Here is a 71,258-nt window from a genome sequence, read left to right as displayed (position 1 = left end):
GTTTTTTTTTAAAGCTGTTCTGCGTGAGTATGGATGTGTGCGAATATATTTCTGGATAAAATTTTGAGTCAAATCTTTGAATACCCATTCAGTCATTAGCTGTCTAAAGCTCCCCATATTTTCTTTATTTATGCCTGGATATTCTGCAAGCTCCGAACACTGGTAGTACTTAACCATTGCACRTAACAGCCATCTCCAGCAGAGCAGGCATCGTATGGGCACATCTATGCTCTGTGCTGGTGCAAGCTTGTTTTGCACCACAAAGTCATGTGGACATGTTAGGTAGGTAGAGCTCTGACGGTAACGGGCTGCATAAAGTAGAGTAAAGCGTAAGTGATTRTTATTTTTCTTTGAGAAACTTCTCAATACTCAAATTGTGATAAGGATTCTGGCATCTAAATACAGTGATCGTTGTTTGGCAATGTACTTAAGGATGTTTTTCTGCAAACCCTYAGGCCAGCCAGCTGCCTGATTTTTCAGGTCAAGTTTTAATTGCAAAGGAAATCATTTTTTGTTGTTATAAATGTTAATTTCTGAAAATTGTGAGTGATCGACTCCCTCTGTGAAGCCCTTCGTCCTTCCAGCGTGAAACAGGGCAGGAATTCTATTAAATGTGATCTCTTTGGTGACGGCGGGGGAAGATTTACAGGYGAATCATTCCCTCTACTTGTTTTGTGCCTTAACTTTTCATGAGGTTCCCACAAGGACCGACACTAGCGGCGAGCGAGCGCTCTAATCGCATTTAACATCTTCTGGGCGTTTAGGCGCGAAAGCCGTCGGAAACGGGTGGCGCTTTCCCGCAGGAGAGCCCGGACGGCGCCGAGCACGCGGCCGGCTACTGCGCCTGCTGTCGTGGCGAAAGGGCTGTGGTTAAGTCAGAGGAGCGCTGACCCGGCTGCGTGATTCGGCATCACATCGTGTACAGTACATCACCATGCAATTTTCTTCATAGAGTAAAATTAAGAGGTGGGCCGCTATTTCTGAAGATGTTTTAGCAGCGGGAATAGGCAAAAAAGATTGTCTATTAAAAAAAAAAAAAAAGTAATTACTCTATATGTCTATTCTACAGCTGTGCTCAGAGGAAAAAAACTGTGGCATAACATTCTTTTTAAAAAAAAATATTCATTTTTTGTTTGTTTGTTTATTTCCAGTCTCTCTGTGGTTCTGCATGTGCATCTCTGTGTTATGGGTATGGATGCAGTGACTACATCCTTAAGGCCGCTTGAAGATTTGCAGCTAAAATGGGACTAAAATCTGGTATTTTCATGCTGAAACTGAATTACTTCCCAATGCGATACAGTAATTTTTCAAAAGCATCTCCGACTGCAGTTGGGTGTGCACGCACACAACGGTGTCGGTGCATGTGGCCTGGAGAAATGGGAAAGGAAGCTGCGTTTTGCTTTCCTGCTCAGTGCCTCGGTTACGTGTGCCTTGGTTAATTAGGTATGGCTAATGATTATCTGTGCTGGTCTATGCCTTGAATTTCAATTGAGCAACAAGACCAGTCATTTTCTAATGATTGCATTAACGCCATTTTAAATCTAAGAGGCTATTTTATTCAGGTACGAAAATRCTTGAAGTATTATAACTCAAATCTATTCCTTTCCTACGGAGTGGGGGAAGGAAGAAGAAGAAGAAGAAAAAAAAAAGGCTGAAAAAGTAAGTGCACGTATTAAAGGTGACAGAGATAGATGAGATTAGCTTAGCTTTTTTGCTTGACAGCATTTTCCCACAACATATGTTTGGTGCTATCAGGGCTATTACCGAGAGCACTGCCTAATCAGGGAGACAGATTCACAAACAGTGACTGCAACACATGGTGGCCTCGCGGTGTTAAAAAGGACCATCACAGTCATTTGTAAACACGGTCAGATAATGCGAGCATTTATCATTTTGATTGTTTCAGCCACAGTCTTAAAACCCAGCGATCTTTTGCTCACTACTTCAGTGGGTTGGAAAAAAAAGGGGGGGGGGAAACCCACAAAAAAAAAATACCACTTTTAAGTTGGTTTTGTTTGCTGCTGCATAAAGGAAATGAAGGAAGAAATCTGACAGCTTTTTAATGGGCTTACTATTGATTAAGTGTATTAAAAGCATTACCTTTAAGACTAATTGGTGACTGTGGTTTTAATGACAGGCCGACATTAATTATGGTCGGTTGCCGTAATTGCTTCTTTCTGCTATTATAAACAATGGTAATACCCAGCTTTTTATTTATCAGATGCTGCATCTCTGGGACGAGGTTAAGTAAATCTGATTGCAGGGAGAAGCAGCTGAAATTCTAGCAGACTGATGTAAGCTAGTGGTAAGTGGTTTGCTGACCTAATTTTACAGCTGCTCAGCGAAGATGTTTGTAAATGAATTTGCGATTGGATCCGCAGCAGTCTGATGCAGTGAATACAATGTTTTTTATTATTCTATGAGATTTCTGTGGTATTTGCACAAGCTGTTAGAACCGRCCATAACACTATTAGAGGAGCCGAACACTTTCCGTTGCCAGGGCCGAGTCAGTGTTTTTATTAATCTTGCAGTCCGCTCTTTCCAGAGAGGCAAGCTAAGGGTAACGAGCTCTTAGCAGATTTGCAGGGCTAAACTCTATAGAGTTTCCTTGCATTGGTGATAAGGATGGATTCTATGAAAAATGCCCACTGATCCTTTCTCCGTCTTAGTTTTCCATTAACTTTGTTGAAAATCTTCCATTGACAAGCCAGTTTGTTGCTTGCCCAAACAGATCAGCCCGAGTTGCCACAGGGGTTATTTTTTTCCAGCTTCAGATTCCAAGGCTTGCGGAGTACAGACCGAAACCCCAAAAGAACGTCATAAGCCATTTTGGCAAATTGCTTTGCCCATGAAGGATTAGTATTATTTTTTTTTCTAGTGTCAATTTGCTGGTGGACTCTACATTTCAGGTTTTAAATGAATAATTAAGTAATGGAATGCCAGCTGTCTCTTGTGCGGAGACGTGAGTCTGCTCTTGGCTCTGCGGGAGAAATTTCCTAATGAACTCAGTGGAGATATAATTGTATCGCAGTTCAGCCCAAGGGATCTTTCTTTCATAGAATTTTCTTGATATTCATCTCAAATTTCATCCTTAACTTGGCCCTAAAAAAAAAAAAAAAATACTCCTTTTATTGTGCTTAATTATTCTTCTGATACTTTCTGTTGTCTATCAAGTAGTGTTTGTGTCATCACATCTACCCGAGGCTGCAACACAATTACAAAAACACTACAAAACACACMCACAAACATTGCTTTATTTTTGTGATAAAATTTGCATGTTTACATTTGTAACTTATAAGAGTCATTGATTTTTCACAAACTTGGAGCTAGAGGATTTTCTGAAAGCTAGCCCTGCAGTTCGTGAAAAAGAATTCACAAAACTCTTTTTGAAGAAAAATTAATATTAACCTATGTTTCAGATAGTTTTTATTAATCTGGTCTAAACCTAATTTTATAAAGTTTTTGTTCACTTTTCAAGTCTGAACATAATCATTCTGATGCCAACAAACTCTAGAATTTTTAGTTAGTAAAAATTTAAGTGAAATGGGAAAAAAATCAAATTTGTTTTGATTTTCTTCTTCCAAGTATCAATGGCAACAATTTACTAGATGTATTTCTTCATATTTCTAATGGAAGGTGGAATTGAATGTTGAAAGGAAGATGTCTTATGCCCCAGACAGATCTGCCCACTGGACTGGTGAAATATGAACTGTACTGTAATATTATGTTCTGACCTTAATCTTGTTTTTGTAATCCTTTGCCCTGCAAAAGAYAGCCTTGTACTCAAGATACCAGGTGTGTTTAGCAAATGACCTCAGATGACAGCACTGGGGCACTGCCAAAGTTATATTTATAACGGGTGAGATTCACAACTCTTGAAGACCAACTCAGAAGTCTTTCTGTTCACTTTAAAGGAATTTCTGTGTATGGAATGACTAAAAGTATGGCAAAAGTTCCCAGATATCCTRCGTTTGGCTAGCTGTAGCTGATCCTTTAATGTTTTAATGTAATGTTTTCTGTAAGTGAGTATACAATACRTAAAGCTCGAAAGTACGTCTAAAATAATTACTTGTCCTCCTGCTGGAAAACTATTTGGCTGATGAACAGAAACGCTTTCTTCTGAACAAGAAGGGTTACAGAAAAATTTCATTAAGGTGTGAGATGTGATTATTATTATTATTTTGGTTAATTCTGATTTTTGAGCCTGTTATATTTTGGTCTCTCCACTGCAGTATGGTCGCTTTGTTTTAAAATGATGCCTCCTTTTCCTGAATAGGAAGAGATTCATGCAGTTAAAATGTTGTCTTTCCCATATGTTTGTTTTCCTAGCCACTACTCAAAATTATAGTACTTTAGATGTCTGCTCCTTGATATTATTTTCCTACTGATGGCTATATGCCAAAGAAAAGCACGATGATGAAAACTGCAAAGATTTTTGAAAGTATTTTTTATTCTATGGAAGAGCATATGCACCCATGTGAGAGTCTGTGCATGTCTAAAATTTGGATAGTAAAAATTGTAGTGACTGTATCGCCACCAGCCGTATTGTGCTTTTAAAGTAATAAAGGTAACTGAGATTTTCTACATAGATAGGTGTGTTAAATTTGTTTTCTTCTTAAAAATAGAGATGCTTCCTATCTGAGCTACAAGAGAGTCTCCTTAAAGCTTGCACATTGTTTAGGATCTCAGTATCCCTCTAATGGATTTGACACATTATATCCATAAGGTAGCAYCAAATACCTTTAGGTTGCAAATTTGTTTATAATATTACTTAGTGAACTTTTCTAAGTAAAAGCTTTCCCGTATGCAAACGACTGGAAGAGACACCAACAGCATCGAACAATTTAGGTTTACCTAGAGCGCAACTGGAACGCCCTGGCGAGCTCTTTGGTGACGTTCAGCTCGGGGTCTTTTCCAGGCTCAGCGTCTGCACGCTCGCGCTTGGTGCCGGGTAGCTACAAACAGGACAGTGGGTGCTTCTGGAAAGACAATGCGTTTTTTTTACGATAAAGAATTAGGTAGAATTTGAATTTCCTCTCGTGTTGTTCTCGAGAAACACGTGGAAGAGTCTTCGTGTAAGGCTTCTGCAGACCAAATGTTAAGTTTCATTTTCTTCTCCTGTGCTACGGCAGTAACGGATACGACTTGCGGATTTAGTCCTGGATTTGGTCCGACATCTGGTTCATTCCTGCAGCTACTATGAAGACAAACCTTTCATGGCTTCATTGGGAGTTGTGCTTACATGTGGGAGAGCTGTGTCCTCTCATTAGAAATATTAGCACATTGCTAGAGCAGTAGCCCCGTGGTTATGTTAATTTTAAAAAACAGTCGAAACCATTTGAAAATCCTTTTAATATTTAATGGTCCCACAAAAAATGAGTGGAAGCTGGTCCTTTGCTTCCTTAATGGAGGAAATCTGTCACTGTGGGAAAAGACTTTGATCTTTATTTACAGACTGCTAAATTATAGTAAATAGTTTGTGATATGGTGCAAAATTTCTTAATAACAGAAATATAGTATGTGCATACTATTAGGAAATAGTAAAGCCCAGTTCATGTTATTGGAAACTTCTTAGTCTCTTTCTTTGTCTAAAGACATCTCTGAAATAATTTCACTTTTTCTAGGTTCTTGGAGCGTCTGTTGTGAAGGCATCACAGTGAGGGAGGATGTTGCAAATATTACAGATATTGCAAATATTATGCTGGTCATGAGAGAGGTGAAGTAACCTCATTGATTTTTACCAGTCCCTTCAAAAACCTTTCCATTTCCTGCCAGTTTAGAAGCTTCATCTTCATTTCAGACCACAGAATAGTCTTTTGCCTGGCGACGGCTGAGCTCTGACCAAGCGCTCTGCGACGGCCAGCCTGAGAAATATCATCAAACATCACGTTCCTGTGTGAGGAGATTGCCACCGCCAGCCTGTGACCCTGCACTCGTGGTGGCTCCACAAAAAAACTCCACAGAGCTGTCCTAACTGGTTCATTCTTTCTTAATTACGTCATAACATACTAAATGCAATGGCTTTTAGCCCAATTTACTTTTAACATATATGATTTGCTGGAAACGTTAGAACATCGCACTTTCCTCCTTGATTTGGGCAAAACTTACCCTATTTCTATATCTTCTTTCCAATTGTTGTTTAGGATTTTAAGTGTAGTGAATTTTTTGTAGAGTTTTGCTTTCTTCTACTGCTTTTGGAATTGCAAATGAAAAAAAAAATTGGAAAAATTGACAAGTAGCCCATTTCTGGGAGATTTTTGTTTGGTTTTTAGACTGTTTTGTCATTAGACAATAAGAAAATGGAAGTCGCAATAAGATACTCCATCAAATTAAGTGGGCTGTTACAGTTTAGGATTGTGTTAATTTTAACCTCATTTATATTAATGCAAAGCGAACTGTCGAGGCAAAAGTGAAAATGAGAGCAATGTTTGWGAGTAATATCAACCTGATATTCAAGCAACATTATATAGCTCATTAATTATACTGCACTAGTCACAGCACTGAATCACTAAGTGTAAATATGCCTGTTAATGTTSACTTTGATTTGGGTTGCTATCAAAAGAAAGCTTCATCTTAAAAGCTGTATCAAATTTTGGATTTGAAACTCCAAGTTTAATTGGGTGTTACATGGTTATATTATCCAAAAAAGACTTCACCTATGACATGTATCATGCATGTGAAGGTAAAGGAATGGTGCAGTGTTTAACTGTTCCATTGGATAGGCTGAAAGTTATGGTTTTCTAGCTACCGTAGACTGTGTTTTTTTGCTTCATTTATCTCTCTGGGTGTGAGAAGGATGTGTTTGCTTCTCTGCTTGTGACAAGAAAGGGGAAGTCACGCAGGAAAAGCTCATGACAGACAAAGAGGTTATATGTTTACATGTGCAGTCATATATACCTGCGAGTGTCTGTCTCAAATTGTAAATGTAGTACACAGATAATAAATAATTTAAACAAAGTCAGTGAATCAGCAGGCAATATCAGCTAGCAGTCAGCACTTTGGGTGGACACTCGAGATTTTATTTCTTGTTCTGACCCTGACTCGCTGATTGATTTGAGAAGGGAGTTTCCCAGTCCTTCCTTTTCCTTCCTACAATTTTTCCTGTCTCATATGTAAGCTCCTCAGGGCAAATACCGTATGTCAGTATACTTTTGTGTAAGATAAAGCCATAATTTCACTTGAGATTTAGTATAATTAAGTACTGATGTATTTAGYACAAAACACGTAGTAATGTTTCACAGTGATGCCTGATAMAACTCATTATATTTAATTCCAACCAGTTAACCCCGTTTTTTTTCTTTCTTTCTTTTCTTTTTTTTTTTTTTCTTGCTTAGGTTTTAAAAGTTGTAGTCCAGGATCGTTGTTGCGAAATTTATTTATCTGTGTAGCTATGCTGATCGTTTCAATGAGAATGATGAGCAAGATTTTGCTTTTAAGACGAAATACCTTGAGCCTTGGTATTATCACGGCATAGAGGCAGTATTTCATAGCTGCGTGAAGGTTAAGATCAGTGGTTTGCCTGTTCTGACTTCTTGTCAAAGGGCAGACAAGCCACCAGATTTCTTCCAGTTACCTCAGAACATGGGTATGCTTAATGCATATATTATAAATAAAAAGGCTACTAGTGGCTTTAGGCTTTCACTTTTTCTGGTTAAGTCATATATTAATCCCCTAGCAGGAACTATAAACCGAGACGGTTCAAGGTACAAGTTTCAGAAAAAAGGAAGCATTCCAGAGAAATGATTTTAAAACAGCTTTACTGAACTATTAGCCGTGGTATACTGAAAATGAATGAAAAATAGTTTAATATAAATATTGCATGAGAGCAATGCATAATTAATATATTTTTGAAATTCAACAGGAATGAAAAAAAAATCTTAATATTGAAATTATTCTAACTTTTAAGCTTCTGAGGAAYGCTAATGAGGGACAGGCAACTAGTGCCGAGTCTTGCCCTAAAATGTCAGGTCTTGGCTGTGAAGAAATCACTGTCTCWTTGCACATTTAAAAGAGAGGAATTCAGCACAAACATGAGGTGGGAGAAAGTTCAATATTATAAACATAATAAATGGAAATACTTAATTTGCTTTCCCATTTGTGGGCAGCCTGACTAACCTTTTTTTTTTGTTTTTATATCCTGTTGTTATTACAGCCAGTCTGATTTTGTCCTACGGATAGGTCCATGGGTGCAAGTCAAAACTCTACGTCTTTGTCAGACTTTCAGGTATGGCTATTCCCTTTGATTCTTGTTCCCTTGTCATTTCTGACCGGCTGGCTCGGGTTAAATGTCTTAGTTTTATAAAAAGGCTTTGTATTTTATAAATATATGGGATGTCATAGTAGATGTAACTTTCTTCTAAAAGTTCTGTAAAAGTGTGTTAGCGTCTTTGTTAACACATTTCATTTTACCCACCTTTTAGTGACTGTGTACATGTCTATCCTATTTTATTCCTGGTAAGCTCTGTGCCTCTCATCCGGTATGAACARAAATCTTGGCAGTTACCTCACCCGATAGATATTTATCTCTAGCTAAGCATCTTCCTTTCCCACCCTCTATTTTAGCTTTGCTATCTCTTCTTGCTCATTCTGCTATTCTTTCCAAAGCTGTCTGGGGCAACTGATCATGATCTTCTGTTGTTTTGGAGGGTTGTTTCTTTTCCTCCAAAAGACAAAACACAACCACCATCTCTGCAAGTCTTAGTACCGCTTTAATGTCAGCGACCGTCTACGAATTCTGTATATTCCTTTGAAAAACTTTGAGTGCTAAGCTCAATCTGGCAACCTGAGAAGGCTGTAGAAGAGGCCGAACGGGCACGGATGCACTCACTGATTGTGGTGCCGTTGGGCTTGATGCATCTGGGGTGCAGAAGTAGTTGACATCAGCTGTATTCCTCCAGCAAGTCTTCCTGTAGAGAGCAGGAAGCTGTTGCCATTTTACATATTTCAAAAATTGTTTGGGATGAACATCTAAGCATGTGGCTGGCTCACGGATTCCCAGAGCAATGGGTCTACTCGGAAGCTGTCTTCTCTCTTGCCTCAAGGCAAGTGGTGTGCTCGCCAGGGCAGGCACTGCCGGGTAACTGGGTTCTTCARGCTTTTTTCAGTCTGCATTTTGAGAGCTTTCTTATTCCCTGGAAGCTGTCCTCAGACTCTTCCTCAGTTGTTTTGGTCCCCTGCCCCTGAATAAATTGCTGCTGAGTTCTGACATTGATTTCTACATTCTTGGTCACAGAGAGCAGACATGATTTAGTGCTGTTATTTAGCCAGAAGGCTTTTCCCGTGCCTCCACGGCCTCTCTGCTCTCATTTATCTGCTCTCTGAGTTCTCTTGTATTTCTGTGCTTAATTCTCTGATGCTGGCAAATAGTTTAAAATTGTTAAGTGCAAATGTGGCTTTGAGGCCGTGGTGCTTAGTTAGTTACACTTTGCTTCTGGCGCTAGCAGTATGTTTCCTTTCTTGCACTCGACAGCTACATCAAATTATTGTTCCATATTGGAATGGGGAAGCTTACGTATGTAAATTTTCGTATTAGTTTATGGCTCCAGCAAATCACTTATTAATGCAAAAACATTTTGTTGACTCTAACCTCCTCATTAGATTCCATTATTTTTGATGTGCTCATGCAGAAGCACTAATACGTAAATCATGATGGAGAGTTTAACGTATTAATGGATCTATTGACTACAGTGTTTTCTTTGTGCAAAATGTGCCTTCCTCACTCACTTAAATGGTTAATCTGATTTAGATGGTTTCAACCATTTATATATTTATTAAATAACTGAAGTGCAATCTAGATAATGCAGTTATGAATTTAAATTAATTTTATTATATATATGAAATACATAATTATGATAGTAAATAATTATTTGCTGAATTAATTAAATGAATGCTACAGGCTCAGGGACTTTAGAGGATAGGAAATAACAGGCAGAAAGTGGAGGAAGCTAAGATAAGGCTTTTCTTTTTTTTTTTACAAACCAGCACAGGAAAACAGGTCTGTATTTGTCAACAAAGGTTTTGGCCAAAAAAAAATATTGGCTAAAAAAGACATGGTCAGACAATGGTGGTTACTGCAGGAATTTTGTTTTTGAAAATTGAAGTCATCTTTCCCTTGTCTTGGAGATAAATTAAAAAAAAATAGTTGAAGGATTCCTTTACAGGCAGAAAAAAAAATCAGCCCAGGGGCTGATTGGTATGGAAAATTTCGGTGCATCCTTGCAAAGTGATAAACAACTAGTAGACTGGGGTGACATAAGAGGCATCGTCTCATATGCACTACCCCCATGGCAGGATGGTGCAGCCAACTAGTCCCTGCCTTACCTCTCAGAGACCTTGCTGATGCTGTGGGATGCCCCAAAGGCTTATTTTGCACCGTGCTTCCTCGTACGGGCCGACGCGTGCTAGAAAAGAAGTCGCAGAAGGGAGATAGGAAGCTGTGAAGAGTCGAGGTCAGTTAATTGTGCTGGGGTTCAGTGAAGCTCTGCCTCTGTTAGCAGGTTAAATACTCTTCCTGACTAGACACTGAAGACTAACGGGGATGAAAGGAAGGAGTGATGTGGGAAGGCTTTGTGTGAACGGTGCCAGTTGGGGCAGAAGAAGTGAATAGTGGTTCTGTCAGAAAACAAGCGTGAGAAGAGGTTCTTCCAAAGCCCTCTAAGGTGGGATCTTTGTTCTTTGCCTATTCTGCTGCTACGCTGGAATGACAAAACATTGAAATACAGGCGATCTAATCCCAGAACGTAATGCGCTGATGTTGGACAAGCCTGGGACGCTTGGAGACGCAYGTGGCTTTAGTTCCTGTGTGAGAAGCATCAATATAAGCCGAACCCCTCACAGTGATCTCGGCCAGTAACAGGTAAAAAAGGGTTGTCTATGGCTAAGACAAGTGGTTACTTTGGAAAAATGATCTTATTTCTCTCCACACATTTCTATTGGTAATATGAATACTATTATTGAGAAATAAGTATGTTTGGAAGCTTTCTGCAAATCAGCATCATTTTCCTGGTATTTACCAAGCAGCCAGGAAATTTGACAGCTGTTGTGCTTAAAATCAATGTGTGTTTATTATTCAGCATGCTGGAATTCACCGTAAAAATTGGGAGGAAAAAAAACATGGTTTCACTTTTTTTTTTTTTTTTTTTTTTTTTCAGATGTGATTTAGACTGGTTTTTAGTTGGTAGCTTCACCTATCAAGTTCAACACTTGCATCTAGTAGCACTTGCCCTGGTAAAACCCACCCCCTCAAGGAAAAATAAAACAAAACAAACAAAAAAAAAACAAAAAACACCCCCAAACCGCAGACTTTTTCACATGCTTGCCTCAAATGAAAAACTGTTTACCAATCTTAACATTTACCTGAATTTAAGAACAAAAAGCTGAAGACAAGTCTCCTGTTTATTATTTTCTGTTTTCTTAGGGTAGTTAGAAAGGTGTTTGGTGCACAAGTATTTTCTGCACTAGTTTGCTGGTGACCTTGGTCCCTGCTGCCTTAAGATGAGTGTGTTCGGTAAAGGACAGGATAAGAGAGAGTTCAGTTATCGCACTCRCTCTGCTCGAGCTGTTTCTTAGGTTAAAAATTGACAGTTGAACTGAGTTATGATAGCAATCCTGTGAATTTGGCCAGTATGTAGCACCAAAGGTGGATTCCGTTGAAACCTTCAAATTGATTTTTAGAAAGGAAAATAGGTTCTCTAGGATTAGGAACTAAGGTTCACAAGTCTRGCTTGTTACGAGAATACAAAACCACAAGGATGCTAATGGACACTTTCTACCTGCGTTGTGCTTGACTGACTTTAGTGACCGCGACGTGCGGATCCGCCGCTGAAATTCATAAAGAACGTGACTAACACATCAACTGGCTTTACTGAGAGTTAGAAGCAAGTTTTAATTTTTAAGGCGGGAGGCTTAAGATTTGCAGGCTAGGTTTGGAGTGAGAAATCCTGAGAAAGATAGCTGATAATACAATTTGATTAGATATTTAGATTGTTCCCCATCATAGATGCCTTCACTGGCTAAAGATCCATGTGTCTGTTTACTACTATTTTCTATTTTCTTYCCATAGCATGGATTTAGGATGTTTCTATCCATGTGAATGATATGCATGGTATGAATTGCATACTAATTGCATGCTAATTGTTACTTTTTAAAAATATGTACTCTGTGTTAGTAAGATTTGTATTTACAGGTGAGGAAAAACTCATTACTATTTTTAATAGTCAGAACTGAGCTATGATGCTGTTTGCCAGTTTCAGAATAAAACTTCGAATACCTTTCTATTACTTTCTTATTTTAAATTAGCTTTGTTTTAAGATGGTACCAGGCACTCCTGGCTCTTTCCGATGGCTTCTTTTTCTGAAGCATATAGTTGTAGGGGCTGCTTAGACTTTGTTGTAGTTACCTTTTAACAGTTAAATACTGTTGGTGTAGTTGCTGTGGGTTTTAAAGATGTGTGAAAGACTGATTAATTAGTTCATCAACGCATTCATGATGCTAATTGAGAATTTTCCACAATGAGTGACAAATTCATATGAATCATATCCATCAGTGGCAGATGAATAAAACCCAGCAGTTCTCARCTTAACTATTCAGCTGATTTATTATTCACTTGGTAATTTTAGTTCCTCAAGTAAGCCTAAAGAGCAAACAGAAAACAAAACCTGTTCGTTAGAGTTTTAAGAGCAAAACTTATTTTTTAGAAACTGGCAGAAGTTATAAGAAATATTTACTGTTAGCTACCTCTCAAATGCTACATTGAACGAATATGCTGAAGAGATTTTTGGTGCCTCATCCCAGCCTCCTAGTTCAAAGATCCTTTTTCCGTTGTAGGCTGAAGAGAAGGACAAAGAGTTTTTTAGGCTTAAATAAAACCTTAGTGGGATGCAGATGGTGTCACTGGGATTTCAGGTCCTTGTCSTTCTGCTATAAACTCAATGATGCACCATAGCTCTGTAGCGCCTGACTGTCTTCAGAGATTGCTTCTCTGTGCGACTGTCTCAGAGGCCTGAGGACACTTGATTCCACTCAGTGTTTATTAGTCTGAAGTACTGGATGAGTTTGCTTTTCCCTTATGAGTTGTACAGCTGCATCCTTGATATCAGAAATTAGCCCAGTCCCACAAGTTTGCAAGAGGTTGCATCTGTCTAGCAACGTTATGATAAATATAGTATTTTTCAAAGTATGAGCCCATGAGCATGACTAAGATGCTCGTGAAYTGCTTCTAGCTGGTGGACTGCATATTGGGTGAAGCTGCAGCTTCTGGGAAMCAGTGATTGCCATTTGTTTTAAAAAATACATGTAGAGTGATCCAGACTCCTGAAAAGAACCTGCTTCCAGCCAGGCTAAACGAGAAGAAAGAGTTGATACTAGAAGCATAGAAGTTACCAGAGCATGTTGTGAGGCCTCTCTATAAGTGCAGACTTGGTCCCAAGATAACAAAAATTTTTTTTTTCCCCAGACACATAGTCTAGTCCATGACAACATTCGGTATAGCTTAATGTGCCATGGCAAAGGCTACTTGGTATGGGGTTTTTTTTTGTGTGTGTTTTTTTTTTTTTTGGGGGGGGGGTCTGATATGACAGGAAAAGTGTGCTTGGCCCAAAAGTGTTTGCTTTCTTGATTGCATTTAAAGTTGCAGCCGTTTCTACAGTAGCTTAATTGTGCCAAGTAAAGTAGAGCTTTCTAACATGCCTTGGTGTCTTCAGGTTCTCTTTTAGGACTTCCCGTTCCCYAAAGAGCCCGAGAAGAACAAATTAGAGAAGTCAAAGATAACGTGCTTAATTAAATGAGGAGAAAGCTATGCAGGGTGACAGATGCAATAGAAATGTTTACAGATATAGAGATGGGTACTCTAGCAGTAGCACAAGTATCAGTAGAGTTGCTGAAGTTTTAAAATAAACCACCTTTATTATTGTCTTTACTATGAAATTTTTCCAACTACAAACACAATATATTTTCCTGTCTGCTAGCTATTTTTGATCGTGTTAGTGACAATTTTCCTAAAGGAACCTTATTTTATGTGAAGGCATGAGTGTTTCTGTTAAAAAAAAAAAAAAAAAAATCCTAGAAATTTTAGGACTACATAGATCTTCAAATTCTGGAGGGGGACAGACAGAGAAGAGGAAACTTCTCCATAAATGGAAAAAAGATTGAACTCTTCTGTTCCCTCTCTTCAATAACACTCAGGCGGGAAAGCCACTGTGTCTTTTTTAGGGTAAATTAGCATTAACGTTCCTTGGCCTTTGAGCTCACTGCTCTCTGATGCTCTTTTTTTTTTTTTCTTTTTTTTTAATGGCAATACAATTCAAATCATATGCAGTGTTAGGATATGCCTTGAAAGTACTCTTTGACTAGAATAGCTATTCAAAATTTCAGGTAAAGCGGGGCRTTTTTGTTAGGCAGAAAAAACAACGAGGGAACCAGCAATTCTGCAGTTGCAGCCAATTTTATTGAAAAAAAAAGTATAAATCCCAATTTTTTGAACACAGAAGGAATCTGAAAGAGAATATGATTTCATTGCTCAGCATTTCAGCTCAGACTTTTTTTTTTTTTTTTATCAAAAACATCCTCAAAACATGTTCCACACTTTGCCTTTTTTTTTTTTTTTGGCCCAATAGTATATTTGCATCATGTACATGAATTTCCTCATCATGGTAAAATTGCTTCCATACGTTGAACAGGTAACTCCTCCTCCTGTCATCACACCAGTGTTTGATGCTGAAATTTTTCACATCTCATCTATTTCTATTGTATTGCTATATGAAAACTTAAAAAGAAATTGCGGTCTCACCTTTCATCTTCGACAACATTTAGTCCAACCTATGACAGTAATGAAAAATATGCTGGCAAAGCTACTGTATTTCTATGGCGATATTATTAATTCTTGCTTTCAGTGTTTCGTTCAACTGAAATGAAGTGTCTCTTCCATTTCAAAATGAGACAAGGAAAATATTTAAATGAATTTTGCTTTCAGACTGAAACAAAGCATTTTTATTTTAAAAATTAAGTGGAATGTTTAGTTTTAAGCCATTCTTTCATCTTTTTTTGTTTGTTTGTTGAAGGAGTTTGGGAATGAAAATTGGTCACCAATTGCGGTACAAACTTGCAACTGGCCTATACTGCATTTTCAGGAAATTATTCATCCCCAAGTTATTCATCTATCCCTAATCATAATCATGCAGCAAACTGAAGACTCTCAGGCAACGTTGCTTCCTACTTGTCTCGTAAGGGCTTCGTTTTCTACATATTTCTTGTCCATCTAGACTCATTCTTGAAAAAAGATGATATGTTTTTGGATGCAGCTTTTATCATGGATTCTCATGGAAACTTGTCAATGCCTATTGCCATCTGGCCAGTTATTGCTGTGGCTTCTGTCTCTGGGAGGATCCACGTGGTTAGTGTCAGCCTTTGMAAAGACAGCAATGGCTTTCTGTGAACTGGCAGCTGAGTTGCATGAGAGCAGTAGGCAGGGGACAGATGTTTTTCAAARCATCCTTCACGTGCATTTGATACCTCTTTGTTGCATGCACAGAAGAATGATGTTTGCCCACTTTATGAATATGCTTCATTTGCTTCCTTGATGCGTGTTATCTCATGTAAGTAAAAAGCCAAAAAGCATATGGCAAGTCTGAGCCATCCAACCCTTGGATGTAAAACACACACACACACACAGAAAAAAAGTAGTACATGAAGAAATGAGTTTTGAAATACAGGAGTTCACAGCAATTGTAAATTGACTTGAAAATAGTGCTGATAAAAAAAAAAAAAATGAGTGTCATTGTCAGGCCACCATGAAATGCAAAATGTGGTAACCCAAATCACATTACCAGAAAACATTTTGAGTGTAAATTTCATTTTTTTAGAGAAAGAAACTGAAGGAAWCTGTTAAAATTGAGTTTATTGTGATTTTACTACATGACCTTGCATTGTAAATTTGAACTATATGATGTAGTATACTCAAAGATATTTATAAGAAGGCTGAAAGAAGACATACAATACTGTATAAAAGCRAATGAGAGCTTTACAGTATGCTTCCAACCTAATAACCTACTATAGACTTCCAAGGATTGAGTCAAGGGTTTTAGGTCAAAAGAACAAAGATTTACCAGAGTGCTTTTGGCAGAAGGAATGATATACATGGTTCTACTTGAACTTCCTAAATTATAATTACTAGTCAGGGGAATACACTGCATGCATGAAAAATAGATTTTCAATATATGGAGTTAAAAGTTCCCCTTGCCTCTGAATTTAATCATGACATRTGCTTTTAATGCATTTACCAGAATGGGCAAGAAGCAGAAATAGTGTTATCCTTGCCTGGAAAGTTCTTACCTATCTTATGAATATTTTACTTAAGTAAAATGAGCTATTGTTGTTATATTTAAAAAATATGTATAATAAACAATATGACTCCACTGCAGACAAATAAAGCAATTCACTGCCCTAAGGAAGCTGCATTCAAAAGAGAAACAAGGTACAGCCATTAGAGTAAAGCAAATAGAAAGGAGACAGGTAGTAGCTTCCATAGACWGTCCGGAATTATGTAGTAATGAAGGAAGTACTTGTATAATCCCCCTCCCCTTTTTTAAATTAATATTGAGAATTTCATGTAGACTTGTTTTTCAAGATTATTTTGAAGTGAAACAGTCTGGCAGTCTTGAACTTATCCTTTGGGCAAACAAGAGAGACTCAGAAAATATGTGGTTTGATTGGAGAAAGCCTTATAACATCACGAGAACATTGACAGAATCTTTAAACTGGTTATCCCCAGTAAGGTTGTTACTTTTCATGATATTTCTTACTGATGTAGGACTATTGCTTATTCTTTTTGATGTTTCACAATATTGTAAAAGAATAAATCCCAAAGATATCATTTAACTTCCAGATTTTGTATAATTAGTGGAGCTGAATGAATCTCAGAATTTCGATGTTTTTCATATTCTTGTATCTTTTTTATACTTCCTTTAACACACTATTTTTTTTTYCCCAATAGAATATTCCGGTGATTCAAGGCTTCATTATCCACTGAAAGATCACTAGGARAATTCTGAGTACGTATATTGATTATATTAAAACAGAACCTAATGGCATAGAGTATTACAACAGAAGTATCTTTCAAAACTTTAACTAAAAGATGAAGGCTGTGTTTGTTTTGAATAATCCTGCAGTTAATCTTACTAACTCTAATCCTTCGATTTTTTCTCTGTTTGAAGCCCATAAGTAAGGTAGGACTGTTCCACAGAAGAAAACTTGAAGGAAAGTAGACTATTGAATTTCTGTCCGTTTATTGGTTACTTGTGTTTTTTGGGGTATGAATATGTATTTGGCTCAGATAGATATTGCTTCTGTTATTTTATGGCTAAATCTGAAGGGTAAACAGGGAATTTGAAGTACACTGAAAATGAATTAGCTTTCAAATTGTTACTACAGAATATTTTGTTGATTTTTTTTTTTTCCCTCACATGCATATTGTATCCRTTGGAAAGATTTAAAATGTCATATTCATTTTTTGGGGTGCCTTAGTTTTCATAGAATTTATCTGTTAAAAAGAAAAAAAGAAGAAGCAAAGGATAAAAGAGAAGTGCATCTTCTAGCGTAGGAGGTTTTTCATTTAGGCTGCTGTGTCACAGACATTATGAACAATATTGATTTTCTTGACCTCAGCTGAGTAACATGAAGACTTAGCCTAGATTCATCCCTACCTTAAATTTTTCATAAATCTCTTATGTGCCAATATTCTATATTTGAATTCTTTGTGCACATTAGCCATATTGTAAAATCATATTGTATTAAGTGACAAACCACTAAACTTATTGCACACCAGGTTCATCTTAGCACTTCATGCATTATGAATAATAAAACAGTTATTGATTCTAATGACAGATTATTATAACATTAAATTTTTTTGTTGAGGCAGGGCATTTGCCCCTTTGATATTGTACAGATATTTGCTAAAGCAGCACAGCCACAGGAAGCTTTCCTGATTTTATAATGATGTTGTTCATCATAATTATGTCGTGTCAGCGTACACATATGGGTCAACTTGAGTTCATAAAGATAGGATTATATTTTCTTCTCAGTGTGTGCATGTGTTTAAGTGCTTCCCTCCCTTTAAAACTAACAGTAGTTACGTGTGTACTGTATATAATTCTTATTCTGTAAGAGGTTTCACCCTTATAATTTAGAAAAACAAGTTATTGTGCAAAGCATTTACTATAGTGTTAAGCTAACTATATAGATCCAAGATCAGCATTGGAATTGTTAAAATGAATGGGAAATCTGCTCTTGCTGTAATATCTTGGTAATTAAATGCATTTGCAGCTTTTCATTGCCCTGAGTCATTAATATTATTGGTAAATTCCTGCTGAAGTCCTACAAAGTGGTTTAGAAGAGGTGCAGCATTTTTGAAAGTCTTAAGCAGGAGAAATGTGTCTTTTTTCCTCATAGTTTCTTTAATCTTTCTCATAGTTCTAATTTGAATACCTCSAAATTCTTTCAAAGTATGCCAGGAATATTCTATGGTTGACTGAAAGGTAAGAGGGACTATTTTTGGTTCAGAGGATATCGTATTTGTGCATATAATTGTCATTAATACTGAATATAAATTGCATTTCTCCCATGCTGTGGAAGATGCATTTGCAGGATGYGTTTTGTCTGAAAGTTCTTGAAATATCCAGCGTTCATGTATGTTGATTATATATCAAGGCGAACGATCGCTTATTTAGTGTATGTGGTTTCTTCTCATTCCTTCCCCTTTTCCAAAAGGAAGTAAATGTCATGGCAGAGAGAGATGCTGGAAAATGAGCCTAAAAATGACTGTCACTTAAGGCACGCGTTGTAGTACAAGCCACCTTCTGTACAGTGATTCATGCTAAGAGGATGTGGAAACAATGTAAGGAGATTTGAAACTTGCTGCAGCACTAATAATTGAAATGAATGCTTTTTAAACCGTGAAACTCTTTGCACTGCCTTGAAACAGTCAATTAACTTACRTTCCGTGTTGGCATAAACGAGCTGATCAAACACGGAATCACTCCATCCATCTGTGGCTTGAACTCTGGCTCTCGAAAGGTTAATGCATCATCCTCCTYCATTGATTTGAATGGTTTCGGTTGCTGAGATGTTAAAATATATATTGGCAGTAGATTTTAATCTCGTTCTAATTCCTTTAAGATGCAAAAGGCGTAGTACTGTTCTGCGAAAGGAAAAAAAAAACAGGAGGAATAATTATAGGATGATTACTCCTCCTTCCCTCCCTCCTTCTCTTCCTCCCTCCAATAAATAAAATAAATAGGAAGGCTGTGTTCTGGGAGAAATATTGCAGACAAAGCCCACATTGTTCCACTTCTCTTTTAGCTCATCACGAATTAATATGTAAATTTATTAGCACTCACTTCATTGGAAAAGATCAGTGTTATTTCAAACTACAGAAATATGCGGAATGGAGATTTCATTTTAATTAGTCTGTATTTCCCACTAGTGTAGCTCGTAATTCTGCTCGCAAGCTCCGGACGTAACCGTGGCGAAAACTCACGTTTCCCTCGATAGCAGGCAGCCCTTGGGAAGCCCGTGCGTATAGATCTCGTATAGCTGTCTATACCGATGGGCGTCATTTGGGGTGACAAGCTGCAGCTCACCAGCTGACTGGACGGGAGCCCAAGGGCACAGGTACCAAGCAAAGATGGTTTTGCTAGGACAGTTTGCATAACAAGCAACTGTCATCTCATTAGCAAGCACAGGCATTTTTGCCACACGCTGTTTAACACATCGTCACACCTGTTCACACTTCATTGTCCCAGGAATTCAGCGAGGCAGCTTGCTGTTGGCTTTATTTTTGCATTCCTCCCTGAGGTTGGTTATCCGGTGCCAAATCCGGAGGTGTGAGATAAGCGCAGCTTTGGCTTTAAAATATGATGTGCTGCGAGTCATGTGCTGAGGGGCGTAAAGAGCAGGATTATGGTTTGAATAATAACTAGCACCAGTGACTCTGCTCTGTAGCTCTGGCTGCTGGTTGCTGCTCTTTTGGAAATTGCATCAGCTGCGCCCCATAGCCTGCACGCTGGCTGCTCTGCCGGCGCTCGGCGGGGATGTAATCTGCCTTCTCTTGCCCTGCTTGCTATGAAAGACACCTCTAAGCAGGTTTTCCTTCAAAAAGAAAGTGGAGGTAGTATCATGTTTGGCACAAGTGGTTTTTTCAGCTTGGCGGGTGCGTGTGCAGCAATATAGCTCAGCCCGTGCTTTACGTGGAGCCCTGCTTTGGTGCCTGGCCAGCACAGGATGCTGACCTGCCCTCGTTTCTTTTTTGGCCCTTAAGGACCGAAAAAAATACATTAGTGAGTATTGGAGGAGCTGAGGGCATAGAGGAGGCTGGCTGGTGAGAGGGGGCATGAGGAGGGGACTGCTGTTGGAGATCTGGAGAAGCTGGGAAAGAGTGAGCATGAGGAGATGGGGGAGAAGGCTAATTGTGTTAGACAGACAGACAGACAGAGGAGTGCTGAGATGAGAGGAAGGAGGAGGAGAGGGAGCCAGTCCAGATAAACTGGAGTCGCTGCTGGCCACCTACTCAGCCGCCCTGGGCTGCCTGGCCAGCTCGCCTTTTCCTTTTGCTGACTTCTGTGACCGTGACGGCAGCAGAGCGCGCTTTGCTTCTCTCAGAGTAAGCACAAGTTAACTAGGTCTGGCAATTCAGGAAAAAAAAAAAAAAAAAAAAAAGTCCAATCTGTTACATTAATGGAATGGTGTCTCACCCTTGTTTGTCCCCTGGTGCACAAGAAAAAGCCAAGTATCTTCTGTAAGTGTCTTCTGTTGTATTGCCAACCTGAAAATACGACTTTATTTAATTTCCTTCTCCCTTTGAATGTATCCTGTAAAGCATACAGTAGTCTATGAAGCATTGGAGTACTTCTGCTTTTTTTCACATYGTGTTTCTACATCAATCAAAAATTAGCAGTAACAACTAGGTTCAGTGAATAAAATCTGAATTTTCCACTGGTCTTCTACAGAGAAAGTGCTMTGTGTCAGTGCCTACCTAATTTACTTTGGCCATCTCTCTGTATTGCCATAATGACTGAAAACCATGATGCGATGGCAAGAGAGTTAACATTTGATCTMGTTAAAAATGTGCAGTTCTTAACCCTCTTTGGCATTTTCCTGTTTTTTAAATAGCTGTCAAAAACAGTGAGTCACTTAGCTGTTGCTGTGGCTATACATTTATCAGCGCCCAAGCAGTGTTAGAGACTGAGACTTGCAGGACTGTTTCATAAAATGCCATACTTTTTTGTTGTTGTTTGTTTCACTGCTGTTTTGATGAATGTTTGCAAATTCAGTGCTATAGATATTTCTGGTTTAATAGATTTTAGTTGTTAGTGGAATATCTCTGAAGTATCCTTTTCATACCTTTCCCTCGCAGAGCTGCTCAGGGATAACAGATCCAAGCAGATCGAGGGACCTGGTTCCTTCTCACACCTTGTTCCACACACACTCCTTTGGCACGTTTTCTAGTGAAAGTCCGCAGTGCATTATAAATGTTTTATATGTTGATTGTATGGTGGTTATAGCACAGGGCTCATCTCCCACCTGACGCAGGACCGATCTGTTGAACCCTTGCAGATGTCTTGAGTATGCAAAAGCTTCTCAAGCGGCGCATAGTGCCAAGGTGTGCAGCTAGATTGACTCCACATAGTCTTCCTCAAGGCATTAACCAGAATGGCCAGAGCCAGTTACGTTACATATTGTACAGATACAAAAGGAGAATATGTCTAAATATGATGTCTGCTTCTGTCAAGTGTTCAGAAGAGATTTGCAGGAATTTATGTTGTTCTCTTCCCCTCACTTGCCATGTCTCACAAAGTGCCCTGCTTCCCAGCTGTACATCTCATCCAGCATCGATCAGTTGTGCTGGGCTCGGAGGTATTGTCAAGTCGTAACGCGCCTCTGCGATGGCCATCACATGCTGCGTTTAACGCCTCTCCCACAAGCTGAATGTAGCCAGCGTGGTATGTAGGTGCATTCATGCAATGTAGGTGCTTATGGAAAAATAGGGCATGAGGGAAGAAAAATGTGTATGTTGTGGGAACAGATGTGGCAAAATAGCAAAATGCAAAGGTAACATATGTAGGAACAAAGAACGTGTTGCGTTCTTCTAGAAAGCAGGACTGCTTTTCTCTGTGAGGATCACTGATGGAGCTCCCAACGCAGTACTGCACCTAAAAAGGGCTAGTGCTATCTTTGGAAGTGGAAGCAAGAGAGTAGGGAAATTGTTTTATATTTGCAAGCAGCAGTTTTGAAACTGCTCTTAGCGTATTGTCCCCAGTTCTAGTACATGTGTTTAAAAAAGGTTGCTTAAAAATTGGAGAAAATGTAGGAAAAAGGCAACAACAGTRCTTTGAGAGCTGGAAGAAAATAGCTTTAAGTGACAGGCTTAGAGCTCAGTCTGTGTCATATATCAAAAAGAAGACTGAGGGGTGACTTGATGTTAGAGTGTAAATACTTCCATTGAGAGGAGAAACTGGGTAATGAAAGGTTCTTTTATCTAGCAGAGAAGGGAATAACAAGAACCAGTGGCTGGAAGTCAAAGCCACATTAGTTAAATTTGAAAATAAAGCTCTTTTCATTTTCTTTTATTTTTTTTCTTYCTTATTTTTCTTTCTTTCTCCTTAAACAATGAGGCTGTTAGATTCTTGGGACTATTGGTGATTGTCTGTGTTTTACCATGTGTGCACAGTGACAACTTTTTAGAAAATGCAGTTTGGCCAAACACAAATTATACTCTAACCAAATGTACGTTAATGAGCTCAGTGCAAAGCTAAGTAGATGAAATTTAAGAAGATCTAATGGTCCCTTCTGACCTCAGTCTCCGTAAACACTGAGTGCTAATTAAGTGACCATTTTTCCTGAGTAAGGACTTCAGTATCTAACCACAGAGTAAGAACTTGTAATTTCTCATTGCCCTCTAGAAGAGATATTTGCCTGTCATGGGAAAGCCTGTATGCTGGCGCGTTATGGAATTTGCATAGCTGTTTGACACACAAAATCAGCATGTGAGAATATCTCTTTTTCCAAGTTACAAAATGAAAAACRCTTGACACTTGGAAATTGCAAGAACATGATTTGAATGCCATTAGGGGATGTTCTTTCACATTTTGTATTACAGGAGTCAAGTGTGTAACCCAGGAACAGCAATCGTGTTATGTTTGCTTTAGAAAACTGAAKATAGATCCCTCAGGCACTGTTTTTGCAGGCAGTCCCGTGTGAGATGAGCAGCAGGGGGAAAGGGAAGCAAAAGCACTTTCTGTCAGAGCCTCTTTAGACAAGTTTAGCTTTTTTTTTTTTTCGACCAAAGGAAGAAATAGGGGGAACCTACTTTTAGCTTCCAAACCAAAATCCAATTGCTCTGTAGTTTTCAGGCTGCTTGGCTAGGYCATTTTCTTTCCCACTGAGAAACACTCATAAAACTCATGTGGTTTGTTTGAAGATTAGTGTGCAAAACACTGAACATCTGTCTCCTATCTTCTGACAGGCTGTGTAAAGATGTACTTCAGCAGAGCGGACTGCAAAACTCATGATCTCAACTTGAGCCATTTTATGCTGCTTGTATCTGTGCAGGGAGGCATCAGTCTGAGAGATGAGTAATTCTCTTCTGAAATGATCTTGTTTTCAATTAGCCTTTGGGAGACCTCCCCTATGTATTGACATCAGTGCTTTTTCCTGGCATGTCCAGATGAATCACTGCATTGAAAGAAAACTTAGGGATACAAGCTGAGGGGACAAATGAATATGAAAAACTTCACAAAAAGTGGGAGGAGAGAACCTCCAGGGAGACCTCAGTGCAAAATGGAAAGAGTTTCTCATTTTGAACAAAAAATCCTCAGGGTGGAATACTGTTCCGGGAGATTTTTYGCATGTTGTTACCCTGTTAGTCTAAGTTTGTCCTCTAAGTTACTGCACRCTTTTGAAATCATGAGTTCAAATTTGCCAGCCTCAAATCATTTAAGAAAGAAAAAATATCCAGCCATGGAAATGTCATTGCTGTTTGGCTTARTACTTTTCTCCCCTGCTTTCTTTCCTCCCTCACAGATTTGCGCTTTCAGAACACTCCTACTTTTCTATTTTTGAATATTTTTCACAGCCATGAGGACCAGAAATGTTTATAAAAAAAATAAAAAATAAATAAAAAAGCCTCTTATAAGGACTCTTCTAAAATCACTGGGTTTCAAGTGTTTGGAGTGCATGAGATACGGTGACCTTGTCAGTAAAAACACAAGCATAGGTGCTGCTCTGATGTTTCCTGCTTTGTGCCCTGTGGTTTGCACCCTGAGATCCCCGCGTAGTCTCCGTACTGCCCCGACGCTCCTTGCAGTTACGTGGTGGAGTGCTTTAATGCATCCTGAAGCCCTCGCTCAACAACTGCGCCTCCTGTACTCCTTAGCTTTGCCAAGGCTTTGAAAAGAGGCCTGGATAGGATTACTGCTTTACTTTTGGGGCTGCAGCTCCTGTTTCTGTTTACTGAACTTTAACCCTTTTCTAATGCCTCCATCCTCTGCCTGGAATGCAAAATATCAAGCTGGGAGAGAGATGGGCTAACGCCGAAAAAACCCTACATCCCAGGGATTTCCCTTTGCAGGATACTCAAATTATTTTTAGAACCGAGTCCTGAGGCAATTTTAAAAATCTATATGAAATCGCACTGTAGGTAGAGAGCTGGGATTGATTCATCCTGCTGTCACACCACCTTTGTGCAATGTTCAGCAAACCTATCTCTCCTCTTTTACTTAAATCACATTTTATTGGTGAATTATGCATGAAGTGGTTTTGATTTTATTTTTTATTTTATTCATGTATTCTTTGTTTCTTGGAGTAATTTTATGRTGACATTATGAAGACATTTCTGAATGGAGTGTTTCAATACTATTTGTTGTTGTTTCTAGCATTAACTTATCCTTGTTAACAGTCATTTGTCTCATGGTGGTATCCTTTCTGTGGCACAACTGGGTGACTGAGGAATAGGGGGAGAGTTGGAATTTAAGCCACTATGAGTATTAAGTTGCAGGTTTTATTTGGAAGCATGTTTGTGACCGCTTGTTAGCGGTTGCTAAGTCAGTAAAGTGGCCTATGTTGCAGCTTGCTGGTGCCTTTTAGGTACTAAATCAGAATGCTTTACATGAACTTTCCAATTTAAGGCTCTCCGAGACAGGACAGAATGTGTTTTTAAGGCTGCACACAGTCCAAATTGCTGTAGTAATGAGTCACCTGAAAGCGTATGGATCAAATTCCTATTTATTTTAGGAACTTTAAATGATCCTGTAAATACTCTTATCGTTGTAAAAGTACAGACCGGTTCCACCCCTGCAGGAAAAAATTGCACTTGCTTTTGCTAGGGAGACTCCTGCTTGCTGGAGAGAGTTCTAGGTCTAGYGGGGCAATAGGGGATATGCTGGAACCTCAGAGGTGGGAGCTTAGCTCAAAAGCAGCCGGAGGAGAAGGCGCATCTCTAGTTCTCCTAGACGTGTTTCATCCACAGGCAGGTCTGACCACTTCATGTATTGGCTGGCCTTACCATGAACAATAAAATAATGGTTTCTTGTGCCTTTCGTTACCTCTTTCTTCTTCTTCTTCCCCTGGGTGCTCTCAGCTGGAGGCAAATCTTAAACATTAGCTCCTTTAGAGTTTCCTTATGTACATATGGTTTTCATGGTGAGATTTTAGAATGAGATCATCCTGGTAATAAAAGCAGTGTACAAAATCTTCCTYGTAACTAAGCATATTATAGATCGTAGTTGATTTCAGAGCAGTCAAGCAATTAAAGGTGAAGAAAGAAAAAGTGAACTATTTTTAAAGGTCTAGAGTTTAGTTTTCTATTTCTTGTCTGCTATTTAGCAGCCAGGGCTGGAAGGTAGCAATTTTGATGCTGCTTTCAATGCTGTGCTTTAAAACAGCTGGCAATTGACTTGAGCTGTAATTATTGGCTTCTTACCAGTATTTACAGCTGTATAGTTAAGATCAGTGCTTTGAGCTTTGCTTTTTGGGTTTATCTATATTGTTCTATTACTTTCCCAATGGCCTTCTCGTCACCTTTGTTTGGATCTTGCACTGAGCTATAATTAGCTGAAACTGAAGATTCTCTATGGATTGATTTCCATAAATTACAAATATGTCGTGTGCTACATTAGCAGATGAAAGGCCAGCAAGCCAATTTGTTACCCGAGTAGAATATTTGCTAGAGATTGGGCAACGGTTCTCGGTGAGAAGCTGCCCCTTGTAATTCTTGTCTTTTACTCTGGGTAGATTCATATCTAAGGCGAAGCATGGAAGAGAATTAAAACACCTGTCAAACAAAGCGTTCAAAAATTTTTAGCARTTCCTAGTGAATGTCCTATGAATGCCTAACCTTTGCGTTACCCAGTGAAATAGGAGCCCACTTGTATTTGTTTTGAGAGACTTGGTAGCACAGATTGACAATCCCCTGTTAAAATGTGTTAAATCTGCTCTGCTTATTACTCGGTTGTGGATCTCCTAAAAGCTTAGATTCRCTGGGAAGAAACCACTCGTGGGAGCGAGGAATTCAGGATTGGACCCTGATTTTGCTCTCWGCTGGTTAAAATGTTGTAGAGCACAAGGACTGGTTTGAGGGGACGTGAGTTTAGAAAGAATATATTTGTTGTTCAGGCGCTGGAATGGGATTTGATTTGAGCACCTCCGTTCCTGAGCTCTCCTGCAGTTGAATAGAKAATAGCGCGCGTTTATCCTGGTCTTTAGTGCGTGCATGTAGCTCGCCGCGCGCAGCGTGCTCCGATCTCGGTCGTCAGCTCGGATGCCCTCGTACAGTACGACYAGCGACAGCAGCAAAGAACGGGACCGATGGAGGGAGCAAAGGGCCGAAGCGGGCCTGGCGGTGGGGCGGCTGCTGGTGGGAGCCCTTTACAACCTTCCCTTGCCCTGAGGGACAACCGATGAAAACACTTCCTAATGCCTTGGCATTGCGCGAGGGCCAAGGGAGGGTGCTGCGCTGGCCGCGGGGCCCGGAGCGCGGCCCCGAGCGGCCGCCGGCGCCCGCGAGGCTGCTCCCGACGCCTCTTTGTCTTCTCCGCRCTTGTGCGTCTCTCTCTCCTGCGCGTTTCTCCCCGATTCTCCTGCCTCCTCTCTGCTTTACTAATTAAAATTCTAATCACTCTGACAGCTCGAGTTAAGGGGAAAAAAAAAATCATTCTTCCATGCTGGAGAAGGTAATTTCAAGGTGTTTTAGCTGCCAAAGAAACAAATGGAAATTAGACAAAGAAACTGGTTGTCAGGAGGCGATGAGTTAGCTGCTCTGCCCCCTTTTACGTTAATAACATATGAAACTTGTAAGGAAAAAAATAAAGCAGGATTCATGCTATACATTATTTTCAGGTATTTAGAGACAATATAGCCTGATTTACCTTCCTGAGTAAGGGAAGGTTTTGTGCATGTTTGTTAACATCAAAATGATTTACTTACCTTGCAGGGAATCACAGTGGAATGCAATGTCAAGCATTTAACTTGGTTTGATGTGTGATTGCAGGCGATATGTGATACTTTTTTTTGTGAGCTGTGGTGGGGAATATTCATTTAAATGTACAGGAGCCTGTATTATAAAATAATAAACAGTTCTCGATGCAGTGTTGGAGGGCTTCATACTGCAGATATTGCAGTGTTTGAATTTATAAAGTGCAAAATACGATGCGTTCAAATCTTGCCGCTACTGTTTGTTATTTAACTTTTCTGATGGAGAGAGTTTTTAGACCTCCRTATTTCCTCTAAGTGTATGCTTTTGTAATGCAGATTAATATCATAGAGGTGTGCTAGGATAGGAAAGCATGATGGTCTCTGTCATCCAAATAGGTGAGTTGAACAGAGGCATATATTAACTCAAAACAGCACACAACATGCATGCACTTGTATACACACACGCACACTTCGAGCKCTGCCCTCACATCTGCACCAGGTATACCTTATGAGCAGCATAAATTGCTCAGAGATTTAGAGCCTACTTGCAGATTAATTTCTAGGTATATTTCAGTTTAATTCAAATAAATACTGGATCAACTTTTACCCATTTCTCAAACTAAATCAGAAGTTTACAGAGCTATTGGCAAACGCATGCTTTGCTTCCATTAATGCTGTTTTATTTTAGCTCTCACAGTGAGGAGTTAGGTGTTTTTAGCAAGAGTCAAGTCTCACGGTATTTACAGCCCAAGTCCTGTAATGTGTTTGCASGTTTTGCCCTGCCCTCGGGAAGGGGAAGGGAGACAGCAGAAGATGAGCGCTGGGACTCCATTGCCGTGTGCTGTTTGTGGCAGGACTCTTTCAGGCGACRTGGGAGCGCTCCTGCGGTCCCGGCTGTGCAAGCGGACGGGCCCAGAGGTGGGCTGCGCTGCCTTGCAGCCGTGCTTGCACGCCGGGGTGGCCACRCCAGATAACTCGCATCCCTTTCCTTGTCGTCCTCCCAACCTTTCTGTAAACTTCCCACAGCAGGATAGTACTGCTTATTCCAATTATTTTGACGAGTCTTCAACAGCTTTGCTAGAGGCTGTCATTTGTCTTTTACTGGCTGAAGAGGAGGATCTTCTCCTCAAAGCTCTTTCCTTTAACGTCTTGCTCCCCCAGTGCCTCTTCATTTGYGTGAGATTTTGATGCAAAAGGGGGTCTCAGGCTTAGCTTGAAAATGCCAGACTACCAGCCCTTTGCTTCCAGGAACAGATACTAAGTGACTGAGGTAACATATGCTTGTTTTAATCACTTTACTAAAGCTCATGAGACTCTAGCCCACATCCAACTATTTCCACTGCAACTGCTCACTCAACCAGATGAAATTTTACCGCTGCTACATGGCTGAACGTAATCTTAATCAAGAAGTAGCAATCACTGAATGTACAATGCACAATGGCAGTGAAAAAGGAATTGTTCTTCATTCTGCACTGCTGACCTCTTTCATTTCTGGAGTTTTTTCATTTTAACTGAAAAAAGGGAGAGAGAAAAAATCATGTGGAATCCACCATCCTCCCCTGTGGTGAAGTGAAGCCAAAACATAGGAAATGCAAACCTCAGAAAGGMTTTTTCACATTAATTTACAGACCAGTTTTCCCTCTTTTTTTGTCATCCCACTCTTGTTTTTCTGAATATAACTTTTTAAAAGCAGGCCCAAAATATGTACACAAAGAAGAAACTAGGAAACTCAAATAAATGGTTGTGCAAAAAAGCACTATTTTTTTTAAGAAAGTATTTGTATTAATAATGCTTATTAAAACTTATTATTTTACTTGGAGAAACACCTGATCCTGTCCTTATGCATGCTTTACAGCATGAACATCTACAATTATCTTCAAAAATGTTGCTTTAGTAACCTGTGTTGAATATTGGGTGGGAAGGGATTTGGTAAATCAGAAAKCTGTGGATGGCAGGCACTGATGTATCTTTAACAAAATATATGGAAACATACAGAAAGTTTCTGTTCAACTTGGCATTTCCAGTGAGGTTTAAGGAKACAGGACATGTAGACTGTTACCTGAGATAGCCAAAGAGGAGATGATATACCCTTTTCTTTGGGAAGGAACAGTCCTGCACTGRGAAGACTGAATAGCTTGGGAAGCAGAAGAGCCAAAGGGCTGCTCTGTCGTTGGGCACTCTGAGGCCGTTTTCAGAGTGGAAGAGTTGGGTGATGTGCCAAAATACCATACTGGAAAGGAAACCAAGGTACCTCCAAAAGGTCAGGCTATGAAGGTTGACACCTCATTAAAATCAGAACCTTTCACAGAATCCTATTTGCCTTTAYTGTTGTACATTGTGATTGGTATTGTTTTAGAAATGTTTTTTGCTCTTTATTTCTAGCTGTCCTGAAAACTACTGCTGAGTCAATCTTCATCTTTTGTGAAATCTTTTCCCTTAGCAAAGAAACATGAGTTCCAGTCCTGGCTCAGGCTTATAAGATCACTGAAGTGTTGATTGGAGGGGACCCCTGGAGGTCATCTCATCCAGCTTCTTCCTCGGCGCTGGCCATTGGCCAAGAGGAGATCAGGGCAACCATGGCCTTGTCAAGCTGAGCCTTGAAAGCCTCCGAGGATGGAGATTGCGTAGCTGCTCCAACTTGAAACTAAATCTGAGTTTGTCTCCCTTTCCTTATACGTGTGCCTTAACTACTGGAGTATAAAGTATTTGGAGGTAGGGCTGCCTTAGACCCTTTTGCTGGAGATGTTCCACTTTTATGGGAAGTAATTAAATAGTTGCTGAGCCAGAAAGAGGGAATGAATCTCAGGAATCTCAGCAGTGGTGGCTGGGTCCCCAATCTAAAGAATATTTAATTATTTATACACAGGAAAAGCAAGTCTACACCAAGGGCTGAAAGCCTTCTCCCCTTTACTTTTGTGGTGTCTGGGGATAGGAGTCAAATCCCATCTGACAGAGGTGGGATTGAATCCATCCAGGACAGATGCTCTAATCAGTGAACTATTAAGTAAAACCGAGCTTSTGCTCCTCGTCCAGTTCTTGGAAACTGCCCTTTCATTGCTCTTGCTTTTCCTACGAAGTGGACAGAAATGAAAAGTTTCCCTGTGGGCAGTACGGAACAAGAGCACGAAACAGCTTGGGAGGAGCGGGGRCAGAGGAATAGCTTTCACTTCTGCAAAATGGAAAACAAATGAAAAACTGCAGATGAGCTTTAAATGAATATATCAAATGTATGTTCTTGGTGTTTTCTTTTCTTTTTGGCTGCCAATTTGAAAAATCAATTATTTGCAGAGCCGGAGTGAGGGCTGCTTCTGTAGCTGAATCCTCACAGAAAGGCGCAGGAGCATCATGAATATTTAAAGTCTTCCTCCTGACTGCCGCCTGCACGTTCGTGGTGGCGTTTGAAGGGAGCGAGAGGGAGCCCGGGTGCGTTTGCGGCGGTTGCGAGGAGGGCTGCTGGCAGCGTTTCACGGAACAGTTTGGGGATTCTCGTTCCCTTAATTTCCTCTCTCGGCAGCAAGCGAAACGGGTTGACGCAAGGCAAGCGTCTGCCAGGGAACTTCAACAGGAGGCAGTTTTTAATTAACAGGGGCCAAAGGAGGTGATAACCCCAAGGGTAGCGYGGAGAAATTAACATGGCAAAGCAGTTCCACGCTTCCGTGGGTCCCAAAAGGCCGTTCGCATTAGTGGTGTCTGTTCTGATTGAACCTTTGCCGTGTCTTTTTATTGATTCACTTGTCAGGAGCTAACAAAAACCACTGCTGGCCGTCAGCTGTTTGCTCGTGGTGGCAGCTTACGGCTCGCGAGGGCTGCCCRGGACGGCGTTCAGCGAGGCGAGGTCTGTCGCTGCGGTTAGCGCTTCCCAGAAATGATTAATTTTGTTCAGCTTGGAACAAAACTCAAATAAAAGGCATTCGGTCCGCAGACTCTCTCCGAGTAACTGTTTCGTCCCATTAAGTGCTTGCCTGGGTCAGAGTACAGTGTTTTAATTATTAACCTATTTTAAAGCGGGATTTCAGGGAAGATAATCGCGTTGGCTGTTTCAGAAAGGATTTAGCTCTTCAACATATCTGGCGCTTGTGGAAAGTGTTTTTAAAGAATAATATCCTGTGGATAAATATTTCAGGTTTCCCTTCCTGGGATGAAAATGAATAATAAATAAAGCTTATTAGAGCTTGAGGAAAAACCTGCCTAGCAAGCAGAAATAAATAAAAAAATGAAATGTAATAAATAAAAAGGTGACATCGTTATGCATTTAGGCACCTGATCCAAATTCAGCTAATGTCAAAGGGCGGAAGATCAGTCTTTAAAAGAGCTCAGGAAAATCCACGCTTGTTTTTAAATATTTCTGCTGCACAGTTGACTGTGAATAATAAGGAGCATGACTCGATAATATTTGAACAGCTCCATATAGAAGTGCCCAATGTTTGTCTTCTCGCTTCTTAGAGCCATAGCATACAATTGCCGTTATTTCAAACAGAAGTGCTGTTCTTATTTTCCTCTTCAGATCCAGGGGCCTTAATGGTCACGTTCATTTAGTTAGCTGATTTATGCAAAGAAACTGTGGTTATCCCATTGCACTGAAAAGATACCTTCAGCCTCGGTCCTTCAGAGGCGTTAGCTACTTCAGCGTATGAGCTGCGTCCTTGGAAAAGCGTGCACAACTCCCATTGACTTCAGTGGCAATGGCACTGTTTTCAGAGGACAAAGCTGGCCCCTGTACAGCAGCGTATTTTTCTTTCAGCCCTCAACAGAAATAACGCAATATGTGCTTTTTGTGCCTGGGGATTGATTGCACTAATTGTTCCCAGTGTTTGCACAGTGCACTTCACCCGGAATGTGCGATAACGCCAAAAAAAATCCAGCCTGAGCTCAAACGATCTCACTCAGAGCCAGCTAAAAGATTTGAGATAAATGGGAATGGGAAAAATGTCAGTGAGCTTGTTGGGGAGAACTCTGTGCTCGCTGAAGCCTATATGCGTGTGTGTACGATGACACACGTATGCGTGTGTGCGACACGTTTGGATGTTTCATGTAATTAGGCAGAAATTAAAACATTTTTGCAACTGATGAAAAATGTAATGAAGACGCTAAGGGGTTGATCCCTAYGTGTTTTATCTTTGATGCTCCTTTTTAAAGTATGGTGGCACTCACAAGTCGTTCAGTCCTGCAGTGCCTCTGGCAGGCTGTAGGCCACCTACGCTGAGTAGCGTAGAAGGCAATGCTGGCTGCCCGCGAGCTGTTGGCTTTGACTACTTGCTACTCGTGGTTTCTCTTCAGTTGCTCACCTGTGTTAGTTGGCAGTGTTTTCTCTGATGGTTTGACTGAAACAACGTAAATGGAAAGCGTACAATTAATAGCTAGTGAATTATCACAGGTAATTCACTTCTCGCGTAGCTTTTAGGGGTATAATCATTAATAGTGTAGTGTGTCCAACTTCCAGGAGTTGGAAACAAATACGAGTTTGTTTACTGGCTCTGCATATGCGAATGTTTTCATAGTAAAAATTCTTATATTGCGTGAAAACGCCATTTCCTGTTGAAGTACATTCCAAAGCAGTTGTGGATTTTGTGATTTATAATTTTTGCGTTCATGAAAAAGGCAACTGGTCTATCCTCAGATAAACAGTTCAGGCATAGGATGGGCAGCGTCATTCAACTTTTCATAATTTATAATTCAACCTCAGGACTGTTACAGAAGAGCGCCCTGCAAATGCTTCATCCCACTTTAAAAGTCTAACGCACCTCTGTCTTTCATCGAGGTGATTATTAGGGCCGTTACTGTTGTTCTTATTTGTAATGTGGTCTGGAAAGCACAAGGGAACAGACCAAGATCTTTGGTTTATCTCCCACAGTTCAGTACGCGTGCTTTTAGAAGTAGTGCAGATTGCTCTCTCTTTTTAAAGAAATTCTCGCCCCCTCAGAAGAGGTCATCCAAGGTAAATGTTGTCCCTGACATTTGGCTTGCCCTGRAGAAGATGGCTAAGATACAAAGCTCTGTAACAAGGCCCCTTTGTTTGTCTGTATTTTTAGAAGAAACGGCAATTGAGGTTAAAACAATAGGAGCTTTGGTAACACATAGGCCTAGTGCAGCTCGAGAGACTATAGATACTAGTGTCCATTGTACTTTTGAACCCGTAAGACTTCATAGCTACTGCATGTTATTTGGCAGCTCCTATTCCCAGAGATAACCCCCTCTCAGCACGCAGAGCAGAGCGCTCTTGATGCGTTGTAGGGAACAGTGTGGAAATGGCTTTAAGTCAGAGTCTTTTCTGTTTTCAAAATAGAAACGCTACATAGCTTGTAGCTGGAAAAATGTAGTGCATCTGGACTGGCAGCGTTGTTTGTTATTATCTCTGTGTGTCCCCGTTTAAGTCAAGACAATGAACACTGAGAAAACATTGTCCTCCGCTTCCCCTCCCTTCTGAAAACAAATCCCAGGGAAAATATTGACAAATGATACTTTAATTGGTTTGACCTCYAAAGTGATTAAATAATTATGAAACCTCCTCTGTTTAACAACTGCTTGAAATACTTTATATTCTTGCCTCAAAGTGTAGCAGTTCCTAGCTAGTAGCAGTGTGATTGATTTTTCCATATCAGATGCAATGTTATGGTCTATTGTTTCCATAGCAAACCTATAGCATCTGTCTTTGAGCTCAGACAGCGGTCCTGCGCTATCCCGTAATGCTTTATGTGGCCACATCCTTCCATTACAAGTATGAGTGCATTAATATTGATTTTTTTCCCTCTTGTCCAAGACGGAGGGTCCATCTGAACAGCAATAAATTACACAGCTGAACCACGATGATGTGCTTGCTCCTCCCTGCTCTCCATGGCCGAGATTATTACTTTGTCTCAAAACCTTTTTCTGATGTTTTTAACCCGTTATGAAGCTAGCAGCAGTCGTCAGGTTTGAACACTTATTTGGGTTATGTTGCCAATAACCATTCAGCATTTCCAGTAAACCTGGTGTCCCTGGTTCCAGTAGCAGCTCTTGACAAAGCTGACGAGAGCAAACTGCTGTTGCTTGCACCCAGTTGCTTAGGAAGAAAATGTCAGYGAGGAGCAAGAGAGCAGAATTGCAAGGAGTGAGAATCTCCTACTTGTTCAGAAAGGAAGTGAAATAAGGAAGGGAGGAACAGAGAGGGTAGCAAAACGGTATTGAATAGCAGGGCCAACACTGTTCGAAGAGTAAAGGCCTACCGAGCCAATAAGATGCGCTTTTAAGAGTGGTGGTGAGAGGACTGCCCTGTGTGATACTACTGTCCAACAGCATTACTCTGGTGCTGCTTTTCACAGTTTCTTTTTCCACCTTACTTAGCTGCTGAAGGGACATTCAAAATGCACGTGGCTTCTAAAATTTGCAACAGGTGCCAAATCTGCATGGAATTAATTGTTACGCATAGACACCTTTATTGTTACTCCTCGATTTGACTTGACGTATCGTCTCTCTCCGGGCTTTCTGCATGCGTGGGAGTGCGCTGCCATGGCACAGGTTGGTCTCCGCAGCACTTCTAGGCAGTGATCCATAACTACAAGGTTTATCTTGTTGGGTTTTTTTTGTTTTGGGTATTTTTAGAGCTGCAAAGAAATTTTTGATGACCTGATTACAGATACAGGTCTTCTAGTCTGACAAAGGCACGTATTTGATGCTTGAAATAATGGGTAGGGGCCAAAGACAGTTGTAGAAGGGGCTTGAGGCTTCTGCGGGGTGGAAAGGCTCTGGCAGCACTTACAGGAGTCAGCTATGGACAAGCACAGTGGAGACTTGTCTCCTATGGAAACGTGCAAAATATACGCTCCATTTAAAAAGAGAAAACTTTCCAGGATGAAGATACAACATCGTAGAGCTGCAATGATGACTTGGACACAAATATCAGGGAAAAGAAGGCCCTGAGTGCGTGGCTCCCTATCACCGCGGGAGAAGCACCAGCCCCTTCGTACCCAGCACCTCTCTGCTGCTTTCTTCTCTCTCCTCTTCAGGCAGCGAGGATGCATACAGTTTGGGCAACGGGTATAATCCAGAGAAGGTGGCATTTGAACAGGCCTTTATGTAGTATAATTATTTTTCTGATCCAGCAGCCCACTTATAAATGTATTGAGAGGAGGTGTGATCAAGTTTCCAGGGGAGCTAAAGGCGTTACTGGTTTTGTTAGTTTACAGTAAGTGTCACAAAAATATAAAAACGTGGTTATCATGGTAAAGAAAAAAGTCTAGCTGTTTCAAACCTAAAATGTATTTTTTGACAAATGCCCTTTTTTTCCATTTTTTTTTTAAAGCATGTACAAACTGCTGTACTAACTGCCAACTGCATGTGGTCAGCGCTACAAAAATAAGCCGTAGCTAAGAGCAGAGCTTTGTTCAGGCYTGGAGCTGGGCTGAAAGAAACTCTTGCTCTGTTGTTTGTCCCAGCTGTCTAGCCCAGTTCAGCGCCCTCCCACCTGTTTATGCCAAAGTCCTTCTGGTGGTGTGCGCTATTTGCACTACAGAGCACATTAACTAAGGAAGGGCTTGGCCAAGGATTTCTTAATAACTTGAAACGCTTCTGGTTAAAATAGCAATTGAATTAGCCAAAGACTGTCTTGCCAGCTATGTTCTTTTACAGTGCTGTAACAGTATCCTCGAAGGCTGCGTCTTAAAATGAAATATTGGCTAAAGTTGATAAATCTCAACTGGAAATGTCTCTAATAAAATGTGAACAACAAAGTTAGTAATCTTTATTCAAAATATGACTGTTGGAAGAAGTCTGTTGGCCAACTGGAGATGGGAATAGATGTAGGTACGTTTTAGCTTCCAAAATATAAGCTCTACTGCGCTTAGCAAAAGAAGTAGAGCTGAGCTGTAAGGTAGCTACTGTTGAAGTACCTTAATAATAATAACTGTAATAAAAAAAAAAAAGGAGAGAAAAAAGAAACCCACCATATTGAGCTCATGGCAATTCTAAACATTGCAAAAAATCTTGGCTGAATGTATCTGCAACTTCACTGGTGTTTATAAACTTTGCCTAAGACTGTCCCGAAGCTTTCTCTTTCCTTGAAGATTTTCTAGAGCAGTTAGGCAGCTCAGGCAGTGTTTCTCGTGCTGCTTAGAAAAATACCTCTGGAGTGGGCTGAGAGTTGAAGCTAGCAAAGTGTTTTCGTGGGGGCGGCCTACCTCAGCCACCTCTGAGTGCGGCTGTAGATGGGAAAGGGAAGAAGGAAATGGAGTTCACCAGCAAGGGCAAGGAGACAGGAATTTCTTATTCTATTTCAGTGAGTGTGAGAGTTAAACTGTTTTCTAAACAAGATTGTTTTGCATAAAACTGCCAAAGTTTGAACAGTGGCAATGCAGTCAAGGTTTAAATTACTCTCCAAGCAAATAGTCTTCAAGATGGTTTATGTGGTGTGTTTAGACTCTGATTTTATTCACGTGCTGTTTGCGAATGACATTCTCCTTGTTTGCTATTTGGAATTATTTGACAGTATTACATGGAAAAATTTCATTCACTGAATCTCCTATGGATTTTTGGCTGGGAGCAACTATCTGAATACTCATATTTGTCATGTGATGCATGTTTGCCATATGATGTATAAAGTGGCCATCCTTTATGTCTTAATTTGATTTTCTGAGCTATGTAGAGAGGTACGAGCTCATTATCATGGTACCTGAATGCTTCATGCTAATGGCAGAAGGTTAACAGCTGCTATCCAGGCCAAATTCAAATGGAACACTTAAAAATACTTTCATTTTCTCATTTTCAATGGCAAAGAGCCTTGGTTTTGGGTGCATTCATATACTCAAGATTTAAAAATGTCTATTACTTGCTGGCTGATAGTTTCTCACCAAATTGTTTTCTCCTAATACTGGGTTCTCGTGTTTGTGGCACGTCTGGGTTGTCCACTCATGTGGACGAGATTGGGGGAGGAGTACTTTTTTGATTAGACCAGTTGGTGTATTTAGAAAAAATGAGGGATGCTTTGGGTACCAAGAATCTTTTCTAGGTCACGGAGATGTTTTTAGTATGATTTCTAATAGGTTCCCTGGCTACCTATGAGAAATGGCTGATACTCATAGTTTTGGAGGGAGAAGAGGAACATCTAACTTTTTCCCTGCTAGCGAACATTTCTTTCACTCTAATACCTCATCATGATTCTGAATTTGGTTACTATGAATAATYATTTTAAAGCAGATGTCCTGTTTGAAAAGTGATTCTCTGGTGATATATTTTTAACATTTACTAAAAGACAATTAAGAGTGTATCTATTAGATGTACTTTCCCTTAGCAGTCATTTGCCCTTAGCCATGCTAAACGTTTTACCTGTTACTTTATTTTATCGTCTTATACGAACTAGTATTCCTAACTACAATTTAAAATGGAAAACTGATATCCTTGATAAAATGAATTTCTCTACGCAAAATTTCACAATATGCTCACCTACTATTTTTATTGTCATAGTTGTTTTTAARTAAGTTTGAAACAGTACTGTCTGTATAAGCTACAGCATCATTTGAGTTTTCATGAGTCTCCTTAGGGCCTCCAAGCTGATGAAAAGCATGAGGCTGGGGTGGATAAGGGCTACCCTAGCCCTCAAGGCYGGTGTGGCTACTCATGGCATCAAGGCAGTGTTAATCTGCCGGAGGAGCAACGTTSGCCCTATATCCCAGCTGGGGAAAGAAGAGGGCTAGAGAACGCTCACTGCCTCCACCCTTTGCCTCTCTGTCCTTGCACATCAGTCAGCCAGAGCCTATTCTCAACCTCCACACCAAAAAATTGCGATGAAGATTTTTTGTATTCATAGAGCCATGGATTTTTAATGCTGGAAAGACTCCCGGGTCGTCTAGGCTGATCTTCTGTGTGACTTGGGCCGTGGATGCTCCCCAGTTATCTCCCTGTTGYGCACAGGCATTTGAAGATATTGGCAAATGTTATTTTTGTGAAGGTAAATTTAAACAAATATCATTTTCAGCTTTCTGCTATGCTGTTTTCTTATGTGGTTTTCATACCAGAACCTTTGATGTCTTTCCCCTCTGCTCCCCAGGACTTCTGCTAGTGTTCATTCTTCTTYATCATTTCTAGGAAAAGCAGAGAATTTTCCTTGGTGAAATCCAAAGTAGCCTCAATAGTCTTGCTTTTCAGTTTCACTTACAAATTTCAACTCTGCCTATGTTTGTGAGAAATTCCTGTAGAAAATATTTCATTGAGTAGATAGCGTTGAGCTGAAACTGGTCAGAGCCTGAACRGATAGGCTTAAATTTGGACTTGTACTCTGCTCAGAGCTGGAAGGGTGTTAGTGTTTCCTTCAGGCTAACATGTTAAATGATAAAACTTGATAGTTTCCATTAAATTCTGCTTTGAATTTGGAGATATACTCTGAAAGCAAAGCTTATAATATTTAAAACCTATATATTCTGAAATGCAACCCTTAACTTAGCTGATTGTTAAATTCTTAAAAGTAGCTAACTTGAAGGTCAGTCTAGCTACTGAGCTCTGTAAAGTTTATGGAAGTGATTATTTCTTCATTGTCAAGAAGTTAAAAGTTGAATTGTGCATTGCTATTGATATGCTTTGGTATCTATAAAGCTGTTTTCCTTCTAGCCCTGAAAGAATTGTAAAGGAGTTATTATGAAAGCAGGACTGTGTGTAGGAGTTCTAAAACATAATATATCTGCTATTCCTGGATCAAAGTAATCATGTTAGAAAAGTATTTTTGGTGAGTGTTAGTATAGAAAAAGTCAGAAAATATAGCATCTTCCATCGTGTAGCTGCACATGTGYAATGTTACAACATTAAGATTGCAAGTAAGCTACTGAAACGCTTAAAAATACTATAAATAAATTTATCCTGCTACTATGTATTGTGATACAATCTTTAATTATATGACCACATGCTACTTTTTCTACTGTCACTTGCCTTTTTCAGTAGCTGTGACATGTTCCAGGAAAKTTCTTAGCATAATGTATAATAGAACCGAAACAGCTCAGCCATCTTCAAATTCATTTCCCCAAATAACTTATTTTTGCCCTAAGGCAGAAACTCCTAGAAGAACTGGATAAATTCATTACTTGAGAAGTCATTGAGGGTGTAAGAATCTGGAGTGGTATTTCAGAGAAGAAAAAAMATTGGTGGCAGCTTTTATGCTGCGTATAAGCTGTGAAACACCAAATACTATTTCCTAAGTGGGGGGAACATAATCTATGAAGGAAGACTTTACAGATAGAGGACTAATGTCAGGGTTTTTTTAATGTTTACATTCTTCAACAGGGTTCCCATATGTGAGCTCACAGTTTGGAGCACGCCGTTTTATTCTTCCTTTGGGAAACAYCGGATGTGTCTAGATTTGCTTTTAGTTTTGGCCAGGAGCGTGCTTTTGAAGCAAATCTTCCAATTGTACCTACTTACTGCGCTTTGGTTCATAGCGCACAGTGGTCTCAGCACGCTTAAACTGGATTCCTTGTGAATGAAGCTAAGCTGAGATATACTTGGCCAGCGCACGCAATGCACTCCAAGCCACGAAAGGGAGGCTGCTCCTGGGAAACAGTCTCAAGCAAAAAAGAGTAAGCAGCAACGAGCGTACGAACAGACCCATAAGAAATGTGTGTTGCGTAGGTCTCAGGTTCGCGGCACCGGCTGCAGCTCTGCGCAGCTGCTGGGCTGTGCTCTTCGCTCCTGGAGATAGAGCCGTGCTTTCTGCAGATTGCCACTGGAGAGGCACGTGGCAGCCAAAGCGTATCGCTCAACAGAGCAGGGCCTCTTCTAACAGCACCTGGAATATTTGCAGGGATGGTGTTTTGTTCTGAGGGGAAAAACCCAGCAAAAGCAGGCACTTTTTATGAAGAATATTGCAGTTACAGGTAGTAGCAAATAAGTCTTGCAAGAGGTTACTTTGCGGCTTTAATAGCACTGCCTATTCTTAGTAATAACAATTTATGTTTGACTATCCCACGAAACTGTATAATTTTGAGTTTCCATATTAATGACTTCCGTATCCGTGCGTGTATGCATGTTTTGCTTATGGGTAGAAGGGGGAGCTAAATTATGGGCTTAACTATGGGTAGAAGGGTGGGGTTGTAACTTCCTTAATGTAAGCCAAGTGAAAAATCAGATGTTGTGCAAGGCTTTTATTTTTTTAGCTGTTAAAATTGAAACTAAGCTGTGCTTCTCTATGTAATAGAGAAACATGTACAAATCTATATAGGTAAAAAGGAAAAGTGCATTTCCCTCACTCTCCCCTAAAGAAGGACTTTCTGCAGAAAGCCCAGTAACTTTGAGGTCTTGATCCAAAGAAATAGAAATAAATGTAAAGATATTTATCTATTGGCTTTGCCAGATTCTGGGTCGTGCCCTGTTGGGCATGAAACAGCACAGCTAGAGGCAGAATRACTTCAATTATAGGGGAAAAATCAGACTTTCCTAATAAGACTTCCTGTCTGCTACAGAATTCATGGCACAGCCTTGGAAGGTATTCAATTCTCATATTGCTCTTAAAGGAGACAGGCTGTTTGTTTTGGTCTTCTGAGGAAGCTAAGGGCACGGTGGGTAAAACATTAGCAATAAATAAGAAAAATGGTGGCTGTAAACTTTAACAAAAGACATCTGTCTTCAATAGTGACAATAGAAACCTTGGAATATTTGTAATTGCAAATATACKGCAGACAACAGGAGCCTTTATGCTCAGTCATTTCATTACTTTGTCTTATTGCACAGTAACAAGGTTTGCATTGTAAGAAAAATACATATCCATATACATTTCACTGCACACACACTGAGTAAAATCCTGCTGGCCCTGCTGAAGCCAGTTCTTGCTGACTTCAGGAAGAAACAGGATTTGAACCAAAATATCTTCTAGTGAATAGCAGTTCAGTAGTAGAGAAATAAAGCTAGCTGATCTGKTAGAGACAAGAACTTCAAAAGCAATTTATACCATAGTGATTCTTGCTTTTCATATTCAATTCATTCTTTTTAAAAATGTATTTGTGACCGTTAGAGTTTCAAGTTTTCTTTTTTTGCTGCCTCATTGGAGTCAAGACCTGGCTAACAGGTTGTGTTTACGTGAAATACAAGGTTGCTCATATGATGTGTGTAGAGGCCTGAGCATGGACTATGCTGAAATACCTTCAGTTTACCACCCACTTGAGTTAGCACCACTAAGATCTCTGTTGTATGAGCGTTAATCATTTGTTTCTGCCACCTACCGAAATTACCGTACTGTCTAATTTTGTTGGGAGCAGCCACGGGTACTRCAAGATGACACCACAATTTCTACTGGAATGTTTAAGAGATTTCCTATGAAGAAGGTCAGTAAGGCCGGTACTGCCAGATGTGTGAACTTCCTTATGCTCACAAAGAGCACGCAGCAAAACTTGGAAACACACCCAACATACGAAGCAGAAGCATCAGGGTTTAATGTAGTGTGTTTTTCTGCCCTCCAGGAATGGCTGGAGCAAGTCAGCTTGCAAGTAAGGTGGGACTACAAAACCTGTTAAAGAAGAACGCAACTGCCATGCCAAAATAAGTGAATGAGCGATGGCTTAACCCCCGTGACRTCGTATGAGGCCCTGCGGACTACCTAGGAATACTATTCCTGCTTAGGCAGCGGTCGTCGCTTTGAGGCTCATCTGGCCTAACAGGGTTTGCTGGGAGATGACCAGTTGAAGAAGACTTCCTGCTTCAGCAAGCTCAGCCAAAGCCAGGTGCAGTATTCAGAGCATCTTCAACCTTGCAGCAGTCAGTGGGGCTTGTACTGGAGTACTTTAAAACCTGCGATACGTGTAGCGTAAAGCAAACAAATCCCCAAACAATTCCACCACCACCACGAATCAGGGCAATGTTTTCAATATGTTAGTTGAATGAAGTGATGTAGTCTTTGCTGACAGTGAAACCTCTCACTCATAGAGCAGAAACAATTTGCATTTAGATTTTACTACCAGCTGTTTGCTTCCATTTTCAGGAACTCATCCTCACCAAGCAAATCGCACGGAGAGGCAGGGTTGGCTTTTTATCCTTTGGGTTTCAATCGTGTTTTCAAAGAACTGAAAGAGGCGTGCCAGAATTTTTTTCTCCCCGAGTAGCTAGGGCAAGCTTCTTGGCTCAGGCTTAGTAAAATGTTCAGTTGTTATCTTTGGCAGATGGATTTTCTTGACTGTGGACTGAATTTGAGGCCCTGTGCTCAGAGTTCAGAGGTCACGTGTGAATTTGTTATACTTCCTGGTTAACTCAACAAAATAAATGAATCTGATGAAATTCTCATGAAGTGTTTATTTTTTAGTGTTTCTATAATATACAATAAATTGTAATTTATGAGGCGTAATTGAAGAAAATTCTAGAGGAAGTTGTGTATAAGATTAGGGGATTATTAAATCAACTTTATTGTGTTTTCAAAACTTAAAAATGCTTTACAGCTGTAATAAATTGTTTGAGAGCACTATCAACCTATAAATTTCAATAATTTAATAAGCGTTCTGCCATAAAGTTGGGCATGTGGCCAAATCCCAGAGCTGTTTGTGCACAGAGTATCGTAATAGTAATGTGATGTTTTTGGTTTACCTGGCTAATGCACAAGTGATCTGTTCTTAGGCGTAACACGTGGTGATCGGTCATGAATTTTAACGAACTGCGCCTAGGAACTCGCAGAAGTCAGGAGAATATCTGAAGGTCCCGCTCCTCTTTCCCCATCTGTTGCAGGCTGTTAGATACTGCTGTTAAATATAAGGAGGGAGCATCACTTATTTTACCTCTCCCTAGCAGGTTGACTTTTTAGTTCTTTGGTAAAACAGCTGCAGTTTCAACATGCATCTTAATGGGTGACGGAAGGTAGCTGTGCTTCTCCCACTGCTTGCCCAGGAGGGCACAAGCACGGAACATGTGAATTTATTTTTCAGAGACGATGGCCTTACTTGAGAAAGGAGAAGGATACTGGATAAGATGGGAAGCAGCTGCTGCAGTTATTTTGGGTGTGTTCTCCAATTTTTTTTCATCATTTTTTTTTCTTAACTACCGTTTAGAGTGCTGGTTGTTTTTGATCATGTCTGGAATAAGGATCGTCAATTATTTTGCTCGTTTTTGCACATACCCTTGGTAAGCTGCATGCTGCCAGTAGAGTGTAATGTAGCGGATGATCTAATAGTCTTTTCCATCCGTAGCTATCCAACAATGAAATAGCAGAGTGCAGAGCTGTATGCAGCATATCTGCGTTTGTGATAATGTAGCACCTAGAAATCAAGACTGTTATTCGTGCATTTCTACTGTTCGTTTATGTTCAATTACCCTTCTTATTCAAATAATAAATTGTTTGTCTGGAAATCTGAATTAATATATTTAAAATAAAAATTCCATCATATTTTGCTCTAGTTCTCTGGTGCTAAAAAATGGATAAAGACTAGCTGAATCGGATTTAGTCTAATCTGAGGTGGTTTAATTGAGGGAAGAGTTGTACCGTAGCTGTCAAGCTCCATGCAATGTTTGGGTCTTATACAAACACAATTTTAAGACTTCTTGAAAGGGTATGCCTAATTTTATTAATTCATTTATTTTTTGTAAAGGGGGAACGTGTTCTCTTTCAGATTCTGCTAATCTTTGGTGGAGGGTATCCTCATTTACTAACATCATTGACAAAGACCCTGTGTCAGTTCATTGTTTCCACCTCTGAAGTGATTTCATTTTCAGACTGTATCTGTGTCTATCTATACATGGGAAATATATATGGAGAGATATATACGTGCGCATACTTCAGCTACATTTTGACTTAATGAAGAGCTTAATAAAAATCAGCATTCATAGCTCCTGTGTAGTCAGATAAATTAGTTAATGCACAAACTGCGCTCTTATGTATTATGCAAAAGGTTAGTTTTAACATTTGCATAATGTGCTACAAATGACCTACTGTTTCAAGCAGTAGAAGCTCACTTAAAAGTGGGCTGAAAGCTGAAGTGACGTCAGTAAAGTAATTACTCCTAGCTTGGCACGTCTCATTCATTGTGAAAAGTTCAAGACCCCCTGTTTGCTCTACAGCACTGAAAGAACAGCTGAAAGAAGTTGAAGGTGGGTTAAAGCAAAAATAATGCRACAGGAGTCAGCGCTAAGAGCAGTGAATGCTCGGTGTGATTCAGATAGCAGGGATCCTTGGCTCTTCAGCATCTCATCCAAAATCCCATTAAACTGGAAAGCAGCCTTTAGGTTTTCTTAAATAGCATTAGCCTGGCCCAGAAACTGCAGATCTGACATAAAAGTTTGTGCAAGTAGAGAACTGAATGATTTGCTAAATCTTAGATCAAYGTATTTGGGAGACACAATATTCTGCTTTCCTTGTAAGTCTAGAAATAATTGTGATGGCTTTTCTATGTGAAAAACAGCAATTGTCTGAATTTACAATATGAATTCAGTAATATTTGAGGGTTGCACAGAGTGGATTTGAATCCCATGGTCACCCATGGTCTTCAGTCACTCCTTGTTTTTTGGTTCTCTCTATATAGTTGTCTTTCCTCAGGTTACACACAGGGGAAACTCACGAAAACTTCTGACAACATTTTGCCTTACTATGGCAAACAAGTTAAAAAAAAAAAAAATAAAAAAAGAAGGTGCCTGGTACTAACACTATTCAATACAGATTACCTGATACAACATTACTCAAAAAATATTCTCTAGTTGACTGCTGTCGCATAGCCTGGAGTGATGGAGTTCAGTCTCCCTACAGTCCTGAGGGCCAAATAACCTATTTAATTAGTGCTACTAAAAAACCTTCTAAACTTTCTCTCAAGTAAAGAGTTTAATGGACGTTTTAGAAATGTTAACTCCAGATTGACTGAAATCTGTGAATAGAGCAATTAAAAGAAATATATACTACCACTCAATGAGTAATGGGCTTATTGCTGTAGTAGATTGAAAGAAGCACACRACTGTCTTGCGTTGTATTTTGTGCAGATGTAGAAATAACTAAATTCATTTAATGTCATTTTAACCTTATTTTGAAGAGTATCCTTAATAAATTTAAGAAGTCAATTGATACACAAAGTATAATCACTTTTCCTATTTTGTTCATACCAAAAAAAAAAAAAAAAAAAAAACCAAAAAAACAAAAAAAAAAAAAAAAAAAAAAAAAAAAAAAAAAAAACATCCTGGAACAACCACTCCTTTATATGTTAGGAGCTGAAAGAGTTTGCAATCCAAATAATAATTTTTGACCAAGACCATCTTAAATTAAATTTTGCTTAAGGTAGAGGAGCAAATTAGACCTTTCTCTGATAGAAGAAATGGGGAACTACAGTATCACTACTAGGATGGTTAGTGTTTTAATCTGCCCTGGTGTAGTGCACACACTCCATAGAGACCAGTGTTTCCCACTCTGATTTCTGTTGTTGTTATGATTCCTTAAACAGCGCTGTTCAAATATTTGAGTCTAAACAAATGCCTGTATTGCCCAGGAGCAAAATTAAGAGTCCCTGCTTTTTAATAAACTGCACAGGATGAAGTAAAACTGAGCTGGGTTTCAACTCTGAGTTCTTTCTGCCTAATTCCAACCTTTCTGTTTTTAGGAAAACCACCTGCTTAAAAGGTCAGTTAAAACTTCTCTGGGGAGAAAGAAACTAAATTTGAAAGAAATCAGTTCGAGCCTTTGGTAAGCACACGGAGCATAAGGAAGCAAGGCATAAATTATGGTAACTATTAGCATTCACTTGCAAACAGCCACAGGCACGGGGGTTCAAGTCAAGTCTTTTATTTATCAATCGAGAGCTCTCATTGTTTCACTAGCGAGCGGTGTTTGCAGCTATCTTTATGACAGCCAGCATTCTGTCTTCATTAGTAGTATTATTTCTACTTCACCTAAAATAGCTGAAGGGTTCTCCTGGGATCTATTCTTGGATACAATTTTGTTTAATCTTATTATTAATGATAATAATTTTTTTTCTTGCTTGGATTATCATCCGTATGCCAATGGTTCTATTATTTAAACAAATAATTATTGCACATTACAATTCCATTTACTGYGTGACAATAACAAATCATAGTTATGGCTTATTCAAAGTAAATTAGTTCTAAAACACTAATAAAATTAATTGCAAGATGTTTGATTGGAAACGAGAGCTGGTTAAAATAGGAGCTCTTTATCATGGTCTTTGATAGTGCATTACTTACTGGAATAAAGCTACCAGCATTAAATATCTTGGTGCTTGTTAGCAAACAAAGAGTAATTGAAACTTGGTTGCTAAGAGACATTATTTCTCATTGTTGACAATCGTGATTTTCTTTGATTGCTGCTTCTATTGTTGTTCATTACACAAGCTAAATGTTTTTGTATAACACTCTGAAAACATGCTTTGGATTCCAGTTGTTCTGCGCGATACCACTGGGTCTGTTCAAGGAGCCTTCGTACCCGGYGGCACGCTCCGGGGAGAGCAGCGGTGCAGGATTTTCTGTCGTAGACGTGCGATTCTGGAATGCCGCTGGAGACGCGCGTTGAAGCTGTAATTGCAGCCCAAGGTTAGAGAGCCCGCTGCTTGCCCATAYGCTGCAAGAGGAAGAAGATTGTCGCAGTTCTTTGTTTGATGTCAAACCTTCTTAGCAGCGTCGGATACATTTGTCAAAAGTGAACGTTAGCTTTTGAGGAACCAATTTCAGGGAAAAAGGACTTTATTTTTAAAGCTGCAGTACGCGAAACTCTGTGTAAGCTTAGCCCCACAAAAGTGTCTTTATTTCCAAACCATTAATCAGAGTGCATTAGAAAGGTGGCCACCTTCTAGAAGGGTATTYTTTGTCCACTAAGAAAAGTCAAAGCTCTGTGATTGCGGCTGCAAGAAGCCACTGCCACTTTTTCCCAAGGAGTGCTGTTTGATTAGATCGTGCAATTGGCCGATTCTGTTCCAAATTATTTGGTGATCAGCTCAAGGGATGAGAAATTAGCAATAGAAACCTCATCCACACTGGCTGACTATTTGTTACTGAACCAGTTCAATAGGCAACTTCTGACTTAAGCCAAAACTCTGGTCTGTAGAAACTACTTAAAACATTGAAAGAAGGAAAAAARTAATAAGGCATTCCAATTAAATAAAATGTAGTATATGTATGCATATTCTGCTTCTGGCAGAGAAGATTAGGAAAAGATGGAAGGGCATGGAATAAGGGCTTAAGCTGTGAATGAGAAGAATCAATGAGGATTTTTGATCCTCCTATTCATGCATAATTTTCTCTGCAGCTAGCTGGCCAACCCCCTTTGCTGTGGTCTGCTGAGGAGCACTTAGGTTATTAACATCTTCAGGGAGTCTGAATGTTGCCTGGTCCTCCAAGAGCAAAGACGGCACACCTGCAGGAAGCAAGYGCTCCAACACTTTGCCGGAGTGCGTCAGTTTATATGGCAACTTGCCACACAAATTTTCAGAATTGGAACGTGCTCTTTGGAGARACACCAGCCACGGTTCCAGGGCAGGCTGCTACGGCTGGTTTTGTTTTGACTATAGGTTTATTCAGACCAGGAGCTACAGYACATCCTCTGCATCTGGAAGGTACCTTGGAAAATGAAGCCAGAGCCTGACCAGTGCTACCAAGCATGACTGCTATAGACAGCAGTCCTCGTAATGTAAACACAACATGCATTGTAGGAAAGCTGTCTCTATCAAAAAAAAAAAAAAATGTATGTATACAGGGGTATGTATGTGTGATTTTGGGTTTCACTTGGAAACTAAATGTGACAAAAGTGTTAAGTCAGTTTTAGTCCTCTAAGGACTGAATTCCCATGCTGAAAAGTTTGAGGTTGAATTCCTTCATGATCTTTCCTTGTTGTGAGCTATTTTTGTTTTAATGGAATGAGCTGAAGAGAGGGTTCTTTTCATTAATTTGAAGACTCATTTATATCTTTTACTTTTTGAAGCAACCGGGGCTGAGGTTTTTATCTAGCATACTCCTCACTTGAGAAATATCACGAAGAAGTAGCTGATCTTTTCATATTCCTCTGAGAGGGAAGTAACCTTTGCAATGTATTGCAACAAGGATRTACTTTGGATGTTCCCATGTTTAGAAAATGCATACTGGTGCTGATACAGCCTGTCTTCCCAAGCAGTGTTTTACTCTGGTATATCATTTGTCTTAGTATTCTTTTGTCTCTTTGTATTAAGTTCCTATTGATTGGCTTACTGTTTAGATACTGTGACTAATTCTTGGTTTCTAGTTTCTAATATGATTACTTAATTAATGCTTTCTTGCATTCTAGTTTGAATGAATGATGGCAGTTGGGTAAGTGCAATGCAGTTAGCACTAGTATTTAATACTGTAGGAAAATAYTTAGTGTCAGTCAGGTTCCTAGTGGAACATTTTAGGAGAGTGGGAATAAATTTATAGAAACCTGAACTTGGAGAGCACAGAAATCAGACTTCATTCAGCAGTCAAGCTAAAACTTTAATGGGTTTGGATACCATTTATGTGATCTGAATGAGTTTGTTACATATTTAAAGTTTCTCTGATGGAGTCAGTGAGACTAGACTCTCTTGAGAATCTCCCAAGATTTCAGCCCAATTCTGTATGCGCTGTATGACTGTGAACCATGCGGGAACCAGGCTGCAAGTGCTGCAATCTGTTACCTGGGTGGAATTACTGCATGAGTAAAATCACAGGCWGCCTGCTCTTTTGGGACTTTATTCCTTCAAGAAACAAAAGCGTACGCATAAAAACTAGTCACCTAGGAACAATGAGAAAGGGCTGTCTGTGTACAGAAAGCAGATTAGGTGAGGGCTGATGACTTTATGACAGCTGTTTCAATGCACTTGATTTAAGAGAAATACGCCAGAAGTGTAGTGCTTTGGAAAATACTGCCATGTTAAACCTGTGCTRTATGATGAATACAATAGGGGAAAAACGGTGTTAGCAAAGAGATTTGAATTTCTTTGAGAGTTCACTCTTTCCATAAAACCTCCTGGATTGTATCATCCTCACAAGTGTTGCTGGACCCTCTCTGTAAGACATCTGCTCTGGATGCTATTTGCTACTGTGGTGCATGYGAACTGCCTTCAGCCAGGGAAGCAATTGCACAGAGGGTGTTATTCTGCAGGAAGCCGCTTTCCAGTTTGGGTAAAAAGGGCGAAAGTCTTGAGGTGGCCTCAGTAAGACCATCTCCTGCACAGATATGCTTAAACCATATAGTAAGCACTGCTGTGCCAAATCAAGGAATGCGGATACTGGTACACTGCAACTATGGTATACTATTTATATATACTATACTATACATCCATACTATCTATTCTATACTATTGTAATCAATACAGGTGCTGATCAAGAACAAGAGAAGGAATTTGATGTGATTTGGGAGATCAGTGTAAAAAGCAGAGAGCAGAGTTATTATTACCAAGCTGTGCCACGTGTTCTGGCAGGTGGACTACATCTATAGCAAGATCTGATCTACCTAATGTCTCATCTCTATGTGCCCAGGTATGTTTGGTCTCCATATGTGACAGAACAAGGATGAGTGAATGAATATGTGAATATATACAATTCTTTCTTTGTGTTCATAATCACATTTTGAGCTTACGGTCTATGAGATCAATGTTGATTCTTTCACACTCTTTAACTGTACTTCAGAAACAGTCCCATTAAAATCAGTGAGCATATTCTCCACAAATGGTATGATGTGATCTGAGGGAATGGMATTGGGTGATATAGGTGGGATTTTCTGTGATGGCAGCCGAGAAACAGAGAGTGGCAGCCCACTTGGTCATGAGAAAGGGAGACCCCCAAGACCATGAGCGAGTACCTRGCACAAGTAAGAGAAGGTTTTCTGTTTTTTACTCGAAGGAAAAGGAAGAGTTTTAACATCAAGACTCTCTTCTACTTATGATACAGCACATGGTAGGACCTGCAGGAGCTGGTTGCAATTACTCTGCCTTCTAATGCTCTGCTGCACATCCACTCATGTAATTCCCTGGCACTCCTGTGGCAATGATGGTAGGAGGTCTGATTGAGATCTCTCATCCTCCTGTGCGTGCTCTGGCCTCTCCATTCTGGCATAAAAGAGAGCTAATCTTCCAGCAGCCGCATGAAAAAGAAAAATCCCAGACCTCTTCCAAAAAATCTCTTAGGATCTAAGTTTGAGACTAATGCAGAGCATGGTTTAGAGTAGCTTGAAAGTCTTGCAATATTTAGATGTGTTTTATTCCATATAAACAGATCATGCTATTTTGTCTCAAGAAAATGAGAGATTTGAGTGCTGTGAAAAATRACTAAGGCCTAGATTCTCCTTAATTTTGTGTCTATTATGAACATTTGCACCTCTCAGTACTGAGTGTGTAGTAGATGTACCATATTACCTGCTGATAGTGGTAATGTTTTATTCCTGCATTATAATAMCATAGGTATCTGTGAACAGTGGAAGTCAAAAAAGCTGCAGCATTGCCAGTTCTTGTGATGTAATTGTGAGTTTCATGCTGGTTTTTTGTTCTCGTCGTACCAAAAGTGAGACACTTTTTAAACCTTATAGAAGGAAGTTGGCAAACAGATGCTGGAAACAGACATGAAGTTTATGTTCAGATCTCCTTCTCAGTACATACAATGTGATGTCACTAACTATATGATTAATTTAGGATTAACAGTTTGCTTGAAGGGTAAAATGCTCCCTTGGATTTATTTTTTATGATGGATATTTGTAGAGCATAAAATCTGAGCCTGAGGCAATTAAAAGCAAGTCATTGAATGATATTCCTACTGTTTTCTTTTACAGGTTTTTATTTTAATTTGCCTCTGTTTCTACCACCTTTCTTATCTGGCGTCGTTCCCTACTCAGCGTTCGTCTGAGATCACTCAGTTGGGCTCCAGTCAGTCCTGAACACCCTTCTGCACGTGTTTGAAGTTAAAGAGTGTGCATATGCATACTGCTTGGAGTGAGTATAGAGTACAAAAGCTGTATTTTACCTACCAATTATGTAATGTAGTGTTTTATAGGGRAAAAAAACCCTTATATGCCTGGCATAAATGGCTAACACCAGCTATGAAAATCAGAGCCTCCTAGTCCCTCAAATACAAGGGACTTTGAGGGAGTCAGCAGCTCCCAGACATGCACTATTCTACCTGTAATGCATTGTGCCCCTGTACTTCCRCGTAAATCTCTTTTGGACGATGCTTATGTTTCAGGTTGTAGCTTTTTAACGTGCCGGTAGCTTTTCTTTTGCACCGCGTGCTTTTCCAGGGGAGCATAATTGCTCTGTCCCCCTTTGCAATGCTCTCTATTTTATATTCCCTTCAGCTCCTTTCTGCCCCCAACCCCAATAAATTCTCTATTCCAGAAGTATTTTTCTTAGAAGCTGCCCRACCTTCTGAGAAAATAATTCTTCTTCATTGTTTCTCCTCGAAGGAAATCCATAAGAAAGGTAACTGGGGCGGGCATTCCCACTTTCGAGGGCGATGCCCGTTTCGCCTGTAGACCCGCCAGGTAAATCCAGAACTCCTGCCTCCTTTCGCTCCCCTCCTGCCTCCTTCCCYCCGCTCGGCTCGGAGAAACTAACCGTCCCCACCGCCGACGGYGCTTGCTGTACGCCTGATATTGCACGAATCAAAGGCCCTTTAGGCCGTGATATAGACTGGTGATTTATTACTTGAAGAATAGRGGCTTTTCTGAAATTTCCTTTAGTTCAGGCAGATCGCTGCGAGTTGACTCGGCGAGAGGGCAGCAGGTGCTCTCGTTAAATTCCCGGCTGCTGGCAGCGGACGGGAAAGTAGCTGGAAGTAGCGGGCGGGATGCGGCGGGGCGGCCGCGGGCTTTCGGTCGCCGCCAGCCCCCTTCTCGCGAGGTCCCTCAGACGGCAGATTGCTGGTGCCGGCGGTCCGCGCGGTGGGCGAGAGGGACAGCGGGAGAAATCCCTCGCGGGGCGCCGGCTTGGCCGCCTCTCCTTTGAAAACCCGGGGAAAATCTAAATTCTGCAGTTTATCCGGAGTCGCTGCGGGGAAATCGTAGCCTTTTGTCATTTATACACTTTTTTTTTCTTTTTCACATTTGGTTCTCCATGACCAGAAAATAGCATAAACAATTAAATGGAGATTCAATTTTTCCATTCTTTCTAATCTTAAAAAATAAAGAAGCCTCTAATTGTGCTTTCTGGTATGTCTGACCTTTAAAGTAAATGCAAGGGAAAAATATTGCCGCAATTCCACAATATTTTGTCTAAGTGTAAACTGCCTTTCAGGATTACAAATCACCGAAGACAAATGTGGTCATCTGTACAAGGCTTGAGGAAGATGATGCTTCTCTCGTTTCCTATTTACAGTTCCACGGGGTTCATAAAATGGTCAGATGCTACCGAGCCGCGAAGAAACTACGCTGCTTTTAATAGAGCCATTTATCTGCCCTTTGCGAAGGGTAGCGTGCAGCCCCTAGGGACATCTCCCGGATAATCAGAATAAAATGAATGCTGCTTGAGCCCCCGTAATCAAATTACCCTTTATTCGCTAAACTCCTGTTGGACTCTGAAATCTTGTCGTTTCCTAGGTGGGCGTTTTAAAGACCCCAGTAGTGCAGTGCTGGGACTTTCTCTCTCTCCTGTTATTTTTTWCCTCCCCCTATCATTACTTGGGGAAAAAACCCAAACCGACCAGAAGCCCCTGTTCTGCAATACAAAGCCTAGCGTTTTGGAGGGATTAAGCACGCTGCCAGCCGTTCCTCCGCAGCTGCCGCAGCCCCGTCCGCARCAGTGGTGGAACAAGGCCAAAGTATTTTATATTTTGTTGACATGCCATGCTATTTCAGGCTTGACTGTTCCCAGATAACTGTCTCAGCAAGACTGAGGCATCTATTAAAAAAAAAGAAAGATTAATTTAAGGAAAGAAAAATAAGAGTGTGTATGTGTGTATATGCATTTACTAAATCCTCTCACAGTTCATATAAAAAGCAAAACTCCTTCTGTGCGATGTAGCTGATATTCACTGAATTACAGTGGGCATGAATTTGGTCCGGTGTCTTCAGGTAGAACTGTGAAAATTCAGCAGTTTCAATTCAAGACACTTTAAATAGCTATTCTGTGCTTGTTGTATGTGCATTTGCAAATGAGAAAGGCCTTTGCTGCTAAACTCTTGATACATTTTTCTCTTTTTTCCAAGGGCTGGGGTATGATTTGGTCTTGTCATACTATAAAGCTCCAGTTGTGACATGTGGCTCCGTCTCAGGCAGGGAAACAGAGGGAATATTTTGCACAAAGTTCATGGCTTTTTCAAGTTGGAATCCCTGTCCAGGTGACTAATTGGTCTGTCGTTGGCCGTCTGAAGATGAATTCATCTAACTCATTGACAGTATCTTTAATTAATGTTATTGCCAATAAATTTGCTAGTCTACTAGGARAAAAGCCAACTGAACAGAACCAAAATACCTTTAGATTAAAAAAAAAGAGAGGCAGATTCTTGCTGAATTGGAAGGAATGGTTGAAAAGTYAGCATAAAACCACGTAAGATGGTCGTGTCAATGTCTTCTCACAGATTTCTGATCTGACGTGACGCCAATTTGTGAAGTATTGCCTGAATCGTCTGTCCTAATCTCACTTCGTGTAATCTGCCAGCATAGGGTCCCTAATGCGTGTGCTGACACTGTCTTTACAATGTAAATCACTCTCCCATCTCAGGTGAAACTAGTCAAAAAGATTCAGTCCAAAAGGACTTCTCCAGCCTCCACCACGTTCTGCGAGGATAGGCTGTTAGATAGGGTGTCGTGTGCACTAAAAAGAAAAATTACACAGAAATGCCTCACRTGATTTGAAAATCGTGGTGTAAAATAGGAATTGCCGAATGCGAGACAATGGCGTAAGATGCCTGAATCTATCACGCTAATACTGAAAATTTAAAAAATCAGTTTCGTTTTAGGGCATGCTTTCTAATTCAGGTTTTATAAGAAGTCATTAGATCAAAAATGTGACCCAGTAGTTTCTGATTTATTGTCTGTTTTTTCCCTGTTATAAATAAATCCCTCTTTGAACTTTGAGATGTATTCTATAAATCAAGCAGGAGTCAGAGCATATTACCAACAACGAGCTCATTTCCATAACAATGAACCCATCATCTTACTAGCTGTCGAAAATGGATGAGGMCATGCTCATGCCAAGAGCAAATGGGGTCCTACAGTGAGGGCCCTTCTGCTGCGAAGCTGCAGGAAATCTTTGTTTGTTTGTTTTTGAAGAGAAAGAACAAATTTTTCCTTTCTTTTCTTTTTTTCTTGCTACTTTTGACTGACTCGAGTTCACTTCTTATATGCTGGGTACTGCAAGGCAACTCAAAGCAAAGGGAAAAAGGCATTCAGAAAAACCTTCATGGTCTTCATTAGGATTGAAATAATAAGGGTCCTTGAAAACRCATGTTCAGCCCTAGAATGTCATATAATGATTTCATGAATTAATAGAAGTTTATGAACAAGAAAATATTTCACCTGGTTAATAACTCTGAAATGTTTATTTTATGCAAATTAATTGGAGCTTAAATGTATGATGTCCTTGAGTAGTCGCTTGTATTACTGAAAACCTCGACCAGTTCTTGAGGWGTCCTTGCAAATTTCTACAGGAATAACCATTGTCAAAACCCGGCACACTTTTTTTCACTATTGTTAGCTGATGTTCCACAGGAGAACAGAGTRATATGTTATCAAGGACCTCTCTACTCTTCAGAGGGTCCAGTGATTTCAATTGGCTTATATTGAGACTCATCTCTATAATAGCACCAGAAGCTATTGGCCCTAAATTTCCTCTGATTACTCTGCAAAAATCTGCTCTCGACAATGTGTTGTTACATGCCTGCTTAAACAGAACATYTATCTTTGCAAATTATTTGTAAGATACACGACATTTAATGCACCTTTACTACAGAGCAGCTCATAATTTTGGCAYATATGTGTCCAAAGGAGTATCTGGCTTACCGTCAGTTCGGTTGCTTTATTAATAGACATCACCGTGACGTTTGTTTTCAGTGATAAACTCTTGAGATGCTTAATGCAGAAGTGACCAGTTCTATTCACGGTAATCACAATTTCTTTCCAGAGGGCCATATCCTTTCCACTATATTTATCATAYAGATGGTTTAATTAAAATTTCATTTAAAAGAATCTTTCAGCATGTGCTGCTTATTTCTTTCTTCTTTTTTTCCCCCCTCTTCCTCCCTGCAAATGAATGCCCTGCTTTCTTGTCTCATTTTTAATATTTTGTAGAGAAGAAAAAAGGGAATAGCTAGACCATTAATGGGACTTGACCAAGAYTGTGAAGCACCAGGTGTTCTCCTATCAGTCCATATCTGGAATGAATATGCTGGGAGGCAACACCTTTAAGCGCCTTTGATGGATGGCTCCTTAATGCTGTGCCGCCTGGCTGACCTCTAACGCAGTTGTGCTCTGCTAATCAGGAGTCACGGTGAAACTTGGTCATTTTAACCATTGCTACCTTACAGCACCTCTGACCTTGCTTCTTTCTGCGTGTGGTATGCAACTCTTCCCCTCGCATTAGTCATTCGTAACGTGTGCGCCRTTCATTTATCCTGTTTGGATTTTCACTGCTTAACTCAGGACGTTTAAGGTTTTTGAAAAAAATCACAGCGTTTTACTTGGATCTGTCTCTTTATCTGTTGTCCCCCAACAAGTAAGTTAGGAGTAGGGGGCAAAGTGGCAGTAAAAGTCACTGTGGCTTAATAAACTTTTCTAAGTTGAAATCCTTAACCTTAACGGTTCTATTCTGGCATCATTTTAAGTCCAATTATAATCAAATGTTTTAAGTATATTTATTTTATTTTTAAAACAAGCATAATTTAAATGTGTAACCCTGCCAAGTAAATTAATTATATTAATTTCTTGTGCTGTTTTTATGTACTAGCTTAAATGCAGAAGATTTCTTAAGCATTGGACCCAGCAGTGTTGGGATCCCTTATCCAACGCTGTTTCTGAAATGCAGTGTGCAAATCATTTTGTGGCATCAGGAGTATGTGGGCAAGAAAGCAGAGACAGGTTCTACAGCTGAAACTCAAGACAGGATTTATACTTTTGTCTAGGAACCTAAAAATAGTCCTTTTCATGTATTCAGGTGAGTAAGTTGTATTACTAGAAACCAAAAGTATAAGAGTTGTAGGATTCAGTGGATCAAAATGATCATATTTACCAGATATAAAAGGAGGTGGGCAACGGGGGAGATGATGATGGCATCTTATCTTGAAGCACTTATCAATGTCTTAAAGACATACTCTAGCATCATGAGACCAAAATGAGGCAACATGATGATTGTTAAACAGCTAAACTTGCTTGTGCTTTTTCCTGAACCTTAAAAAACCCCTCAAGTTCATGTTAAAACTGCACTTAAATAAACCACTATGTGACACACTAGTCACACTATGAATGTTTGAATAGTTGTGTCACTGTCTTGCTCCAACCCAAATACACTTTTGGATGTGTTATACTGCACAATTCTCAGTTTTTCAGTTTAGTGTAGATGACCAAGAAGTATCTGTCTAAAATGAATAATCAGCGAATCCTCTCTACTGTGACAGCACTAGTGTTATAGTCTTTTTGGCGTGAATTTGCCTGAAAGGAAAAAAGAAAACAAGAAAAAAAAAATCCTTGTTACAATACACTGTCTAAAGAGGACTCTGATGAAAGGAAAAACAYTGGTTTTCACTGGGACTTCAGCTGAAATTTTCTAACAGGAAGATAGATGGTAATTATTATCTTAATGTTAAGTGTTTCTTGCATACAGTTGTTTCGTGATGAATCCAGTTTGAATRGCTGATTATTTCTGTACAGCAGACAACTTTGAAAACTTTGGCTTTCGACAGTGTTTGCACGGGGCACGGCTTTGGCATGAAGACTGAGACGCTTCTCCTCTCCGGGAAGGCTGGTGAGTATGGGACCCCTCTGTGTCTTTGCAGCCCACGTGAAGGCATTCCTGTGTGTCTGTTAAATGAACGCGAGATTTTATGCAATACATACTTGTATGTATAATGAAAGATACCTGTATATGTTTTAGTCTGTTGGGTTTTTTTAATACATTACTGCTAAGTAATCCTTTCTGAGAAAGAAGGTATTTTCCTTGGGTTTGTGGAAGACTAATCTAATGCATACTGAAATATGGAGCGCTCGATGGGCATCAAAGGTGAGTAGTAAGTGTCTACTATATGACCAGTTCTTCATGAGTCTTCTATGAGTCTTTTTGTATGCTTTTTTTTTTTTTAATTGTGTTACTCCTTCCATCTCTGTTGGCTGCAACATCCTTGGTAGGTAGTCCTGGAACTGACACAAATCTTGCATGTTTATTATATGTACGAGTGAGGTATCAGCCTGCTAAAGCCTCCTGTGGCTTTAACAGAATCTCATCAACTTTAATGGCACCTCCTGCTTTTTACATTTTTTTCCCCCACTTTTTCTTCCACTCACCGTGATCCCATTTGATTGTTGTAGTATCAGGACAATACACCGTGACTGAATTTTTGCTTTTTTTTTACACAATCACCACAGACTGGTTTTCTAAAGAAAAAGAGCAAAATTTTGTTGCTCTAAGATGCTTAGTGCAGACGCTTATAAAAGTTACTCACTTGCCAGCAGTGTGAGCAACAGTCTGTAAAAATAAGAGAGTGTGCATGGGAAAGGTCTGTTCTTAGTTTTGTCTGAAGTCTGTTGAAGTTGTTTGCATTTTGGGGTATTTTTCCTGCTTGGTCTTTATTCTCCCCTACAAATCTTACTTTCTCACTAGTTCGCTAATATCTTTGATTATGTTTGGCCTCTGTACAGTGTCTGTACATGGAGCATTCCTGTTAGAAATCTATTCCAGAATGGATTTGACATCTTTTCTGGGAGAGTTTCGGTTCTCAGTGAATGTCTGTCTGTCTATCTCTCTCTATATATAGACATATATATACACATAAACATACATATATATATACACACACACACACACACACACATACACACTCATTTCATCTTAATAGCGTCAGTGCATGGAGGAAGCGGATGGAGCTCCACCTATAGTGTCTGCCCCCTCTGACAGAATGATGGAAGTGAGACCTATATCATAAAGGTAATGTATTTTTGATAAAGATAGAAAGTAAACCTTGATGTTTTATTTCCCTTCAAATTATTTCTAGTCCCTGCCTTGAAGCTGGCATACAATTGCTTTGATTAATGCTTTTTATCGGATTGAGGATCCTATATTTTTGTTCAGTAGCCATATTTAAGGGCTGTAAAACTGTTCTGTCGTCGGCTACGTACATAAAAGCACAGAAAATAGGACTTGCATTCTAGTCTGTTCTGTGCCCCAAGTCAGATTATACCAATCTGTTTCTAAAACTCTCCAGTGATGAATATTTGACAACCTCCCCAGGCAATCTGTTCTAGTACTTCACCTTCCTTACCCTTAGGATGCTTTTCCTAATCTAATCTAATGCTCCCTTATGCAATTTAAGTCCATTGCCTCTTGTTCTAACTGCCATTGATGTGGAGAACAAGTTATTTTCTTCCTTTCTGTACCCGTTTTTTTTTTTTTATGTATTTGAACTTTGCTACTGTGTTCCCTATCAGTTTTATCTTCTTTGAGCTAAGCTGTCCCAGTTCTTTTAACCTTTCGTCATGGGTTACGTTTTCTAGACGTTTGATTATTCTAGTTTGCTCTCCTCTGGACTTGCGTGGTTTTTTTTTTGTTTTCATAAGGAGTGGCCAAGGGAGATGGGTTGGTTCCTGTCTTCAGCTACACAACAGTTTATAGAGAAGACACAGCCAGGTTCTTCTAAGAGATGCCCAGTGAAGGATGATGAGGCAACAGTCACAGGAAATTTTAACTGCATATGAGGAGTAAGAGGGGTCAAGCACTGCAATAGGCTCTGAGAGGCTGTGAAACCTCCATCCATGGAGATTTTCAAAAACAGGACCTTGAGCAAGCCAATCTAACTTTGTGTTCCTTTGAGCAGCATGTTTGACTAGATGACCTCCAGAGGTCCTTCCCAGCCTTGTTTATTCTGTGATTCTGTGTTGCCTAAAACTTRTCACGATATACTCTGCGTTGGTAGTACACTATTGGGAGAAGATGAAGGATTAAATCTGTAGTTATAATTTATAATCTTGTCATRTATCAGCAAATTTTGTTCTTTTTTTGTGACTTTATTGACTGATGTTCACTTTATGAATCCTTATAACCTTCAGATCCTCTCCACAGAGCTGCTGCCCAGGAAGTTCTTCATTCTCTCTTTATTCAAASTGATTGCTCCTGCTTAACCCTGTTAAAGTCTCCTTACTTGATTGCATCTCTCTTTCTTTTTTTCTTTTATCCAATTTGTGAGGATCATTTTGAATTCTAATTCTGCCCTCAAGAATGCTTATCGCCCCTCCCAGCTTGCTTAGCATTTGGTAAAATTAATAAGCATGCTGTCTTATCTAGGTGATTAATAAAAATGTTGATATTACAGGAGCAGCATACATGTCTTCAGATTTGGTAAGTCCCTTCTTTAAGACAGTGAACCATTGATAATGACTGTCTGAATGCAGCTTTCTAATCAATTTTACATCTACCTTAAGTAATTTCATCTATACATGTTTTGCTAGCTTGCTTATGAGCCTGTCAGACGAGACAGAGTCAAAGGCCTTACTTAATTAAAAAGATGACATCTTCTGCTTCTGCTCTTTCCATAAGGTACATTATTCTGTCACAGAAAGAAATTAGATTGGTTTGACATAATTTGTTCCTGACAAATCCTTGCTGACTGTTGCTCATCCCCCCTTTTTATGGTATTTTCTGATGATGTTGGCAAAATATGTGACTGTTTCAAGATTTTTTTCTCAGAACTGAAGCTACATGCCTGCACTAAAATTTTCACAAACTCCCTTTCCTTTCTCAAGATAGCCCTATTTGCCTTTTCTAGTTTACTGGTTCCTTTTCTGTCTTCTGTGATTTTTTGAAGTTCCCAAGTGACACTGCTTCTCTGAGAACCCAGGAGGGTGAAGCACTGCAGGACTACCTGCTTAGAAGTCTTTTTTTTTTTTTTTTTTTTAATAATCTGTAATCTATTTTGTGTTGCCTTATGTTTTAGTCCAGATGGCTCTGTGGTGAGGACTAAAGAAAAAAAGCTCTATTCTTGGCGTGACCTGTTTCTACTCCTTTCCACGATGAGTAAGAGACTAACACGCTTGCTGGTCCCCCTCTTGCCACTAAGCTACAAACAGCAGGATTTCTTGGGGATTTGCTAATTGTTCTATGCCATCACTTTTCTAATTTGCCACTGTGCCCAGTGGTCTCATCCAGCTTCCATTTTTAATTTGCTTCCATGAGAGATGGAAGAGTGGTGCGACCTGTTTGCCTCCAGCGCATGGTGTCCACAGGACTGTTCGTGTGCCCACAGGGTGTGCAGCAGAGAGGGGGCAGCCTCTTGAAGTCCACCTCCTGGGTTCCGCCTCATCTTGTTTTTGCTCTTCYCCCTCTTTCCCTTCCAGGACTCAGGAGCAGTGTTCATTTCCAGCTACTCACCTGTAGTATCTTCAGTTTTCTTTTTCCCCAGTGGTTCCTCTCTATTAGTTGGACTCAAGTCTATACAGTCATTCTCTTTAGTATTTTTTTTCTTACTTTCTCCATACTAATATCCATTTTTGAAGCCCTTTGGTTGTGATGATTCTAGTAATTGCTTTATTCATCTGAACTTGGTTGCTGGGCTCTCGAGTTGTGTCTTAACTGTTAAGACTGTCAACAGGTCTGTATTTCTTCCCAAAACAAGGACTTCCTTCCATCCTTAGCATACATATAACATGTTCTGTCTCGTCTCATCCATTTTCCTAAGAAGTAGCTCTTAGTTAAATTGCAAATTTAACATGAATTAATACTTATGTCTCTTACTGATTGTTTCCCATACTTCTTATATTAATGCACAGAAACCTGAAGCATTTGAGTCAGTGCCTCAGTTCACAACTTACTTCCTTTCTATGATGTTGTTACGAATAACTTCGTCCTTGTTACTTTATGGGACTTTACCCAGATTGTTACACTTCCTAGTTGATCACAGCTGAAGCCTCTCTTGTGTAAAGCTTGCAAATGGCACACAAAGATGTTGTAACCCTTTTTCACGACACAGAATACATCTTCCGTCAATGGCACATGGAGCATCTTCCCAAAGTCAAGGAAACTAAAGACCTCCTGGTGAACCATCTGTGCAGCCCTACTTTCATCTGTAGGATGAATCTGTCCTGGCCTGATCCTTTGACCCTTGATGGAGGGATTAATGAAAATACCATCTGAGCCTCTGACTCCTTTGCCCTTGCTCTGAGGCTCATTGTCACTTTTGATGTGTTTAGAGGCATTCTTGGCAGTATCGTTAGCATTCAGGCCCTTTGCTATATCACTTCCACTTCAGTAACGTGCACTGTTGAATAACCATTTGGAGGGAGTCCTAGAGAATTTTCAAAAGTACTCCTTAAAAAATTTGCTAGTAGTCTTTGTTCARATAATTTTCGGTCCTTGGACATCCTGCAAAATCTTTTTTTCACGTGCAAAAGCTATTGCAAGGCATTCTTTTTCTGTCTAGGCAAGCTCATGCTCCGTTGGTGCAAGAGTCCTTCATTGAAGAGGTAGGACTGTCTCTTTTCCAGCACTTATCCCTTATGCTCTGTCTTGCTACTATCACACGACAGCTAGCTTGTTCATATCATAAGATGTCAGGATGTGATAACCATCCATGCTATGGAAGATAGGCTGGCTATATAGTGGGGAAATTTGTTCTCRTCTGAGAACCTGGAAAAAAATATAAAATTTGATGGTCACTGAATTGATTTGGTTCTTTAGACATGAGCATCAGGAGGGAAGCTGAAACATAGATAGTCTGTAAAGTATCCCAGGAATGACACTGTACTTAGTCTTAGCTTTTTTTCCATGTTTTTAATCATTGTTATATTTATTTCCTGGCTGTATCAAACAAATGTGAGAATGACAATGATATGCCACGGCTGACACTGTGACATTCTCTTCACATCCATAATCCAGTGTATCTGGTTTTGATGCTATAAATCCTTCTTCTATAGAAAGATGACTGATGTAAATCCTACTTGTGGCAGGWTTTGACTGCCTTACTGGTAGCCAAATTTGGCTGGAGGCTTCATGAAAAGATGTTCTCAGTCATTTGTACCTACCCCTTTTTTTTATTTTTTTTTCTTTGATACTATGTAACCAGAATTAGAACCTGTGTGAATTTTTCTGTGTGAACTTTTCTCTAGTGATAATGATAGCAGGGAGTAGGGATGGAAGGCTTAACCTGTTTAAGTATTAATACTGAGTTCAGCTAAGAGACTTGGACCAAGAGGAAGACTTTTCACTTTAAAGTCTAGGCACTTTTCTTCAGTGTTTCCTTAATGAAACATTTTATTTCAGAAATGCAAATATTTTTATTTTTAAATCACTATAGTGTTTTTCATTTAACTTAAAATGAGGAACCAATTGGGCTAGGTTAGTTGAGAAGACCTGAAACTAGCCAAAAAGGGGAACTGGAAAGGAAAAACTGTTGTAGCTGAATTCTGAATAACACAAATGTGCTCAGAAAAAAAAATAACTTGCTATAAATGAAGTGAGGTGGAGAGCCCTGCAGGGCAGAGGGTATGAAACCAGGAGCTCTGACCACTGGACRGGCAAGAGGGGAAAGGCAGCAGCCATCCATCAGAAGTGGCCTTGCTTGTTGTGAGGTTACTGTCAACTGTGCTGCAAATGAGGCTGGATAGTTTGGGAGCAAAGTCCTAACAAAGCACAAGAGAATAGGCCAGATAATATGCTACAAGCCGCCAAAGCACACTCGAGAACAAGATGGCAGCATCTGAGTCATCTATCTGGATATGAAAGAAGGAAAGCAAGCTGTGTTGTTGGGGGAAAAAATTAATCTGATTGACATATGAGCTCTCATGCAGCCAGAATAGGASCATCCCAAGAAGTGCTAAAAAGTAGTAATGACAGTTTTCTCACATAAAAGTGGTTGCATTCAACATGGAGGAACTCAAGATTGGACTTCACCTTGACAGGTGGAGATCATGATTTTAAAAAAAGTGGTACTTGTTTAAATGTTGCTGTGTTTCTGTTGTGCAAACAGGATGATGAGCAAATACCAGGATTTTTTTTTTTTAATAAAATATCTATGTATCCTAGAGATAAAATGTTTCATAATGCTGAAAACAATTTGAGGACAAGTCAGCCAAGCATGAAGTTGAATAGAAAAATATGAATGATAACTGAATCCCATTACAGAAATATACTACGTGCCCCAAAACTGCATTTCTAGAATTAAAACAAGCAGCAGGGCTGTTTAAGGAGCTAATAGAAGGGAAGTAAAAGTACTAGTTAGAGTAGATAATTAATTGTGCAGGTAGTATATGAGAGAGAGAGAAAAGATGAAAATAATCAAAAAGGGTGAAATTAATACGTAAAGAAACGAGTACAAGGAAATTAGAGAAAATTGAAACAGAAATTGGAAAAAAAAAGTCAGACAATGTGTTTTAAGTCTACAAGGATCCAACTGAATTCTGACGATTGTATTTAGCCCTTACCAAATGGAAACGATGGGCTTGTCAGCAGTAGAGCAGAGGAAGTGTTCAGTACATGTTCTTATATTGAAACCAGACACTGCGCTCCTATCTGATGGCGGTGCTGGTGAATTTTTTTTTTCTCTCTATTCTATAGGTAACTCTGAAAGATGTTAAAGAGTTAAAACATCAGGTTTAAATTACTTGAAGAGTTTTTAARTATTCTGAATAAGTGTGCTATAAAGCAGCTAGCTGATGATCTCTGATCCACTAACTTATTCATTATGTTATGAATTTCATTATGTTTTGAAACATGAGAAGTTCCACAGAACTGGAAAAAAAATAATGTTAAACTAGTATTTTTAAAAGGATGCTTTTGAATGCTGTAAATAATTATGAGTCTCTCAAGTAAAATAATGGAATCTTTGATACAGTCCTTTTCGTAACTAGTAAAGAATTAATAACGAACTAAAGGAAAGCAATATTAAAACAAGGAATTTTTTATTCCAATTGTTTGGAACAAGGTTTTATTCATGACTTCATTTTTTTTTCCTTCCCTTCCTCCATACTATTTTATTTATGAGCAGGAAGATATTTCCCAATCGTGATTGTTAAAATATGCAGTTGATACAACTGCTAGGCACATAAGTGAGAGGATAAACTTTAKGAAGTGATCAAGTCATCTGTGCCTCTAGGTAGCTGAACATCCTCACACACATATAGTTAAAGATTTAAGAAAGTAATCTGTACTGAATATGAAAAGGGCAAGTAGTCTTTCTTGGGCAGCAGTGCTTACAAATATCTTTTTATGAGTAAAAAGATTTTGTAGTGGATATTTGTACCCAGCTGCCCACAGTTCAAGAAAGATGTGGATAAAATTGTGCAAACCTCGTAGAAGAGGCATGCRTATAATTAAGGATGGGAAAATACTSCCTTTTAAAAAAAACCTCAAAATTCTCAAATTGATTTACTGTAACAGASAGAGTACCAAAAAASTGTTCTGTTTAGTAGGAAAATTTCAAAATTCAGAGCAGAATTAAAAAAAAAAAAATTTACAAATTAGAACTTTGCTAGGCAACATAGYCAAGGTTACCAACAAGTTAAGGCTAGAAAATCATGTTTCCTTCTGAAGCTTTTTCTGTGATTTTTATGACTGTTTCAATYACAAAATGTCACCGTTGAGTGAAYTGCCTTTCTATAGCCCAGTGACTGCATGTCTTACACAGACACTCTTTTCCCAGATTCTTGATCCTGCTTTTTATTAGATATTCCCCAGAAAGGACCTGTGGCAAGAGGAAAACTATTTGTGTGGGTTTTGTTTTTTGTTTTTTCTTTCTTTCTTTTTTTTTTTGTTTTTTGTGCATTTGACTAGTGCCGCTCGTTTTTGCTGCCGAGGCCCTCAGCTAGCAAGGGGGCATGCGGCAGTCCGCGCCGCCTGCAGCGGCTCTTGCAGTTGCTTTGTGTCGAGCTCGGCCGCGACGCCGCTTTTTCCCCCTTGTCATCCCAGGAATGTCCAGTTGCAAAACCCCTCCTCCTCTGGGTCCATCTGCTCGGCAGGCAGGAATTTGGTACGCTGCCACGATTATTGTGTTCCGTCTTTCTTTCTTCTCTTCTTTTTGCTTTTTCTTTTTTTTTTCCCCTCCCTTCTCCCCCCTACACACTTAGTTTCTGATTTCACGCACCTGCAGGAGCTGGCTCATTGCTGACCCCGTGTTCGGTGTCTCCGAGCACAAAGGGGGAGCGAGCGAGCCAAGACAGTGGGACGTTTCGAGCTTCATTTTTTCCTTCGCCTATTCAGAGTCCTCTCACTGAGCACTTCCTGCAAATTTATTTCCCTACGTTTCTAGTCATAACTCTATACTAACATACCTTTAAATTCCTATTCCCCTGTTGGTAGGTTATCTCTTGTAATGGATGTGGGCAGTGTATTGTACTAATTCATCCTCAAATACATTTATTCAGGTGCTTTGCAAATAGGTGAATTTTGTTTGTTGAAGGAAAAAAAAAAGCAAGATTAAGTCTTTTTTTTTCTAGGCCAGAAGGATCTCAGTTTTCTTTTTTTGATAGTTATAGGATGCCTTTGACCTCAAACAGCAAGACTRAATCTCATTATGGAACATGATAGGCATTTAGAAAGGCCTAATTGCAAATCACACTTTAAAAAAAAAATTTTTTTAATGAAGTTCTATGTTACTTTCCSCCCTTGAATGTGATTTTCTTTGCCTGAATGTGATTTCAGAGGGGCATCTCCCTGCATCCCATCCTGCRGTACACTTGGAAACCTGTTTTGAAAGAGGCTTAGCTTTGCGGACATGCTGTTTTGYTTCCTTTGGAAGAGTTTGGAGAGATGCTGTCAGCAGATTTGTAGGAAACAAAGCAGCGTGAAGGAGCGAAGGGATAGTTTTGAGCATTGCCAAGAGCTAGTACAGCTTTTGGAATCGCAAGAAAAATAATTCAGCAGGTTTGGGAATGTAACATTTAAAATTAACATTTCAAGTCCTTTTCCTATTATTAGTGTTATTATTTCTGTTACGCTCTCCACTCACTTGCCAGAATCATTCAGCTTATGAGAAAGGAATGGAGAAATTTGTCCCTGGAGTCCCTAAAGAAGTTCTCAAGAATTCAGCACTTGGCTTAAAGACTTAGAAATTATGTTTTTTTAAAAAGGAGGAGGGCCAGGGAACCTTGTTGCAGAACTCCTCTGTTATAAAACTCTTCTGTTAATGTTGCAAGAGCTCTGCCAGTAGCAAACAGAGAAGGCAGTCACTTTATTATTAATTAAGTACAATGTAAACGTTATTTCAAATTTCGTCTGTTGTGCAACACGGCCAAGCTCTGTCCAGCCTCAGGCAGGGTGCAGAGCTCATGCATTTGAATGACGGTGCCGCATAATGTGCTATGGGAGCACCAAGTGCACATACATAGATGTGGAAAGAAGAGCCTTTTGTAATTAAACACAGTCAAGGGGAAAAGACTGCTCTTTTCTGAGGCTGAAAATGTAGCAAATACAGGGTCAGGCTGGAGCGGGGAAGTAGACCTTTTGCTGTCAGATGTGGTGAGTTTAAAGTTTGCAGGGGATTGAGCAACCCGGAGGAATCGAATGCTTTCTGAAATGAGCTTGGCTTGGTGTTATTTACCAAGCCTTCAAAAAATAGTTTGCCAAGCAGCACATGCCCCCACACGCGCGTACCCGCGATGGGCTCGTGCCTCTTCTGCAGCGTTTGCTTCTTTGCACCTACGGGTTTTATTTTCCGCGTGTTGCTGCAGAGCTAGGTGATGACCAGGCGCGAAAAGTCCTTCCTCTGACCCTTTGCGTGAAGGTTGATCTCAGCCGGAGTTTTCCCGTGACCCGGCGTTGGAAGCGAACCTCCGGGGCCGGGGAGGGGGAGGCTCGCGCCGTGGGGCGGGCGCGCGGCGCCGCTCGCGCCGGTCCCAGGGGAAGCCGGAGGCGCGGGCGGCGGGCCGGGGCCGTGCGCTGGAGAGGACGGGCCACCGCGCCACCTCCGCGGGAAGCGCGCCGTTGTGCTAGTCAGCGCCCCCGGCCCGGCTGCTGCTTTACAGACGCAGTCTGGCCCTTAATCGCTGCACGTTACAAGCCTAAATGGGATCATTTCCAGTGCTATACACTAATAATATTTATTAGAAGGCCCAATAAAGCTTTCCGCTATAGTCAGGCTCTTATTGTATGGTGTCATTACATAAACAAGCCTTGGAAGACTGTTTCCAGTTACAGACCTTCAGCAGAAGGCTTAATCGGAGAGGCCCAGTAGGGTGCGATTTTAGGCTTTTTTTTTTGTTCTGTCTACATTATAGCAGACTAAATATTGAGGATAATTTGGGGACTACAGTGTTTCAGCCAAAAACATTCCTTGCAATAAATTATTTCTCTCCCGCCTCCCTTCACTTCGGAGACTTGGAGGTTTTCGTTTTTTCTTTCTCTTTTTTTATTCTTGGGTGTCTGTTCCAGCATCGGTTTCCCATATGTTAGAGGCATCTCAGGGTTTATTAGTCAGCCTAGGTCAATTGAGATTTGCTATATTTGCTTTCATAAAAGCTGTGTGTACTATATACTTCTTGAACTGGAAATCGCACAATGCTCCTTATTTGCCTTCAATCACTAGCAGATGCAGGCCGGTCAGATCATTTCCCTTTAAACTGACCTCAGGGATTAAAGGAATTCAGAGGAATTTCCAGCTAACTAGTGCCTCTGCTTTTCCCCGACTTCACGTCTTGAGCCTTCGGGGTCAGAGTCGCCGGTAACTTAATCTGTCTCCCCCTCCCCGCGGTTTGTTCGCTTCCTTCCTTTTGTTTGCCCCCCGAGCAGCAGCGGAGGAGCYGGCCTCGGCCCCGGTGTTTTCCGCGCTCCAAATTTTTTAAGCAAACGTTTGCGTAAATCTCAGGGGGAGGCGGGTGCTCGGCCGACACCCGCCGTCGCTGCGGGTTTGCGACGCTTTAATCCCTCGGGAGCGATGGGTGCGAGATTGCACCGAAGGTGCCGCCGCCGGGAGAAGGCGGAGGGGGTCGAAGAGGGCCGAAAGGCGCTGCCGGCGTAGCAGTGGGGGAAAGGCTCGCGGCGAGCGGCGGATGCGAGGGGAGAGCGGGGCCTCGACCTGCCTCCAGCCAAAGCTGCCTAGCCACAGCTCCGCGCGTAGGGCTGCGTTGCGATAACGAGCCCGCAGTCCTTGCGCAGGTTGCCTTAACTCTCGGGGCACAGGAGCTTGCTTAGCAGGCGGCGGTTTGAAAAGCAGTGGGTACTTTTTTTTAAAAAAAAAAAAAAAAAAAGCCTCAGCCTCTTTTGCACTCTCCCTGCTGCCGTGGCGTTAAGTGTTTCTAGTTTTGACATCTGCCCTTCATCCAGTTACTCATTTTGCCTACGTGGTTGTAGGGCTCGAAAGGGACTTTCTTTCAAAGGCTCCGCTCCTCTTTAGTGACTGCCGTCTCCTCTGTAAATCAGCATCCATTAAAAAAAACCTCAGCTCTCTAACCAGATTAGTGATCAAAAACTCTAGAAGAGCTTTCTCAGCARTTTTTTCTTGAGGTCATTTCTAATATAGAGTATTGATTTTTTTTTTTTAAAAAAAAAAAGGCATTAAAATCTGGCAATGCATCATTAACATATGAAAGTTGGAAATTCCTAATTGGCCGAGGAAAAAGAATTTCAAAATATGAATCAAGTCTTTTTGAAGAAGATGGTGATTTATGGCCCATGTTTGAAAAGAACCTGAAAAAAAAATCTTGTCATCCCCAGAACTGCCGCCTTTCTGCCCAATGAATGATGGTCATCCCAACAGAGGTAATTTAAGTGCTCATTTTACCCGTTAATTCCTTATTAAAAGGAGGAAAGCATGCAAAAGAGGAAACAGAGTATTATGTATGATTTTCTTGGAATAATATTTGATTTTTGGATAGTGAACAGCTGGCACTTGGAGCCATCTCCTGATTGTAAACCAGGTGGCCAAAAAGCTGTACAGATGGGGCAAAGCTCAGGGTACCTCTGAATCCACCCAAAATAGCCAGGAGCTCTAGGTTTTTCCAGCAATTTTGATATCATTTCTGGGGAAATGGAGAGAAAATCTAGCCTTTGAATCTGAGAAGCGATCTAATAACTGTGGGGTAATTATTATTTATTGTCGAAGTTCAGTCCTATCTTTGCCCGTTCAGTTCCTGGAAAGGCGGGAAGAAGTGTGTTCAAAACTGCTCTATCAGCAGAGCAGCCTTCTGAGCATGTGGTTTCTCATTTTGTGCACTACTTGAGTAAGTGCAAGTGCTATGTCCTGTCATTTGGTTCTTTCTGGTGACAAGGAAGAGAGAAATTATATACGTAATTATATAAGGTGAATAAAGCCCTTACTRTGGGAAAGAGAGAAGAAAGGCTTATTTCTTTTTTTCCACATAGGAATCTTCCCATAGCGAAGCAGTTTCACATGAAATGCAAATGTATACATTCACCTCGGAGCACACAATTGTTTCTACTAGCTGCTCTAGTTAAACCCCATTAGCCTTTTTAGAAACACACAGACTCTTGCATTTGGAGTGCAAAATATGGTCTGTCTTTCTTTTATTTGGAATTTCTTAAGTTTTAGGCTCCTGGTGAACGAGACAGACCTATTAGTTTCGTAGGCAGAGAACAGTTTGTTCATGTTTCCCAGTCAGGTTGAGGAAGGMGGTATTGGCAGCTTGCTGGCAGCTCTCCTCTGYGGATAAGCACATGAACAGGGGAGTRTGAAGGGGCCTTTGGCCCAATGACTTGTTGAGGAAAAGTGTGGGAGAAATTGCTTCCTCCTTGGAAGTCCAAGGAAGACTGGTAGACAGTTATGACCAAAGTGGGGAGCTGCRTGGCCCCACCGGGTGCCACAGAAATACCTCAGGTCACAACCTAAACGATGAGTCACTTGTGCAGACTCATGAGAAAGACCCATCATCCATATCCCTGAAAACTGTTCTTTATAGTGTGGTCTACTCTTTTGTTTTAAATGATCTAACAGATGGTGTTACTTTCTTCCAAGTCTAGCCAAGGGAGGCTAGACTTAGATTTCAGAGTAGGGATGTTTTTTCTGATATTCAATCTACATTTATTTTGGCTTAATTCCATCTTCTGACTCATAGTTATACCTTCTTGGACCAAGAACTCTCTGCAGCTCCACTCTGCAGACCACCAGGCAATCTCCTGTAGGTATAAGCTTGTTTTCTTCTGTGGATGATGAAGAGGAAGAGAGGCTCTAAGCATCACTCACAGTCAGGTCTTGACCAGAATAATTTTGATRTCTCCCTGGTGGCTGCATCCTGCAGTTAATCATAGCAGCCATTATTTGTGATTTAGCTGATCTTGCTCCATTTTAAGTCCATGGAAATACTGTAATTGATTTCCACAGGAGGAAGATCGAGACCTGTGTTTTGATCATGCTGCACAATCGTTATTTATGGAATTGTTAGTCTTTTCTGAATGTTCCCTGATATGTTAGCAACTTTCTTTTTCATCTGAATTGCCAAAAAATGAATGCCAATATCTAAGTTCAGTCCCAGCAGTGCTATGCTGAGTTGGATTGTCACCTCTTGCACATGAGAAATGATGGCTTTTTCATAAAAATTCAAAAAAATACATTGGTCTCTTTTGCCACTGCTTTTCTATTGCAAGTTCCTGGCTAATTTTCAATTTTCTCTTATTTCCCTCTCTTCCCCTCTCTTTCCTTCTTATTATACTCTCTTATTGAACTTTTTTACCTTTACTATTTTGTAAGTACCTACCTTCTGCTGAATATTTGTTTCAATTCRTTTTCCCTCAGATACATTAGTTTGCATTTTTTTCAGGTTGATTCCYATTTGTTACTTCCTGCCTATATTTCTGACCCCTCTAGGACATTTTGTTTTATGATTA

The 71,258-nt window shown here is 40.1% G+C and overlaps 1 long non-coding RNA gene across 1 annotated transcript; it reads left to right on the top strand.

The window, feature by feature from the left end:
• Positions 1–10,764: 10,764 nt before the first annotated feature.
• LOC146585262 (uncharacterized) lies at positions 10,765–42,219 on the top strand. Its single transcript, XR_014898043.1, has 3 exons — positions 10,765–10,855; positions 16,988–17,045; positions 41,865–42,219. It is a non-coding gene; the product is annotated as an uncharacterized LOC146585262 (long non-coding RNA).
• The last annotated feature ends 29,039 nt before the right edge of the window (positions 42,220–71,258 follow it).

This window comes from Rhea americana, unplaced genomic scaffold, assembly GCF_003343005.1.
Source record: "Rhea americana isolate MKP2758 unplaced genomic scaffold, rheAme1 scaffold_83, whole genome shotgun sequence".
NCBI classification, from domain to species: Eukaryota; Metazoa; Chordata; class Aves; order Rheiformes; family Rheidae; genus Rhea; species Rhea americana.
Note: the sequence above shows the minus strand (reverse complement) of the source record. Positions and strands in the feature narration are given on the sequence as shown.